Source organism: Merops nubicus, unplaced genomic scaffold (assembly GCF_000691845.1).
Source record: "Merops nubicus isolate BGI_N331 unplaced genomic scaffold, ASM69184v1 scaffold3490, whole genome shotgun sequence".
Classification (NCBI taxonomy): Eukaryota; Metazoa; Chordata; class Aves; order Coraciiformes; family Meropidae; genus Merops; species Merops nubicus.
In genome coordinates this window covers 1-57,420 of record NW_008584675.1, presented here as the reverse complement: position 1 = coordinate 57,420, position 57,420 = coordinate 1, and the positions used below count along the sequence as shown (strand labels likewise).

Genomic DNA, 57,420 nt, shown 5'->3' with positions numbered 1-57,420 from the left:
TCCCTATTGTATAGGTCCTCTCACAATCAACCTGCAGCAGAACAGTATTCATGAATATGGTAGGCTTCATTTCTGCCACCACTGAACAACATTCTCACCATCTGCCAAATGTTATGGTCTTACTTTGCATTGCAGTAGTTTTCAGACTATGGCCTATGTACCCTTGAGGTCTAGTTAGCAGATTGTAGCTGGCAGTACTAAACACTCACACTTACTCGTCAATCAGAAGCTGGATACTGTGGACACTTGGCAGCCCACCAAATGCTGCAAGGGTAGCAAATGGGTCATCTTCAGAGTGGTTTGGGATTGTCTGGGTCCTTATTACTGACAGAAAAAATATCTGCATCCTAGCTTATATTTCAAGTCCACATGGCATGTTTTATCAAAATATTAATAAAGTAGAAGAAAGATACTAGGCTACAAAGAGGAGCTGAATGCATTGCAAGGAATACCAAATTTAGAACAAGGGCAGAAAGCAGCCAGAATGATTGAAAATTATTAGACACTTGCAGGGTGCAACGTTGCCATCAGGTAAAACATTGATTAAATTCTATATTAGTGTTTATAGGAAGGAGGATAAACCTGGGTCTGGGTCTGTTCAGAAATATCCCTTGTTCTGGATGACCTCAGGAAGTCACTCTACTCTTCTGGTCTCCAGGGTGAGCTCCAGGGCTTTTCCTGGCCCTTTCCTTGCAGTGCCTTAGTGCTGGGGACAAACCATGCTTACAGCAGCTGTTGTGAGACCCAGCATGAGAGGGCTTTGCAATGAGAAACACCCTCTGATCACAACACCCTGGGACCAGTTAAAGCTTTTCCTGCTATATTCCAGTTTCCTATCTAGATTGAAGTGAGATGTGTTCAATGACACTGGTGCATTACGTGGGACTGGAGTTTTCTGGTGATGACTCTGTAGTCTTGCTGGCTCACAAATACAAGACCAATGAATAGCACTGAGATGATCTTTACCCTGCACACCTCTCCTTCATGCTGCACTGTCCCTTGTGTGGGATGCATCACTAAGACATGTCCAGAATGAGAATCAGCAGCATGCACAGTACTTTAGCTGTTTGTCTACCTGGAATGGGTTACAGAAAGATTTATTTCATCTTCTGCCACCTTCTAACTGACTGATGTATGAGGCTTCACAGGGGAAAAATGCATCTGATTTCATTAATTATGTGTTAACTTGGGCTTGTGAAGCAACTGAAGGAAAATTGAATTGTCCGGCCCTTAGTGTGTAAAATGATGGAAGAAGATAGATAGTATTTGTGCTACTTGGCCTTCTACCAAATAATACTGAAATCACTCCTGCACAGGAGCAACAGCAATGCATTTAGCTCTTGACTCCCTTATTCTGCCTAAGTGGAATTGCTCTGGCCCATCCTGGTACAAGCAATCGAATGCTGTGAGCAGAATTTCTCTTGCTGGCATCTTTCAGCAGCAACATTGCCCTAAGAAAGTGTAGTGCCAATTCTACAGAAAAGTTTTACCAGCATAATATGTAGATGGATCCCAAGAACAGATTCAGGGCTCTCACGTACCCACATCCAGGCCTATGTCACCTAAGACTATTACTTACAGAATCATAGGCCACCTCAGGTTGAGAGGAACCCCAAAAAGTCATCTGGTACAACCTCCTATGGAAAGGGGAAGCTAGATGAGATTGTCTAGCACGCTCTCAGATCACACCCTGACAATCTCCAGTAAAGGGGACTTTGCTGCATCTCTGAAGAAACTGTTCCAGTGATTGATGGATCTCTCTATAAAAAATTTCTTTCCCATATCAAGATGAAAGGTTGCCCCATCACACTTGTTGACTGTCTGTTGTGGTTTGAGACTTGGAATGGGGGCGTGACCTTCCCGCAACTGGGAGGACCCCGGGTGGGGGTGAAACCATTGTATTCCCTCCCCTGCCCACACACACTCTGATAAGAGGCAGGGAGTGGTTTCTTGTTTCACTCCTGCCTTGGAGCTCGGAGAGGAAAGTTCTCCTTTCACTCCGTGGGACCCTGGAACCATTTCTGAGGGTTTTGTATATTTTATCTTTTGTATTATTCCCCTATTCTTTATATATATTATTTTCCTTACCTCCCTTTTTCGTTTTCTGTTCCTTGTTGAACAATATACTTCATTTTTTTTTCAAAAGTCTCTCTCTCTCTCTCTCTCGAGGGGGTGGGGGAGAGGCGAGTACATAGTTCTGTTCCGTGTGGGTCCTGCCCTGAACCCCTTTTTACACGGAACCAGGACACTGTCCCATTGCTCTATTCATTTTTCCAGCGTGCTGCTCCTTCCAACTGACTTCCAGCCCAGCACATCAGAATACTCAGCCCCTGTACTGACACACACCTCACCCCCGCTGCGTCCTGACCCTCCTCCTGCTGTGATGTTTCACCACCTGCACTGCGGCGTTGATGCTCTGCCCAGGGAGAGAGGGGGAGAGCTCTTCTGGTAGGTACAGAAGCAGAGGCACCAGCTCCTTGTTCACATCTGTCTTGTGCCTTGGGTCACCTCACTGTGTCATGTCCCCTTGGTACAGATGACAGCTCCTACCTTCTGCTATCCCACGTCAAAACAGGGCTGCTGTGGGTCTCCAGACATCCATCCCTCGGCTGCCTCAGCACTGGCTGCAGGCTGACAAGGGCCACAGGCACCTCGAGGTTACAGGCCCAAGCACTGTAGCCATCAAGTTAATACGGTTAGATGATAATCTTCCATCAGGTGAGCAATGAGACATGCATGAATTACATTAATTAGTCTCCTCCACCTGTCCCAGTTGTGCTCATGATTGGTTCCTGATGCTGAACGAGCACACTGTGCTCTGGCAGCTCAGGTTCACTGAAAGGCAAAGGCTGTATCCTCCAGCCAGGGTGAGAGCTTCTGGCTTACACAGAAGGATACGAGTTTTACGTCCATGCCTAGTAAATGACAAGACACCAGATCCTAAAGCAGGTCATTAGAAAGTATTAGTTTTAATATTTTTAGAGATCACAGAAGGATTCACTTCTATATATTTCCTAATCTCAGCAGCTGGACTTAAATTACTAAGCAAACTAAATTCACAGCAAAATGACTCAAGAGAAAATACTGTTAAGGAGTTTCAAAGTCAAAACATTTTCCTATGAAAGTTTGACAGAAACAAAATAAAGACGTTCCTTTAGGGGGACACATATAATTCAAGTCAATAAAATATTTATACCAGCTACATATCTGAAAGACAGAAACTAAGTTTCTGCAGTTTTCTTAAATTGAATAGAATTCAAACAATAACTGAATTCATTTGAAGTGAGTATCAGTAAAATGTTTTTATATATGGTTCTAAATGAAATTTTATTTCTCTTTGATAGCTAGATTTGCCCACAGGCAGTATTTATCTCTCTTTATTGGCTGTTCCAAGAGGCAAGCACAAGTCTGGCAGTTGTCTGGGGTCCTCTCATCAGAGGAGGCAAACAGGCTCCTCCAAAAGCAGAGGCTACCCTCTGTAATGCAGGGACTCAGCCGGGTGCAGCACCTCACCACCAGCAAGGTCTGCTTTCCTCCACCAAGTCTGGGGGGACTGATGTGGCTAGACACCGTGAGTCTAAGTTTTTAAAGAAGTAACAACAGAAAACTAGGGGGGAAAGGGAAAAAAAAAGAAAAAGAGCTTAATAAATTTTAACAGAGCATCTTCCTTGAAAAAGCAGAAAACCATTGATAAAAAGTGTATTGGCTCATTTATTCTTTCGTCTGCTTCTGCCTGTCCTGCAGCTTTCTGTTTGACAAATTTAAAGTCAGTGTGGTTTCTAGTGTAAAACAGTGGAAACTGTAATTGAAGGGCATTCTCAGGTTTTCTATTATAGGGAGTATTACTTTGCTGTCGTTACTACTGATTTAATGATGATTCATACCCAAAAGAGATTCTGAGTCACTATAGTCAGCCTCAATCAACCAGATGACTTTTATTTAACAGTCTGCAGAACTAAAAAGAAATTTTTAAGGAAATAATTTATGACATGGAGATCAAGCAAAAACTCAGATGATCAGATCACCAAGAAGAAAGATGATTTCTGCTTACAGAAATTATGCAGACTGAAGTACTAATAGCACAAGGCTCAGCCAAACCAAACGTGGCCTTTCAGGATGACCCTTTCCACAAAACCACCTGTGCAGTTAATAAAAACTCTTTTGCAGTTAATAGGGAAGAAGACTCTTCATGACACTGTCACCGTGTCTGTGCAGAAGCTGTCAGCAGCAGCAGAAGCCATTTCAGATAGTAAAAGCCAATGCTATGGACTTCCATGCACATTATGTCAAGAGCTTCATTTCCATAAGAAGACACAGAGTCTACTGAGTTTCTACACAGCACATCCTGCTTCAAAACCCAGGTGCAAAAGGCCAGAACAGTCAATCTCTGAAAGTCAGCAGAAGAAGATAAAAAAGTCCTCAAAGGTTGTTAACCCATAACTGCCTTTAAATGGCAAGGAACACTCTCAGCATCACTTTATTTCACAGTCTCTGTCCCCTCAGCCCACTGCTGTTGGTAAGAACAGCCAGCGGGTCCTGCAGCCCTGGCAGCATTCATGGAGAAGAGCACTGCAGTGGGGCTGGGAGATGGGTTGCAATTAGCATGTGTGGATTGTCCCATGAAAAAAAGCCAAATTAAAAAGGGTGTGCACTGGGGAGATTCCAGCACATGAGAATGAACTGCATAAACAAACACCTCATGCTTAAACTGTTTATCCCGATGAAAAGAAGATAGACTTAATTTTGACAAGTTAAATGCTGGAGATCCAGACATACACATTCAAGCCGAAGCTCACATTCAAGAGTTGTTTTTTTTTTTTTAATTCAAATCAATGTTTCCTGCCTAATAAAATGTGTCATGACATTATGTTGTGTTAAGATAAATGAAGAACTTAGTGTTTTGAGAAGCTGTCCCAGGAATCCATCAATCAAACTCTGCCTTTCAAACACTGAAGTGACTAAATCTCGTGTTTGCTCATAATTCTTAATGGAATAATAATAAGCCATAATAGAAAAAAAAATATTCCTATTTAATCTAAAAGGGATTGGAAAGAGATAAATCAGGCTACTTAATAAGAATTCTTATCTGTATGGCCAACTACAGCAAAGCCAGATCAAAATGAATTAGTTTTATGCATATTTAACTTGAAAATGTAATTTGTGAGACGTGTTTAACCTACAGGCATAAAAACATTTTTTTTTTCTTTGTTATTTAACAACCAGTTTGGGGCCCAGGTGACAGAGCTAACCAGGGAAACTTAAAATGAAACACAGAAAAGGGTTTTGGCTATTTGGAATGGTTTTAGGGTGTAATACACTTACCTCAGCTCAGAGCAGACTTGAATCAATGCATGTAAGGGCATTTAGGGTCCACTTCACCAGGAAGAAAATAAATTAACTGGAGTTTTTGAAAACATCTTCCCAAAATGGCTGAGGTCCTGCTGGGCAAGAGGTTATTGAGAAGCTGAGCAACGAGATTTTTGCTTTAGGTGGATGTCTAAAAGCTGTCAAGTGCACCTGAGCAATATGCTGAGGAGTCTTGAATGATGGCTGTCAGCAGAGTCATTTAAAACTTGCCTTGAAAGAATAGATTCAGCAAAGTTTATTGAGACCATGCCAGAGAACTGCAGCACCTTGTCAATGTGAGAAAGGCCAATCACCAGTGCTGGCCTCCACCACACTGTACACCCTATAGAAATCTCCAGGGGCTGCTGCAAGCACCAGAGTTTTCCTGTGTGAAAACCCAGGTCTTTCATTCAAGATCTTTTCAGTGCAGGTCTGGAATGAAATCCCATATCAACTGAATTTAATCAGATTTGTGCTGTGGGTTTTGTCAGTGAGTGCCAGATGATAGCCAGTAACATCAGGGAGGGTTTCACCCTGGGAAACACAACTAGTAGATCTAGAGGGCTGTAGTGATATCGCTGTATCACAAGGCAAGGTAAACAGATAAGTAACAACAGGGCTTTTTTTTTTTTTTTCTGTTCAAAGGAATTATCAACATGCCATGTTTTGTCTTGTTCTACAAATTCTATGTTCTCACTCGACAGTGACTTTCCTAAATATGCCATTTCTACTCTGGCCACCACACCAGCACTCTTCCCACTAGTTCTGTTCCCAGGTTCCATGGCTTGCACAGTAATGGCACCAAATATTGGGGAAGGGTTTACCTTTTATATCAACCATCAGTTTAAGTAACCACAAGTCTGATCCAAAGTTGCATATTTATGCAGTTAGAGAAGATGCCGAGGCATCTGAGAAAGCAGATAGCATTTACCAAAAGACAACATAAATAATGGAAGTAATGTCTGTGTGCGCAATCGGCCAATTCTCCTCCCCCTTTACAAGAACATCCTTACAACTACATAGGGAGAAACAAGAAAACCCTTTCACAATGGATTTTAGGAAATTACGTATGAAATCAGGTGTTCACCTGGCAAAAAGCCAGTATATGTTTCGCATTAATTACACAATAGTTATGCCAAACAAAGATGTGGCCTACTTTCTAAGGAAAGCTTCAAAAATTCAGTAATTCTAAAAATAACAAGTAAAATCATTCTTTTTTTCTACAAGGTATGGGGCTTCTCTTTAAAATTACATACATCTCATTTGCAGGGTAAATAATTTTCGGTCTTTAATAAACACAAGCTATATCTTACAATCTCTGGAAACAAGAGGTCCTTACTGCTAGGTAAATTAAACCTCCATCACAACTTGTGCCAGGAATTCCCAGTCCCCTAAGGACGGCAAGCACGGATGCACAAATCACAGGCACAGTCCCCTACTCGTCACCTGTCTGCTCACGCAGCCCTGAACCACAGTCCCCACAAGCAGCCACTGCTCTTCAAGTCACTTTTTGCTGGGGATGCTCTGCAGCAACATCTGCATCTGCCTGCGGCACCCACCAGGCTCATTCTTTGCCCAAGATGCAAAGAATGAGTAGGGAGCACCAAGTGTGAGAGCACAGAGATGGTCTTGTTGTCCTAGTCATCTCAATCCTCTCCTCCTGAAACGTTCTCTCCTCCATAAACACATGGAACAGCAAGAGCAGGGTGGTTCTATTGTCATCTCAGCAGCCAGCACCTACCACACACCTTCCAGGCACCCTCCACCGAGCTTCTGGGAATGGGAGAAGAAGCCACAATACACTGTCATGCAATCATTTATGACAAAAAGTCATTGACATCCCATTATATACATATTTTAATGCATCAGATATTTGTTTTCCTCTACCAAGCCTGTAAAGAAAGAGCTGCAACAGCTAGAGGGTCCGGGCTTTGCAGGTTATGATATAACAAAAAAATAGAAAAGTAAGTTCCCATGGTGATTTGGTGGAGCTGAGGTTTCAACACCTGCTCAGCAAGCCCTGAATAATTCAGTGGTAGCTTCGCTTCCTGTGAATAATGTACTCGGCCTCAAACTCCAGTGAAAACTTATATTGCATCCCTGTGTATTTTCTGCTGTACACCATACTAGCCATGATGCCCACAGAGAAATGTCTGATGGGGCTTGGGTAGGAACTGCCTCCGCATGTGCTCCAATACAGACAGACCCTTATGAGTAACAACTGCTCACCGTTACTTGAATGCTCATGTGACACATCTGACTGTAGTTTTTCTTATTTTGAGTTGGTGTTCTGCCAATGACCAGGCTCAACAAAAATGATACCACCAGCAGAAAGAGAATCCAATACACAGACTGTATTGTATACAAAAAGGACATGAATGATCGCTGGGGGTACAAACAGATCAATCAGCTGGTGCATAATTGACGCCACCCCCAACGATCCCACAAAAGATGTGACTCGGCCCACAACAGGTGGTACAGAGGCCCGAGGTTGCCCATAGTTGGTATGGGAAACAGCCAAAACAGTAAGTTAAATACATAAAAAAAAGGTGCCCACATGGCGACTCTTACCCGATCGACCTGCATTCACAAAGGTCTAAACAGACTGGGGCCCAGCTCCAGGGAGAGTCAGGAGGTCTGACCTGAACCAGGATGCTCTGTGGAGTGCACTCCACAGACAGACACTCCTGACTCCCTGCCAGTGGTCCCAGCTTTTATCCCCAAGCAGACACCTGACCTTTGTCAACTCCATGCGGGACCCCTGGGGCTCATTTCCCTTCTGGCTCTCCCTGCAGGGCCGGCCGCACCCTGGGGGGAAGCTATAAGGCAAACTCACCCCCTCTTTATGAAGGGCTGTGGGGATCACCCATATGTCCACCTTAATTCGGGGGCTTGGGGTTCAGACCCCAGCATTTCAGTTGGCTCTTAGCTTGATTGCCTGAGATGGCTCAGGAGTCTCAGCATTTGCTGATCTATCAGCTTCTTACTGGGCACCCTCAATTTGGTTTTATGACCACTGTTGTGCAGCTGAATCAATGTCTTCATAACACAAGCTGTCATAGCCCAGACACATTATTCCTGCACAGCAATGGTCAGCTCAAAGCCAAACATTTTGTACACAAAATTAGGATTGGTTTTCACCACGTACATTTACTTGTACTGAATCTCATGTATTTCTTCCCAGTCACTATGCCTCTAAAGGTCCTTCTGGAATTCTTCACATCTGCTCTGATTTTTTTACTGTCCTCATAAGCTTAGTGCCATTATTATTCATTCCCATTTTCAGTCTGTTATGAATATACTGAACAAAGCATTCAGTTGCCTTGGCCATGAAATCATTCCCTCCTTCCAAAGGTTATTCCTTCCGCCCCCTCCATGCAAGTTGAAAGAACTGAGTTTTGGACAAGGATGAAAGACAGAAACTGCAAAGTCAAGGTGTAGAAAAAATTGGAGCAGAGCGATTACAGGAAAATACATACAGCTGGGAAAAGAGATAATTTCCCTCCCAGCCTTACACTGTCTACCTCGGGCACAAATGGACCTGGATCTGTCCCACAAGCACCCACTCCTGCACCGTGGTGGGACAGCACAAGGCCACATCTCCGTGACCCAGTGCTACGCACATGTTCACGTGTGCCTGCAAAGGGGACAGCAGCATTTTGGTGTCTCCCTGGGGCAGGTTTGCCTTGGCTGAGCAGTGGCACCACGGCAGTGCCTGCAGCAGCGCCTGGAAAGAGGATTATCTGCTGGCCAGCAAGTTAATTATTTTGAATAAATTAATCCACATCCTAAACCCATCCAGAGCCTGCCATCTTTACAAAATGATAGTATCTCTTAAAAACTAATTGCTCGAGGCTGCTTGCTGAACATGGCCCCTTTGGCACATCGGGTCCCAAGCAGCCGGGCTGTGGTTGCTCCCCAGCAGACCAGGGGAGCACCGCATGGCCTCCCAGAGCAGCTGCCCACAGGAGAGCGGCCATCAGCAACAGCACTTCTGCACCACAGCTCTGTGGCAGGGAGCCTGGTGCCCTCCAGGCCATGGAAAGGAAGGTGGAAACAGTGGGAGCTCTGTGTTATGCGCCAGATTCCTCTCCCATACCCTAGAAAGGCACCAGCCTCCAAACACATCACTTTCCCACCTCATGCAATCATTCACACATCTCCTCCTCTGCAGCCAGGGTTTATCTGCCATTATAGTCCACATCAGTCTATTCAAGCTCCAACACCCAAGCAATACATCAAGTGTCAGTTTAAGGTAATAAGATACAGGATTTAGAAAAGAAAAATAAAATTAAATTCCAGGGGTCCAAAAGATCAGCTTATGGAATCTCACAGCTGCTCCAAATCCTTAATAATAAAGCCCCTAAATACACCACATCTTAAGATCAAACATCATCACAGCCAAGGTACATTGTTTTTATCATAAATTATCCTAAAGACCCATATTATTAATCAGCACAAATATTGCTAGGAGAGAATCTGACAAGAAACTTCAGCATTTTACCTTTTCTTTTAAATGAGTATTACTTACAGAAAAAACTCTGTCTCTGCTCCTTCTGGCACTTTTCACTTGTATCTTTCCCACTCACTCATGTTAGAATATTGTGTTACACTGCAGGAGTTACAATAATCTCTTTGCAGACCTAACTCTAAATGAAATATTTAGGCACTTAAATGGAAGAAAAGAGATCCTCTAGTCAGAGACCCATAAAAATCAGCAGTTATCAGGTAAACATTTACATTTTGATGAAACTACACTCTTCAATGGGAAACTATTCCATCTGCAGGTTTGCTTTATTCTAGTTAATACTTTGACATCTGTGAATTGCTGCAAAATACAGAACAATTAAAAATGCCCACGTGCAAATGATGACTACCATTTGGCTCTGGTCATTCACCTGGGTAGGATGGCTGGTTTGCAGCACAAATGTGGGAAACACCTGGATCATAGCAGTGAAAACAGCCTGTTGTTCTCAAAAATGTGGGAAGGACTCTCCACATCTGATTTGCAGGAGTGCTGCAGTGTCTGTCGGGTCTGTCCTGAGGGCTCAGCTGCTAAGCAGCTCTGGAGCAAAGAGTATTGTATGCCAGGAGGACATGCCAGCGAGACCCAGGAGACTGTTCTCTTTTCCAAAGATATACTTAATGGTTCACATATTCTCATTTTGCCTTCCTGTTTACTATTCATTTATTCAGGTTTATATCAAAAACTCAGAAGTGATGCCCAAGATTTTACAGCAGCCCTTCCAGACGTTACAAAAAACACAAATAAAGTTTAATTGCTCACTAACCTGAAAATTCTTCATTCTGCCTCTAAATCATACTTGTTCTCAAATCCTCCTTGTCTAAAAGGCAACAAAACATCACAAGCATCTCTGCCAGGTTCAACTCAGAAACACATCTGTGTTTGATCTTACAGTGAACCAAAGACATTCTCTCTGCCAAAGACCTGGTGCTCTGAAATGATGTCTGAAAGTCTTCTTGCACCTGTCTCCTTCTCTTTCTTCCATCGTTCAAGCCCAGGCTGTAACCAAGCCATCAGCAGATAGGTGACAGCATGCTTCTCTGCCAAGGCTGTGTGACTCGCTGGAGGCCTGTCTTCTCTCTCAAATGGCAACTGAGTCTCACCATACTCTTTTCTAATTGTCACAGGCATCTAAATACTTTTTCTCTCTATCAGCATCCTCACTAGAATGAGAGGGTACAAATGGGTGTCTCCTGCTCATGGTTTCTCTGTACTTAATGCTGCTGGTCCCATGGGCTTTCACTTCTGGTGATAGGTATAAGCACCCTCATCCTCACCATGATTTCCTTCGATATTGGTCACAGACCTCTGCTCATAGAATCATTAATGCTGGAAAAAAACCTCAAAGATCATCAAGTCCAACCATCAGCCCAACAGTACCACAACCAGTAAACCATGTCCAAAAGTGCCAAGCCCACATGCTTTTTGAACACCTCCAGAGATGGTGACTCCACCACCTCCCTGTGCAGCCTGTTCCAATGCCTCACCATTCTTTCAGTAAAGAAATCCTTCCCAATATCCATTCTAACACCACCACCCAACCGCCCCCTGTGCAACTTAAGCCCATTTCCTCTCATCCTTTCATTACTTACTTGGGATAAGAGACCAACACCCACTTCATTTCAAGGAGTTGTACAGAGCAATGAGGTCTCCACTCAGCCTTCTCTTCTCCAGACTAAACAATCCCAGTTCCCTCAGCTGCACCTCATAAGACATGCTCCAGACCCTTCACCAGCTTTGATGCCCTTCTCTGGACCTGCTCCAGCACCTCAAAGTCTTTCTTATCCTGTGGTGCCCAAAACTGAACCCAGTACTCAAGCTGTTGCCTCACCAGTACCAAGTCCAGGGGCACGATCACCTCCTTACTCCCACTGGACACACTGTTTCTGATACAAGTCAGGATGCCACTGACCTTCTTGGCCACCTGGGCACACTGCTGGCTCATGTTCAGCCAGCTGTCCAGCAGCACCCCCAGGTCCTTTTGTGCCTGGCAGCTTTCCAGCCACTGCTCCCCAAGCCTGTAGCGTTGCCTGGGCTTGTTGTGATCAGTCTTGGCCAGCACTGGGGACAGGTTCAATGACAACCTGCAAAAGCTCTGTACATAGATCCAGCAGATGATTATTGCAAATGGGAAAGCCTTCATGAAATGGTAGGCACTAAGAGCCTGAAGAACATGTTGCAATATGATTTTGATTCACTCTAAGCCTAATATTTACATTTACTTAGAAAAACACAGACATGTGCCTTACTCCCTATGATCTTGTTTGTTTACAGATTGTCACAAACCCTTGTCAGCAACAGTTTTCCAGCTCTTAACAAGACCAGCCTCATTTCATGCTGGCTTTCTGAGAGTTCAGAGGCCAAGGCATCCTCACATACTGATGGTAAGGAGCCCTCTCCAGCAGTTCACCTCCCGTAAGACAGGAGTCACCTTGCAAAGAGCAAATCTCAGCTCTTGCCATGGCTGTTTAAGGAGTCTCACCAGCTTTGCACCAGCCTGAATGTTATCTGGGAACTGAGATGGTGCCAAAGGGCATCAGTGCAGTATGAGGAAACAACTGAAACGAGCCCATCCTGAACCATTTTCTGCTCCATTGGAAATGACTCTTCATCACCCATCGCTGGAGCTGCTGGGCAGGGAAATGCCAAGGCCTTTGCCATGAGTGCTCTGAAAGTCAGGGAGGAAAGGCTGAAGAAAAAAGGGTCTACCTCTTCCTTGTCTACACATGAGGCTGCAGGATTTCTTCCTTGATGGAGTGATCCAGCCCTGCATCTCTGTGGGCAGGGATTAGCATAAAGTCTCTGCTGCTCACCTGTAAGACCCTGCAGAACAAGCACCATTTTAAATCCCCCCAGGGTACAGCTTTGCTGCAGGTTCCCTGCTCAGACTCAAGCTCTAGTATAGAGAATTCACATTACTTCCAGAGCGGCCCAAAAGTCTTGGCTGTAAAAGAAACATGAGATCCATGAGCCTAATGCAGACAGATGAAAAAAAGGGCAGTGTTTTCATAGTGTCAGGCTCGTGTGGTTCCCAAGGGCACCCTGTGGCTCTGGGGACAACTGTTTAACCAGAGCTTGTTGGCACAGCTGTCCAATGGCCTCTCCCCCACTGCACAGACTTTGTAAGGCAGCAAAGGAATGAAAAGCAGAATTATTCAGGAAAATCAGGCATGATTTGCTATTAAATAACAGCCTTTATGTTTTCCAGCAGTTTTATTCTAGCAGCTTTAAAATCTCATCATGCACAAGACATGTCTCATCTCATATTTGCATAAAGCTGCTGATGTGCAACAGTTTCCATTAAAAGAATCATCTCCCTTGCTTTTTTTTTTTTATATTTACAATGATAAATATATTTAGATGAAAATTCTCTTTTTCAGCTGCAGTTCCACAGCCCACTCACAGAGTAATCACACTGGGAGTGCCTGGAACGCAGTACTACTATTCAGCAGATGGTATTTCAGAAACTTCTGTTGCTAACATCTTTTTCACCTACATTACAACCAGTCTTTTCCTTATGCCCACCACCAGTCAATTGCAGATTATATGCTCAGCCACTCTTTAAACTATAAATTAATACTGAAGGTGGTTTAGAATAAAATTCTTCAGTTTTCTTCTCTCCCTTCCAGACAAAAAGAAAAGTCCACTGCCACTGCACTTCCAGCTCAAAGCCCTCCAAAACTGCCAATTTATTCTCTTCCAGTGATCCATATTCTCCAGCATTGATTAGAAAATAACAGCTTTCAGAAGGAGGACAGCCCAGAGTGTAGGGATAACACTAAGTGGTTGCAGTGAGATAAACCTGCCTGTAGAACAGCTGTTTTGTGCCAAGCCCTGCAAGCTACAGAAGGATCAGGCCGCACTTCTCACGTGACTCCTTGCAGGGAGATCAGCCCCGGCAGCTGTTGCACCCCCAGCTGCTCAGAGCCAACCGACCTACAAACCTTTGGGGGCACACACACAAACAGGGAAGGCAGACAGAAATAACCAACAAATCAGAGATGCATTTAAAAAGCAGTAGAGATCCTGGTCCTGCTTACTGCTGGCAGGGAGGCACAGAAGCGGTCAGGCTCTTCTAGGAACCACCCTCAGCTGTGGTACGTCACACACATAGGTAACACCATGCAGGTGTTACGCTATTTTCAGGAGCTTTTTCCTGCTGGGAAAGTCAAAGGCACTTTTTCTGAAGCAGGCTTCAACCACCAAAACCTTCCCAGTGTAATTCAAAGCACACATCCTTTCTTAGCTGACAAGAACTCAAAATCCTCTAAGAAGTAAAACCCGGACTTGACCATAGCAGTGTTTCCAAGTCCTAACGACATTTTTAAGTACATAATGCTTGTTTCCTCTTATTTTTCACTGAAACCCTCTGACCAACTGCAGTTTCTTTCCAGTGAAGAATTTTTCTTCACAGGATAACAGAAAAATGCTCAAATTCACAGAACTGCATCATGGCCAAGGTGGGAAGGACCCTCTAGTTGGCCTAGTCCAAGCCCTTGCTCAAAGCACGTTGCTCAGTGCTGCATCCAGTCAGGTTTTCAATATCTTCAAGAATGGAGGTTCCATATCCTCTCTGGGCAACCTGCTCCAGTGTTTGAGCACCCTCACAACAAAATGTTGGGGTTTTTTATGTTTATATGAAACTTCCTGTCACAACACTGAGAATCATCTGTCTCTGTCTCCTTTAATCCCGCCCAGTCAAGTATTCACAGGTCGGTAAAGTCCCTCTGAGCCTTCCTTTTGCCCATACTAAATAATCCCAGCTCTCTCAAGCCTTTTGTTGTGTGACAGATGCTCCAGTTCCTTACCTATCTTTGTTAAGATGGATTGGCTCCAGTATGTCCATGTCTCTCCTGTATTGAGGAGCCCAGCTCCAGACATAGCACCCAGACATGTCTCACCAGGGAACAGCAAAGGGGAAGGTCACCTCCCTTGACCTGCTGTCAGTGCCCTGCTGCAAGGGCACATGGTCATCTTGGTGTCCACCAGGATCCCAAGGGCATTTTCTGGGGTCGGCTCCAGCCTGTAGTAGCCCATGGCACTACTCCTGCCCAGGGGCAACACATGGCATATTGCTTTGTTGGACTCCATGAGGCTGCTGTCAGCACACTTCTCCAGCCTGCCCAGGTCCCTCTGGATGGCAGCACAACCCTCTGGTCTATCAGCCACTCCTCCCATTTTGCACCATTTGCAAACATGCTGACAAAGCACTCTGCCCAATCATGCAGGTTCATTAATGATGAGGTTCAACAGTACTGATGCCAGTATTGACCCCTGGGTCACCACTAGTGGCTGGCTTCTGTTTGGACATGGCTCTGGGTCCAGCCATTCAGGCAGTTTTCAGTCCACATCACCATCCATTTACTAAAGGCAGGATAAACAACAATCATCGCCCTCCACTTGTCCCCTGAGCCCATCTTCTCTGTAGAAGGCTATTCAAATTCAGTTAGAACTATTGGGAAAAGACACACATGAACCACAGGATAAATTATGTTATTTTAAAGTTCAAATAAAGACAAACCTTGAATTGTGATTTGGTTTATATGCTCATTTAAAACAACACACATTCGTGCTTTGCTTAAGAAGAACTAATACAACATCAGAGTGAGGTTTGTATTATGGACAGTCAGGTGAGTAAATGTTCCTCCCTATACCTCCCCTGGAAAGTGCACTTGCTGGAGCTCCAACAGAGATGTCATCAAGACAGATGTGTTCTTTGGTGAAAGGAATATACCACAGTCATTCATATGCTGACTTAACCTTGTTGCCTCTTGACTTAAATCCATCATCTATATTAACAATGAAGATTTAGTGTGTGTTCTGAAATACGCATGTTTATGAAGATGGCTTTGTTTGAAGTCAGTTGAAAGGGAAATTTCTTGACTTTTTTTCTGCTATTGAGCTATATTTTTTCCCCAGCTTATACAATTTCCATTTTGAAATGCAAAACCTGCACCTCTCTGCCAAATAAGCCATACAACATTTGCAAAAAAATCCCTGAGATCATACGGAAAACCACACAGAATACAAACCTTTCAAGTAGTTTAGTCAAAACAACAAAATAGTCTCTCAAGCTCATCAGTCAAAGCATCTCTGATTTTCACAGCAACACCTACCTTCAGGCTCAAAGAGTACCTGCAAGGCACATTTCTGCATTCCTGCTTCCTGCCTCAATATCCATGAAGGACCACACGCCCCCACAAGATTTTCATATAATTGGTTCATTTCGTAAGATTTTTAAGCATGTTTTATTCTTTCTTTCAACTTCCAAGAAGTTAAATCTTAGTCCTGCATCATTTCCCTACCCTCTATCTTGCTGACTCATGACTGCCTCCCCAACCCAAATACTGCTTTCCCTCCCATTTCCCTGTTTGATCACCCATCCATCCTTTGCACTCCAAGTAAAGCTCCAGAACAGCAGGCGGCTCTCACATACACAAAACCTCTTGTTCAAAAAAGCTTACATCCCATTTCAACCACCATGACTCTCAGTGCTACTTTTCACTGTGCTTCCTCTTCTTCTTTTGCTAGATGTGGGCTTCTGACAATTTTTAGCCCTCCCTCCTTCCCTCCCATGGAGTGTTCTGTATAAGTAGCTGGACTTAGCACTGTGCTGCTATGACTGTTATTTCTGTGTCCAGTGCCAAATTGATTTTTAAAAGCATCACAGCTCCCTGTTCTAGTGTGAACCCAAATCCCTCCTGTTGCCAGACTTGGCTGGTATCAACCCTTTGCTGTTTTCCAGCAGTTCCCTCAGTGAATGAGGCTCTCCAGCAGACTTCCTCACTCACATGACTAGAGTCTAAACACCGGGTCACCAAGGGGGTCTGCAGCTCAGAGAGGACAAGTGAGTAGATCAGACAGGCAGAGAGCACACTGAGACATGAGGAGTGGAAACTTGCCATGGTTTCAATGTCACACCAGAATATGTCATATTTGGGACAGAAAAGCTGGCTTCTCCATGCCATGAGGAGAAACCTTTGTTATCATTTAGTCAAAACGATTCTGTGCCCACAAAAAGCCTTCATCTCCTAGGTTAAAGGAACATTCACACCTTACTCCATGTTGGTGCCGCACCTCACACACCATGAACCTCCTATCCAGAACGTTTCCATAAGGAGACATTGAATAGTATTGTCCCATCCCCAAGTGACTGCAGCTTCAAAGGGCTTGACCAGTAGTACTTATGTATGTACTTTGATGTTAAAAGCCCAGGTGAACTGACAAATGACAAGCCTACAGCACCACAGAGGGCACGATGCTCTTTATCTGTGTACAGATGTTCCAGGCCCTATAAACTCAGCTAAAGGGCTACTCTCCAGAAATAAATGGGTCTGGCCTCAGCACAGGTCTTGGCACAGCACAAGTTTGCCACAGTTCAAAGCATCTTTTGCAGATAATGGGTGTTCATCCTGTGGCAGCTGTATCTCAGTCTCAAGTTTAACCTGGGAAAAGGGGACTGCCCACTTCCCCAGACACCCATCACACCCCCTGTATGAATACTGCCCACTGCTAATAAAACCCATGCATGTGCATGTCTCACATGGTGCAGAACCAGACCAGCAGCTACTAGACCGAGGCCCCGTCATCTCTTCAATGGATTTCACAGAAGTGTTAGCACAATTTCCATTTACTAGTGTGCTCTGGATGCAGCCCTGACAAATCTGCCTGAAACTGCCTAAAAGACCTGATACACCATTATCAGTGTCTGTTCTGGCCCAGTTTACCAAGATCAACAAAGATCTTGGGACTGTAAAAGCCACTTAGCCAAGAATCTGAGCTCCTTTTCCAAAAGTCACTTGATTTAAGACATTGAGGCAAGTCTCTAACAGGGAGGAGGCACTATATTTCTTCCAGGACAAGAAAATAACAGCCTCCTCCTTTTTCCAGTGAAGGACAAGCAGCTTTTTGTTGCTTGCCAACAGAAATGTCAGTCTGCCATTCCTGCGCCACAACCAGAAATAATGGCTTTATTTTCAATTTAGTAGTGTCTAGTCCTGAAGGTGAAAGACTTTATTACAACTTTGTGTTTGCCCCAAATTTGGAGCACAGTCATGCTGAAATAAATTGTCTCATCCATCACGATTATTTTTCTCTTCACTTATACCAATTGCAAAAGTCACTCATCTTTCAGACCCTACAAGACACATGTCAAAATCATCCAGAGTCACAAGAGTCAAATTAACATGGAACAGGAGTCCCCAGGAGTTATTCAGATCTGCCAATGCCCACTTCACTGGGCTGGGGCACCACAGTGACTCAGATGTACAATGGACTTTGCTGGCTCATCTTCTCCCAGGATTCAGATGACTGGGCAGCAAACCTTCCAACCCAACCCCACAGCCCACCACATGTGCCATGAGCACAGGATCCAGACCCGAGGGGCCAGAAAGCTGTGTGCAGTTCAAAAGCCATATGGTGTGACCATTGGATTTACCTCACCTCCAGCCATAAGTCTGAAGTTTGGGGGGTGATTTACAGTTAGTCAGCTACGGTTCCTCTTTGAAGGCAGAGAGACACAAGCATCCTCTGGATGTGTCTGACTGAACGGTTCAGAGGACGTCTAAAACTTCCAGACAGCCGCAGCTAAGTGAGACAAATCCTACTCTGCAAATGGAATGATGAACTGATGTGATATGGGTTCCTCCAGCAACATTATTAAGTGACAAAACTGCCAGTTTCTATAAACTCACTCACTGTTTTTAAGATCAGTAAAACCAGAGTTCCTCTGGTGGGTTGGACATTTAATAGGTCCTGAATACGTTACAAAAGAGAGAGACACACAAAGATTGTGGAGAAAACCAGCAAAAAATATTGACAGTGTTGCATGAGTGGTTGACAATGCCACGAATAAGGACAGGATGACATAATTGGCATTTAGAAGACAAAGCAAAATATTAATGCTAATAAATATACTTTTCTCTCAACTTCTGCTACTGACAGGATACTATAAGAAGAGTTCAAAGAGGTTAGGAGGAAATTCAAACACTTAATACAAAATAAACCCCAACTGCACATGTAGAAAAAAAAATGGGAACTATTTAGTGTTCAGAGTCAATAAGGTTGGGAATTTGGAGAAGAGACAATGAAAAACATTTGCTCTGTGCAGCAATGGAGGCTGAGACAGTTCTAACTGCACAGACAATAGTATCAGGAGGAAGGAAAAAGCTTTCCTATTTGTTATAGGTATCTTACATTCAATCCCTGAAATACTTCATACTGTGTTAATAAGCACAGGAAAATATAATTTATTTACTTGCAAGGAGGATAGAGCTACATGGGATTAATGAAATAACCAGAAAAGAGCAGCATATTCCAACAGTGACCAAGAGCAGTTAAAAGAAGGGATATCTTCTCAATATATGAGTATTTTTCAATATGCATATAGAACAAACATAGGGAGGCATTACTTTGTATGACACACTGTGGAGTAATCATTCAGAGCAGCAAGTTGGAGAACAGTTAAAAACAAAGGATTGGGGGGAAAAAAAACTCTATTGAATGCATAATATATCAAAGCTGTAGACCACAGTTTGCAACAGAACTTTGGCATCACCAAGCCTGCAACATCCCAGACACAGTACTGCCAAGTGTAGCCAGAACAGTCAGTCATGGACAGCAGCTAAGGCTGTTTTTTTTTTTTCCCCCCCTGACATTTACACAGGTCCTCACCATCTGTGCAAAGAAAAAAGCATACAGAGAACAGAAACTCTCCCACCTTTTGTTTTATGTGCCACCACCATGCTCTCTGGATTTTCTTACAGTCTGGAGGAAATAAGAACTACCACCAACACATCAAAAGGAAGTCACCAGCAAAATTTACCCAGAATAAGTCTAGATGAGGATGTGAGATAAAATACGCAAAAAACCACAGTGCCTACCAAGTCAAAGACAGTTCCAGATGTAAGGCAAAATTAGATGAGACAAAGCTCCATATGTCAAAAGACACCAACCTGTCACCTGTCCTGTTGCAGACTTTCTTTCTCAAGCAGGTGCTTCTTGGCAGCAGGAGCCTTCCAGGCTCCAAGTCTCTGCACTTGCCCTCTGGTCTCTGCTTTCACAGGCACAAAGCATGAGCACTGCCCCAGGAGGGACTCTGCCCACTGTGGGAACTGCTGTTGACTTCACCTGAGCTCATCAGAGCTGTCCACCTGGCAAAACAGAGGGCAGGTTGTGAGGGCATTGATGTAACACACACCATATCAACTGCACTGCCACAACCAAACTTACGGACCACATATGGGTGTTAGAGTTCCCATCCATCCACTCCTGATTTCTTAAGTCCTTCCTAAAAAAACTACAGGAACTGAGATTCATGACTTGACTAAACCAGATTACAAGTGTCGGTGAGTCATGGTGTATCTTGGAGATGTATTTATGATGTTCTTATGAAAGGGCTTTCATATGAACATTTTAAACATGGTTTGCATAAATTGACAATGCAATACAGATTATTATAGTGGTGGATTATATGAAAAAGTCTCTTCCAGAACATTCAGGGCCACCTCACCAGGACGCAAAAACAATATTAGTCCCATAACAGAGAGCAACAGTAGGTTGCGTGTCTTGTTCAGAGAGCAAGAAGCAAACAAACCATATGAAACCAGTATGGTAACCACATGGCAGAAGTAGTTTATAGAATCATTAAGGTTGGAAAAGATCTCCAAGATCATGAAGCCCAACCGTCAACCCAACACTACTACGACCACTAAGTCATGTCCCAAAGTGCCATGTCTTCATGTTTTTTGAACACCTCTAGGGATGGTGACTCCACCACCTCCCTGGGGAGCCCGTTCCAGTGCCTCACCACTCTTTCAGTACAGAAACTTTCCTAATATGCAAGCTAAACCTCCCCTAGCAGAACTTAAGCCCATTTCCTCTCATCCTATCATTAGTTACCTGGGAGAAGAAACCAAACCCCACCTCAATCCAACCTCCTTTCAGGGAGCTGTAGAGAGTAATGAGGTCTCCACTCAGCCTCCTCTGCTCCAGACTAAACAACCCCAGGTCCTTCAGCCACTCCTCATAAGACATGTTCCCTAGACCCTTCCACAGCTGTTGCCCTTCTCTGGACCTGCTCCAGCACCTCAATGTCTTTCTTATACTGTGGTAGTTACAATTGTACCTTCCAAAGTGCCTGGAAAGGACTCTTAAGGGAAATAGTCAAATCATAAATAAAGTGCACTAATAATTGCCACCACACCTAATTGAACTGAAACATAGCCTACCATTAAGGGGGAAAAGAAAGTGCATCCTTGCAACTTCTCCCATTTTAGATTCAGTGAGAAAAGAGACCATTTGTTTAAATGTGAGACCAACTTAACAGCATTTATCCAGCCTAGGAACTGCATGATAATAGTTTTAGTATCTTGAGTGTTAGATTATTATATAGGAAAAAAGCCACACCCTCTATTGTTCTCAGCAATCACCTAGAGTAACAACGCAAAGACCAGAAACAGCAGCTCTTGCTCCTTCAAAGGCTGATTGCACATACGGGGAGCATTTTACTTTACTAAACTGGAAAATAAAAGGATTATAAAATAATACACAAATTCCATAATTTCTGTTTAGTACAGCTCAATCACAACCAGAGTCAAGTCAAGACAGGACCTGTTGCAAAGTGGAACTCAGAAACCTTCTACCTTTGTAACCATCGGGGAGACTGTCAGAGTGAAAGATACTATTTATATAGAAACAAGTTATTAATTTCGTTGAAATATCTGACAACAGCAGCAGTATTTCAATTTTTTGGAAGGGAAGATTTATTTCCTTTCTGTGCTCTCTTCTTTTGCACTTATATTCTTCAGTGCTTCACTACGTGCCCCCCACGCTAGCATCAAAACCACAAGTGACTCAAGGATACACAAGCACACCCAGCATTGACAGTGAGCAGATGCAGAATATTTACAAACCTGATTTTTTTTGGTAGGTGACAATTCTCTTACTGATTGATCAGTAATGCCGCTTGCTATATTACACCTCTGGCCTAGTTTGTGTTACACCAGCTTTCGGCAACATCAACCTGACAGCACTTAGCAATACATTATTTAGAAGTATGCCATTAAATTCCTTTTTGCTGGCTAATCTGTTTCTTTTAACAGACTGCATTTTTCAAGAGAAGTCATTTACAACAGGGAGCCCTGCTGCTGGGTGACACACACATTTGCATTGTTTGTCATAGCAGCTGAAATGAAAACAAAAAAAGTCCTAATTTGCTGCCCACATGGAGTGTCACAGAAAAGCCATCCAGAAAGGAGGAGCTCTGCCCTGCTGGAAAGTTTCTAAAGAAGTCATTTGTTTCCCTGTCATCCCTCTTCACTAACAAGCTGCTCTACCTGCAATTAAAGCAGCCTTGCTTTATAATAGTAAACAGTTTCCATCCAATGAACTAGTTATTTCACATCAAAATAAACTCTTTGATATCATATACAAGTTAATTTTGCACAATTAATAGTTTCACTGATCAAAAGCAACACGGCACAGGCCAGGCCAATTGAAACGTGCAAACTGAGCAAAGGCTAGGACTGAAACTCCAGTACACTCCAAAAACATGGCTTGGAGAATAAAAGACAGTAAGAATTAACATTGACATTGTATTTTTGGTGCAGAGGCTGTAGGGCAGTAACCTCCTGCCTGCAAAGCACAACCAATCTCATCCTGAACTGGTCACCTAACAAAAATACATTCTCAAGTGCTCGTAGCTACCATCTACAAAGAGGGCGCAGGGTATGTAGAAACCAAGATAAAATTGCCAAGCTGCAGGAGGGGGCAAGTTACATTAATCCAGAGAAATTCCATTTTGGCAGTCCCCTAAACACAGATGAAAACAGCCTCGAGGCCTGCAGGTTATCTGCAAGTCATTGAGTTCATAAGGACCCAAACCATTCATGTCACCTGGGTGACCCGTGGAAACACCACATGCAATTGTGTTTTGGCTTTCCTAGGACTTTGTGATCTGCTAAAACATACAGTCAGGACATTAATCTACTGCAGAGATATGGAGATGACTATCCTAAGAGATGTTAAGTTTTCCAGTGCAGGTCAAGAGGAGCCTCTTCCTCCAGAGAGGAAAGTGGGTAGAAAGGAAACAACATAAATGGGGGCAAGTAACTAATTGGGGGAAGCCATGCAGAGGAAAAGTCACTTGCAGATCTGCACCAAAGCCTACCTGAAACTGCACCAAAAGGGGCAGTTTTCCTTTTTATACCTAACTAGGTTTTGATGCAGTCTTTGGTAATTATGCAGTTGTATTGCAAAGGTCAATGACCTGTCATCATTCTCCTCTTTCTGTTCAATTACTCGTGTTCAAAAGGGTGTATTCTACTACCATCTCTCCTTTGATGGTTACTTGTATGCAACAATTATTGGTGGCTGAACAGCCAAGATGTGCAGAAAAGCCCCTCTGAGAGAGGGAAGCCTCACCAGCTCTTTATTCCAATCTCTCAGCATGTTAAAAGCACTCTGAAGCACAAAGAGCAGCAGGGAAGTAGCACAAAGGCAAATCATAGGGCTTTCTCTCTTTTAATAGATCCTCTGTGCATCCCCATGTATGGAAAAAACACCTGGCAGACCCCCATTCTCCTCCCTTTTCTCCTTGTTCCTACCTGAAATAACAGATATGCCAATTACATTTCACCACCCCAGTGCAAACAGATGACCCTGCAAACCCCACCAGGAGTGCTGTGCAAAGACAAGGCCACACTCCGTGTTACTGCGCTGCCAGCCTGGCCGGGGCAGCCTCTTCCCAACACCTGTAGGTCCAATGGGGAAAATCTCACTCTTTGGATACCTTTTTCTAACAAGTGAATGGTCATTCACTTCATAATCCACTCCAAAATGATTCATTTACTGGTAGATAACATTAATATTTACAGGTTTGTAAGGGCTTAAAACCTTTATGCAAAAGTATAAAGCCCTTTTTCAGTGATATATAAATAACATTCTGATAAGCACAGTATTGAGAACAGAACACAAAATGGACAGAAAATGCATCAGGTTGAAAGTTTCAAGGAGCAAGTGAGTGCAGAGCAGCATTCATAACTGCAGCATCAGTTAAGCCAGTTGCTTAGATACCTGTGGACTAGTAAAGTGAAGACAAACTGAAAAAAAAAACATTTCCTGCCAGTGAGTGTACAGGAAGCTCACAGGGCTCTCTAGAAGGTGGGCTTTGTTTTGGCTGTGGGAGGTGGTCTTCAAAAACAAACCAACCCCAACCAAACAAAAAAGCCAACCTAACAAAACAACCCCACACCTCACCCACCCAAAAAAAAAAAAACACCCGCACCCACACAAACAAAACACACCAACCAAAACAAGCCAAAAAAAAAAGCCTTCTGGGTTTTTTTGTTGGCTTCCAAATTCCAAGTTTGCCCAAAATTCACCATCCCCTCCACCCCAATACTATTTTGAAGCAATACTCTGGATGCCAAGAGTTGTGAACACCGAGACAAGGGTAGAAGCCTTAACAAATGTTAAACTTCAAAGCAGGAGCTTGCATTTGTGTTATGAGCTCATTAACTGCAACCTGGAGTAGCTTTAGCTATTTTTCTTAATATTTTAGGTTAAATAAATTCCAGAGGCATAAGACTCTCAGACCAGTATGATAATTCCTCAAATACTTTATTAAGGTCTTTATTTTATATACCACTGCTCTGTCAGCTTGTCACTAGACCAGGCAAAACATCAGACAGAGAAATGGGAAATGTTGGCTAGAAGTGCGATAGACTCTCTGAATAAGATCAGTGAAGAGTTCCACTACACACTGCAAGCAGAACAGAGTAAAACAACAGCCAACTGATAGAGGTTGTCAGAATGAGAGGAGACCATCCTTCCAGTACAGATGTTTTCCTCACAGCATTTCTTTACGCACAGACATCCACAAAAGGGACTGACCAAGGAGTGAAAAAAAGTGAAGATCTCCAAAGATGAGGAAAGTTCAGAAAGACTCAGTTCACATACAAAATTTCAGTTAATTCCAGAAGCTCAAGTCCAAGGGAACTTAGAAATAATATTAATTATGAATGCCAACAATTTAGCATGCAAACATTTTAATTGTTCAAATCACTCTTCCAAGCATGAAGAGAGAAGTACCACTCCACAGTGGTACCTTCTATGACAGTGACAAAGGACCACCTGCTTAGAATGTAAATAATAAATTCCTGTTTTGTATAACTGAGGCTGAATACCCACAGGATATTATTAACATTTCCCCTCCAGCATCTGGTCTAATAAAGAAACACAGAACAGCTTTGCTGTAGTATAAAAGTTTAGACAAAGTTCGACAATTTAATTAAAGACAATACAAAATATGTTGTCTGGATTAAAATAATTTATGTAGAAGTACATGGATGAGAGAATATTGGCGAGAAGATTTGGGTAACCGTATTATCAGATGCATGTTCATTGTTATCTAGGGATAACATACAATCAAAAATACATTTATATTTTAAGTTACAATAAAAGACAGCATTTTAAAATAAACAATTCCATATTTATCAGCCCTTTAATGTGCTAAAATCCTGTCAATACAGGGCAAACTGATGGGATAAAAAAAAGCAATATTGGAGTCTATAAGTAAGCCTGCAGTGTTTTTCCTTTTATCCAGGGAGAAGACAACAGAAAACAAAGAGGAGTCTTCTGTTAGTGCTCTGTCTTCTCAGTTAAGTGTTTTAAAAGTGGGATCAGAGCATGAGGGATTACTTTCATCCATATACCCCAAAAAAAACACCCTTCTAGGAGATCAGGTGGAGATCAGGCACAGATCCTCCCTTCCACACAAAGCAGTACCACATCCACACGAGTGGGCCCTGCGGGCAACGCAGGCTACCCCCACTGTACTCAGGGTGGCAGCTTGGCCCCAACAAGTACCTTCTCTTTGCCACCAGCAGAGCCACTACTCCTCTCAAATCACAAGTTATTTCTTCATGTTTATCAAATATGGAAACCCTAGAAGTCACCTTTCTTGATGCCAGTATCAGACAACAGTCAAACACACAAGATTCCTGACCATGTGTCCCTTGCCCTCCAAGCGGGTCAAGTGGTCAGCTAAACAGTTTTTAACAAGACAACACATGACTAATTTCTTTTAAGATATTTTAGTTCATAATTCTCATTAAAAGCATTGCTTGCAGTACAATAGTTGGACATACAGCAACAAAACGTATTCCATTTACATGCACAAGCTGTTTAACAATAGTACAGTCTTTCCTATTGCCATTGTGAAATGAACACTGCCAGCTGACACAGCCTCGTCAGACTGGTCTCACGAGCTCTAAAAAAGTGATGAAAACACTTCCAGTTGGTACGATGGCAAAGAACAGAGGTTTGGCCACTGCTGGAAGATTCCAATGAAGATGCTGGTATGGGCTAAGAAGGAACAGCATTGGAATTACTGTAAAAATAGCTACAGATAAAAGCTATGCAAAATTATTTCAATGTGAACTTCAGTTTTTTAAAAGAAAAGAACATGTAGGAAATACAGCTTTATAGAGAAATGTACCAGAAACAAAAGTACATGCAGAGGAAGAAAAGAGTTTAAGGCAAGACAAATGTGTAGATGACTAAGAAATCCTTATCACTGAAGTACTGTAAAACCAGCAGCAATCTATTGGGGAAAGGACTGGTTTTCCTGGATTTTTTTTTTTTTATTTGGAGGAGTTTTTGTTGTTTGTTTCTTTCTTTAATAGAGTTTACAATTTTGAAAATCCAGGCCAAGACTCCTCTGCACTTGGGTTCTAGGCTGGGCTTTCCTTCAGTTTTACAGTCCAGTCCAGATTCTCATGGTTTAATGTACAAAGTACAGTACATGCTACTAGGACTACTCACTGCAAATTTTCAAAGTCTGCTTTTCAAAAAACAGACAACACTGTCACCTTCATTAAAGGCTGAGTGTCAGTATTGCTGTAAAAGAGCTTCTAGAGATGACAACAGAGAAGTCAGATTTATCAAGAGATAAGCAATGAGTTCTGTAAAACATATGTTATAATAAGACTTTTTCTACAGCAAAAGTAATCAAGGTATATAATTTGTTTTTTAAAAACATTTCTTTTTAGGTTTCAGAAGTAGTAACAATTCCAGCAATAAAACTTTCAAAGTGCCCTGTCTGTACCTTTTTAATGTCTTTTCCAAATGTTCTTTGAACATCTCTCCCCTAATCAACACTTACCAGTTTAGCATTATGCTATTAGCAAGTCAGATCCTGAAATATTATTAATATCTGATAGCTGAAATCAATTTATTCATGACTATATAAAAAAAGTAGTTACATTGACTGCATTGTCAGATCTATAATACACCAAGTAAGATTGCAAAAATAAAAGGCAAAAAAGGAAAAAGGCCTCAAGTCTCTTTTTTTGTTGTTTGGGTTTTTTTTTTTTTCACTAATTGTCTCACAGAAAAAAAAAGTAGCAAAGGCTTATTCTTAAATACAAAGTTATAATCTGCAAATCAGGTCCTCTAATCCAGACTGATGGTACATTTGGTTCAACTGAACCACCCATTACAAACTTGAATGCCAGCACACCTTCATACCTTGAAGTGCTCCCCATTCCCCATCAACTACTCACACCTTATTTTAAGCAGAACAATAAAAAAAAGTTGTTTGTGGTTTTGAAATAGTTGGTCTAAATTCTTTAATACTACACTCAAAACCCACAAGGACAAGTTAAAGGATATCTGAACTTAATCCTCAAAATACTGTTTACAAAGGAAAAAAAGGCACAAATATGGAAGGACAGGTGTTAAAACACCACTGAAAAATGGGCTTGGTAAAGAACCTGCACCAGAAACACTTACCTTGCCAAAGCATTAAAATTATCTCGGCAGATAATTCAGAGACACTGAGTCAGAATTGTGAAAAGAATGCAAACTAGACTCGTGTAGATGACTGAAATACCTCATCTAAAGGCAGTGCAAAACGATGGCTGGTGAGGGGCAACCAGTCACCCTGCAAAGTGAGGGACTTCAAATTTGTCACCACTGATCTTCTTAGTAATCTGCATTGAAGGACCTGATGGACAGCAGTGAGATTTTTGTCATGCAATTACAACTGTTAAGCAACCAATACACAACTCGTGAGTGATACTGTCATTTGTGGTGGATCATTAAAGTAATAAACCATTAAAGAAGAAGGTAAAAGGGAAGAGTGGTAAACATCAGTTGCCATAAGTGAAAACACTTCAAAAATTTACAATTAAATAAAAAGTTAGATGATACCTTATAAAAAGAAGTACCAAACACAACAAAGCCACAATAAATTAGTGTTTCCATAAAACAACATGCTGAAGGTTTTGTTCCCAAGTCTATACATTTTTTACTGTCTGTTAATTCCTAAATATTGACAGCATAATTGAATAATTGAGGTACAGTAGTTTACATTTGTATACATCTTGTAAAAAGTTTAATTTTTTTCTTCCAGTTTTTCATCCTCATCGCCAAAGAACAACAAAGGAAACATTCCTAAAATGCAGCCAATGGTCACTCCAATAGCTTTACCCTAGAGAAAGAGGGGAAAAAAAAAAATTAAGTTTCTCATTGCTCAGTAGTTACTCATTTGCTGTGTAGTACCAACACAACCAGGAAAACAGACCCTTTGTTCTAGTTTTCAGTTGAAGTCACATTGTTTTTAGCATGCAGACTAGAAACACTATCTATGAAAGAGACAGATATGACAAGGTTAGAAACAGTGTGTGCTGTGATAAAACAGTTCTGAATAAAGAAGTGAATGCCCCAGGAAGAGCTGCACAGGTGGTGAGGGAAGAGACAGCAAGAGAGGATTAATAGGATGGCCAGGAAGACAGGGAAGGAAAAAAACCCAACTCACAGACATTTTAGGTGCAATTGTAGATGTATGTGCTTGTATCTGGCAATGCAAATTATCAAAGTCAGGAACAAGGAATTCCTTACAAACACGATGGCTTGCAAAGGCAAAAATTGAAGGAAAAGAGAAAAGATTGGAAAACATTTCACATGTAAAAGTCAAGAAGAGAGGAAAGAAGACAGGCAACATCCACACCACATCACCAGCAGCAGGTGGACAGTGTTGAGAAACTAGAGACAGTGTGTTAAAAAACCCAAAGCACCAGCACATGAGTGAAGATCCTCAGAAGTCTTTTCCCAGGGAGGTGCTGTGAATGAACTGCAGTGCAGTGACAGGCTTTTGCCACACACTCAGCTGCACTGAGAAGACTTTTATGTCAGATAGACTAGAGGGCAGCCCACAAAAACCATGCCAAATCTTCCCTGCTTTGATCTATCACTGCCGACAGAAAACCTTCTTCCTCTGACTTTTCCTCAGCAAGTGTTATTTCTCTTCCCTTAAATCTGCAAAGATTTTTCTCCATGAAGGTCCCTTCTGGCAAAGTGAAGGAAATGTCTGTTTCTTTACTCAGTTTCTTATAATCTGTTTCTTTAATCAAAATAAACTAACACACTCATTGTTGAAGTGAGACTGCTTCCAATGTTTAAATCTTAATTAAGTAATCATCCTCAAAATGAATCTGCAAGATGTGTCTCATAACTGTAAACCCAGGCAGAGAACTATTACTCAAATGCTAGAAGTTTACCCAGGTGAAAGCTAATTTCATATCCAAGCTAATTATATACTATTAGAGATAAATTCATACTAACACTGGTATATGAATAGCAAGAACTTAACAAATACAGGAGTAAACTACTAAGAGGTCATTGTTTTCAAATAAATGATGTAATCACAATAGCCAGAGCTCAGAGCAGGTATCTGCATAACACACATGAAGCCACTGCAGAGACTGTTCACACCACTAGTCACTCATGGCTTGTTGCATACACAAAAAACACCCAAGCTCAAATCAATTCAGTCTCATTATGCTCCCTGGCATAGGCCCACAGCTAAACCTTCCAGGAGAAACACAAAATGTTGGTGGTCATTAAGTATTTCATGGCAAAGATGACAAAAAGGATTTGTCACATATTAGTTTAAGCAAAGCCCCCCACAAACAGTGTCCACATGCAGGATACTCACCAAGTGTGCACTGAGACGGGTCTGCCACATATCGGCTTGTTTGGGTGTCAGGTCAGGGATTGAGAGACCCAGTCGTGAAGCTAAAGCTTCTACATAACCTGCAAGACTGGAAGAAGAAGAAAATGACAACAAAGGATTTTGGATCTGATGGTGTCTTCTACTACAGATTTTGAAATATTTGAAGCAGTAAAAATTAATAGCTTCTCCTTCAGCATACTGATAAAGGCAAATACGAGAGAAGAAACATCATGAGGTAAATATGACAGTGTTCAGACTTCTGACAGTCACATTTTACAATATAAGTTAACTTACTGTCTCACTGATTTAATATGCAATATTTCCAGACAAACTGGAACTTTTTTCCAGTTAAAAAGTTAAGAGAAACTTGGAAAGTTAAGAGATAACTATGTGAACATAACTATGTTTTTGCAGAGCTTATAAGTAGCCTATACTGAAGGAAAGGTTACAGACACACACACACTAGTTAGTAATAAGCCTTGTTATTTGCAGGAAAAAAGAATGGGGGAAGTGGGTAAAAGAGGCATGCATAACAGACAGCTTTGCTTCCAGCCATTACTCAAAAATTTCTTTTTAAAAAAATAAGCCAGTTGCATCTGTTCATATCAGGACTCTCTATGCCTAGAGCTGAAGACAGTTCAGATATATAATTGTTTTATCTGAGGAGAAGGAAATGTCTTCAGCTCTAGGCATAACAGTCTGAGGAGGTATATTAGGTATTTGCTATCACAGCAATACATTCTATCATAAAATTGTATTTTACTGTTTTATATTTTTATGAATTCACTTTATATAGAAAAAAATCCAGTATTTCCTTAAAGCAAGCATTGCATACAGAATACACTGAATCAGATTAAACACTAATTCCAATTTCATCATTTTAACTCTCTTGCTATTACAGTATTAAATATTCTTGTTTCAGAACTATGACAACGGAGGCTTAACCTTGACCAGAAACACTTAATATTCCAATTTTTCATAGCAAACACAGAACACATTTCCACAGTCATGTACTTTACTGAAGCAACGTTCAAGAGCTAGGTAAAAAAAAAAAAAAATACAGCAATTTCAGCAGTTAGCATGTTGTAGTTCATTAGCACCAACAGGGTTTTCAAGAGTAGACAAAAAATTCTTCATACAAGTTCAGACATACCCCAGTCCAGCTAAATCTGAAACAAGGTTTCCCAAAGCTGCAGCTGGAGGGAGGAAAAGGGGAGAAGGCAAAGTATTACTTGCATTACAAAGAAAACCAACCAGCTTCCCTCCTTTCCCCCCTACTCCAGTGACCCACACTCTTGTCAGTATATCTAGCATAAAAGACTAGAAGTTTAGAGAAACACTCTATAATAAAAGAAAAAAACTGTGGCAGTTCAGGAATAAATACACATGATTGAATAAAGTTACACACAAAATACATTATTTCTCAGCAGATGTTACTGAGATAAGCTTGCTTGTGACTCTCTTCTGTTGCAAAGGACTGCAAAATTTCCAAATTATTAATTTGTTCTGCTATACATACTTTCATGGAAGCTATCTGTGTGCTTTTGAGCAACGTTGCACCTGCAGCCGAGGGATCCAGGAGCAGGTTTTTCCCCCCTCTGGCACTGCAGAAGCACCAAAGCTGTTGAGCAGAGCTTATCAGTTTTGAGCCAGTGCAAGAGCAGGGTGGCTGTTTGGCCTTCCCGTGGTATCGCACGGAGGCAGAGAAGCCACCAAGAACACCGTCCACCACAGTAAAAGGACACCACTGCTGATGTTCACTTAGCACTGCAAGCAAACAGCAACTTACAACCACATATACACACAAACATAAATATCAGACCCTAGGGAATTTAGAGCAGTTTCACTGCAGAAATGCCAACACACTTTCCTAAGCGACCCAGGATTTGAACTCCTAGATGAAAACCCACAACGAGCACTTTGAAAGCTATTCCAACTGATACTCTGTTTCTGCAAATGGAATATGTCCTTGCTTCAACCATGGGTTGCTCCTTTAGTCGGAAAGGCAGCTGCAACACCAAGGAAGAGGCATTTCCAGCCCTGTGGCCCATTTTCAGTCTGAAATATAGGAACGTGCCATATTAGTCTACACATATTGCATTACTTGCCTGCCATAGTTGAAATTCCTAAGACAACTCCAATTGACAACTCTATTTGGGTTCCCTGAAAAATAAGAGTTCTCATTATTTCAGTGACTTCAATTAGACTATATTGATTCAACTGGCAAAAACTGTTGCTTACTGCTTATGTTAAGATTGAAATGATAAAAAGACATTGCTCGTACTAGATCTGCACAGCTCCTACCCCCACAGCATACATATTGCCCCCTAGGACAAGAGCCTAGTTCTGATATTCTTAACACTTTACATTGTTTCATAACGGCCACCTGATGGACAAAACTGGAACTCTTATCTCTGCACACATTTCCTCCACTGTAATTCTTAGCTGAATGCAAACTGATAAAATACTGAACAAACAAATAAAACAAGGTATTGTAGCTCCTTACTTCTTCAGCTGAACAAACAGATCACAGTGAACTGCACGATGAAACTGCAGTACATGACTCAAAGATGAGAGACAACATGCAAGAGTTAAACACGTTCCAGTTGGGTACAGGAAAATGTTCTCCACCATGAATACAGATGACTACCACACCAGGTTGCCCCAACAGGTTGTGCAGTCCCTGCTCCTGGATCTTCTCAAGACCCACAGGATAAAACCATGAGTAACTTCATCTGACCTCAGAGCTGACTGCACTGAGCAGGAGGTTAGACTAGAAACCATGATAAGGTGGCAAGCAGGAGGAAGACTAGAGACCTAGTGGGTCCTGCAGTCCCTTCCCACCTGAATTATCCCATGACTGACATCACGCTGTCAATGATAATTCTACACAAGGAACAGTATATTTGGCTTTTATCCATCTTCCTGTTCCACTAGCCCATTTCATCTTCCAAATGAACATGAAAATACCTCAGTGTTACTGAGAAATGCCAGGCTACATCAGTACAAATCAGCATCAGCACTAACATGGCCTGCATTGCTCAGAACAAAGGAACACTGCAGTAAAAACCCCAAATGCCTATTCATCAATGCATAATAGCATTATTATCAGCTGATACAAAAAAATGTGTACTGATTACATATAAACATGCCTTGAAGCACAAATTATGAAAGAAAAAAAAATCAAGCCTCTTCTCAATTCAGTGAGTTACATACTGCCCTTCAGAAGGAACAGCACTCCTCTGCATTCTGCAAAAGCTGAAGAAAGCATGGACATTTGCTTTAAAAAAGGAAAATTAAAATAGACATTAGTGAGCTGATACAGTGGGGACAGTCTTCCTGAAGCTCTCATTTACTCACTTAGTACTTGAACAATAAGAATCTTATTGACTCAATCAAGGAATTAAATAATAAACTTACCGCAGCAATCATAATTGCATTATCCAAAAATCCAAACCCTACAAAAGGTAATGCATTGTGGAAGAACACTAAAAGAAATAAGTGACAAAGAGAAAATAAATATTTATAAGAGTTCACTAGTTCACACAAACTACTGAAGTGTCAGTCTAATAATGCCTTTACAAGGTCAAAGACAACATCCACAAAATTCCTTTCTACTACAGTTAGTGAGTTTTTATGTCTGGCAGGTCTGGTAAAACTTTGCCACACACAAGTGTTACTAATGGCTTGCAACAAACCAGTTAAAACTTACTCTGCAAATACTTGCACAATTTTGGATGGAAGCCACTTCTGCCTACTAGCATGTAAGAGAAATACTTTAAAATATACAATCTTTGGTACTATTTACAGTCCTTCCAGTCAACTCTGCAGTACCATCAAAGGTTGCGAAACTGTCTCACTACTCTCTGCATTCTTTCCTTGCTTGAACTAAAGCCCCTTCCTTGGCAAGTCCCCCTCTATTCTTATGCAACAGTTCCATCTCTTCACACATTCCCAAAAATTCATATTTATTAAATTCACCCAGTATTGCCTGGAGCACTGCAATTCTTACCAAAATTCCTTCGGATAAATCTGCAAATGCTGAGTTGGTTTTCACTGGTGTCATTCAGCATTATATGTCTCACTGTTCCAACCCAACCTCCTGCATCTTGATTTTGTTTGAGCACTATGCTGAAAGCAAGTTAGACTTGAAGCTGCTCCTTTAAGGAATCAAGTTGCACTTTGTTTCATGCATTTCTTTTCACTCCTGAAACTAAGTAAACTTTGAAAATATTTTCTATTGCAGGAACTTGGAACATGATTGTCTGAATAATTTCTAACAAGCACAGTGCTTGTTCTGTTCCATTTTGTCTCTCAAGTTTTAGTGTGTAAGCTACTGAGGAGATAGGACTGAATTTGCACAGCATTGCCCCCAGCTGAGATTCAAGGTGCCGGCATCATAAGACTAAATACAGCACCAAGGAGAGACTACAGGACTAAAAATACACCTTTTAAAATCAGAACTTCATATTTTTTTAACATTTAAAATGCACCAGCTACTTAGGGTTTTTTTCCCCCCACTTCAGACGTGACCAATAATTCCTATATTTTATAAGCTTAGTGTTGCAAACATATGAAGAGGGAAGAAGGAAGAGTCATGAACTCCACAATCATGTGAAAAGAAACTGGTATGAGCTCCTTTTGGGTTTTCCTCTCACAGCATGGATCCATGATCACATAAAGTCACACAAGATCTTTCATGCTTGGGGACCAGAACATGTTTGGACTTCTGCAACTACTTTGTAAGAGCATACACATCTTCTTAAATGCACAGGTAAAAGACTAAAGCACAGAATGTATGACTTTTTTTTTTTATGTAAGCCATCACAGGAGAAAAGCCTCAAAAACAAATGAAAAACCACAGGGAGATGCCTAGTATTTTTAAACATGTGCACCAAACTCTGGAACTACAAAGAGAGTTCAGATTCTTACCAAGGTTGGCAGAATTTTGGTATCCATGGAGTAAACAGAACCCCAGGGACCAAGCAAAAAAAAAAAAAAGAAAAAATAAGCGCAGATGCCTAAAACAGGAAAAATGCTCAACTAAATATGTTTGTTCACTGACAGTTTAAAAACACACAAAAAAAAAAAAACACTGATCTGGAAACTAAATCAAGATCTGAGTGACCATAGGATTATAAGGAATACCAAATTGATTTCCAATTTCTCTGCAATTTTATCCCATATCTCAGTCCATTTAAAACACACGACAACAAGCAAGTCAATAGTATTAAGACTGCAGACAAAAACCCCACAAGGTACTGCAGCATCAACACTGCTCGCCTCACAAAACCAAGGTTTGCTGCTGGCTTTGAGCAGCACTCATCTGGGCTTGCTGCCCTGCTTTCACCGAACGGTGCACGTTCTCCAGCTGAGGTGTGATGAAACATAGAAAGCAGCATGACTGTTGGGGCTTGCTTTGGTTTTCTGTTGCTCCATGCGACAGGGATGAGGACAGACCAGCACTTGTAGGATAAAGATGAAGCTGTTAAAAGACAGACTGCACAAGTACTGAACTACATTGAACATTCTTCTTTTACCATGTCTCAGTTGTCCTGGAGATGGTGGTGCAACCTCCAACTTTTCTAGACAAGTCAAAAAGAAAGAGAAAGTCAGCTAGTTTATCACAAATTCCATGTATTACAAAGCTATTATCAAATCATTAGCAGGCAAAAAAAGTTATTTAACAGCTTTAAAATTTGAAGAAAAATGCTTCATATTAATATTTTTATTCTTTTTAGGAAAGGTAATGTGATATTAGAAGCCACAGTCTTAAAATTATACTAGTTTAGTCTTGTAATATAACAATTATGCAAAGTAATAGCACACAGCAGCAGTCCAATAGCCATGTTTACTACTGAAAATTAGAAAAAACACACTAAAATTAGACAAAGCAGAACATTTAAAGATAACTGTATTTTATTACTTGTTAAAATGTATATTTATTATTTATTTTTAGAAATCCCTGAAGCATGCATCAGACAACATTCTTTCTCTAGAGAGGGCTACAAAAAACCCTATCATTTCTATTCTGACAGAAAGCACCTTTTAATAACTAGTGTGAGAATAGAAGAAAAATACTACAACGACATTAGAGGCCACTGATTTCAGTAACAGCAAGTCAAGTTGGGTCATTTGGTGCAGGTATCCTGGCCTCAAACCGTTTAGAGCTGGGAAGGACCAGGACACCACTCCTGAACCTGACAGAGGACTCTGTAGGAAGCCAAGGGAGTTTACTGAAGGTGATGTACAGAACGCAGCAACAACCGCTCCCCATTTCATGGGGGCAAAGGAAAAAAGCTTTTTTAGGCTTCTGTTCTTTGGGTTTGGGGTGGTTTTTTTTAATGCAGATATTGAGCATAAGACCTTTTTTAAGGTGGAAAAAAAAAAAAAGGTTGCCCCATTATCTTACAGTATTATGAACCCTGAGCTTGTGACAAGTTGCTTCTATACCTCCACTTAGGTAACATCTATAGGCAAAGGTAAAAAAAAAGAAAAAAAGGCAAAACATGAAAGGAGCCTACAACACTACCTCAAGTATTCAAAGTTCACTCAGAGCAGCCAGGTCCATGAAAAGACAAAGCTGCAAGCACAAGCTGTGAATCATTTCAGCAGATGTCTGAACAGTGCAGACTAGAGCGAGCATCCTTGCATCAAAGCCCCTCCTACAGTCAACGCTACTATAAAGAAAAACTAAAAAACTCATTTAAATTAACTCTGAGGGAAAAAATATGGCTAGGCCATACGACCAGAATTCAACCAGCCAGGACACTGATTTCCAAAATAATTTCATTAATTTAAGGTCTTAAACTGTAACAACATTCAAGCTTTAGCAGTTATGAAGAGCTGCTTCTTTCCTCTGCCCAACAGATAAACAACCTAAACTAATCTAAGCTCTACAAACACCAGTTGCACTCTTCAGGCAAATGAAGAAGTATGGCCCAAACTCTACAGAATTTTTTTTTTTTTTCCTCCCCTAGAAAATGACAAGAAATTCACCGATTCAAACCTCAGGCTGGAGGAAGAACAAAAGAACATCCCATGGCAAGCAGAGGGGAGCCCTGCAAGATGAAATCTTCCAAAGCCACAGGCATCACTGGTACCTGGCAGCCAGAAAGCATCAGACCACAACTTTCAGCCTGTATTCAGGAAGGAAGTGACCAGGAATGGGACCTAGTTCCCCACACAAAAACTATTTCTGCACTTGTCTGATGATGATATTAAACCGAGTGGAGAAGTGGACACCTTGGAAGGAAGAGTCACCTCGCAAGAAGACCTGGATGCACTGGAAGAACGGGCTGGCAAGGACCTGACCAAGTTCAGCAAGCACAAGTGTAAGATCTTGCACCTGGCAAAACATAACCCAGGAGCGCAGCACAGGCTGGGAACTACTTGGCCTGGCTGGAGAGCAGCTTCGTGGAAAGGGACCTGGGGGTCCTGGTGGACAACAAGCTCAGTATGAGTGAACAGTGTGCTGCAGTGACAAACCAAGCCAACCTGATGCTGGGTTGCATCAACAAGGGCATCAGCAAAGACAAAGAGTCATTAGCCCACTCTACTCAGCACTTGTCAGGCCACACCTGGAATACTGTGTTCAGTTTTGGTCCCTGACATAAAAAAAGATGTGGACACGCTGGACCGGGTCCAGAGAAGGGCCACAAAGATGATTAGTGGGCTGGGAAGCTGCCATACGAGGAAAGGCTGAGACGACTGGGTTTGTTCAGCCTTGAGAAAAAAAAAGGCTCAGGAGAGACCTTGTCACCATGTTCCCATACTTAAAGGGTGGCTGAAAAGAAGATGGAGACTCCCTTTTTACAAGGAATCACATGGAAAAGATAAAGGGTAACAGGTAAATGTTAATCCTGGGGAGATTCCAACTGGACACAGGAGGAACACTTTTCCCAATAAGATAAGCCATTGGAATAATCTCCCCAGGAACGATGGATCCTCCAGCATTGGACACTTTGAGATTCAGCTGGACAGGGTGCTGGGCCATCTTTTCCAGACCATGCTTTTGACAAGAAAGGTCGGACCTGGCAATCCTTGAGGTCCCTTTCAATGACATTCTGGGAGTCTCATAGTCTGCATGTGGTCTCCCTCCATCCTTGCAGGTTAAGCAAAGCTTTTAGAGAAGCACAGAAAAAGAGTGAGCTGCCTGTATGCCCCAGTACTGCCCTTCCAGCAGCTTTTCTCATAGACAGCAAATTCATACAACACTGGGAAAATCAGAGCCACTTTGAACCGAAGAGATAAACTGAGGCCACTGTTTCTGAAAGCTCTAGATATCCTGGGGTGGCCAGGCAACTTAAGCCACCACCATACTCCTGATGAAGCTTTCCTAGCCTCCTCTTGCTCCATCATCACATTGCTAGAACACTGATTTTTTGAGTCTGATATCACAAGTCACTCTACATAATTACACTCTATTCAGTGTAGCAAGAAAGCTATTTTTAAAAAAAAGGCTAAAGACTAGTAAATAACTGATTTTAGAAACTTATTACCAAAATGTAACAGCATCTCCCTGACACATCTGTAAGAACTTCCTTTTATTAAAGAGTCTTGCAGGGACAGGAGAGCTCTGAGAGAAGCAGCTCAGAGAGCTGCAGGTCAGCCCTGCTCACACGCTGGAGAGAGAAGCTCCAGCCCTGATGCTCGCTCTGCCCCAGCCAAGACACACAGTTAGCCTGGAGAGGACATCTAGTCCCACCCCCACACACAGCAGGGCCAAACCAGAGCAGGTTGCTCAGGATCCTGTCACACGGTAGGTGCAGGACATGGCTCAAGGGAACAGATGTCCCCCACGGAGGGGCAAGCCGAGCCCTTCAGCACAGAGGGGCACTCCCCGAGGGCCTGGAGCAGCTCCACCGCTGTGAGGTATAGGGCACCGCCCACCTCGGGGCGCGGGGCTGGACCAGCTCGGCTCTGCTTGCCATGGCCAAGGTTAACGTTTAGTTTAAAGCTGGGACATCGGGAATCAAAAAAACTGAAGCAGAAAGAATTAGATAAGCACTATGGCACGAAAGCCAATAACCTTTTCACAGAATCACTTCCAATACCACTTCTTTAAAGCACAGCATACTTTAAAACTCTGCAAGATATGAAGGCACTCGGGGAATTCACCTCACAGAGAGCCAAAAAAATCCCAACTTTAGAGCAATTTTTTTGAAACTCTACAGATAGCAAAATGTATTTCAGAATAGGGGATTTATTCACAGGAAGCTGTTATGACTATTTGAATTTCCAAGGCTCAGAAAAAAAAAAACCTGTTCAGAGTGCAGCAAAGGAAACACACCTAGCACTTATTGTACTGGAGGGAAATCAAAAATCCAAACAGCAAAACCCCCTTTTCAAGAACTGAACCCAGTCAAAATCCAACAGCTCAGAGTTTAAATGTCTCAGGGAAAAAAAAAAAAAACAAAGCATCACAATTCAGAACAGCCATTCACCAGCTTGGCCTGTGCCACGGTGCTGAATAAGGCACCAGAATTCCTCTTATCACAGAAGGAATAAAATGAAATGGCAGGAACACTGCTACTTTCTAACAACATTCATTACCATAAGTGAAGTTATAAACCAAGGTTCGAGTGCAACACAGGTCACAAGCCCTGAATTAGTCTGTGGAACACAATCTATTTAACTGCCTCTTAAATCCATTTTTCACCTCTTTTGAATTTACAGTATCACTTTTTGGCATTTACTTTTTTTCCTTAAACAAATAGAACTCAAGGGGCAATATAAAACTGTCAAAATAAATAACATTAACCACAGCCTGGCCAAAATCCAGCAAGTTAAGTAACTATCAATAGTGGCCAATTTAAACCAAGACAGTACTGCAATTTAGTTTTAAGATTATTATTCTTAGCAGACAAAATCCCCTAACTAACTAATGGCAATGGAATTGCATTTATTCAGTTGGGGGGGGAGAAGCACATACCACAACACCACACAACCAAATAATCAAAACCCAGAAAGTTGTCATCACCAGTTTGAGTTATCAATTTTTCAAGAACTGGCACAGCAAGAGAGCTTGCAAATCTAAAGGCTTGTATTATGTTTTATTCAAACTGCAGCTAACATTGTTATGAATTTTTATAGCTAAATCTGTTACTGTCACCGAGGGGCAGGAAACACGTAACAGGTACTATGACCAGGGCTACCCTAGGAAGATACCAGTACAGCCAAGTACTGGTACACCCAAGAGAAAAATGTCATTTAACAACGGATATCAAGGAGGTAAGAAAGAGGAATATGAAAAAACATTAATAATCTAGATCCATTATAAACTCACTGTAGGCTCTGAAGGTTAGTGTCTCATCTGGAACTTACAGAGGGTTTTGTCTCAAATTCATCGGTTTCCTCCAAAAAAGCCTGCCCAGGTCATCTCAGCAAAGCATTCAGATACAAATCACAGAGACAGCAAGGGCTTCACTTGCACAGAAGAAGAAATCAAAGCAACCTTTATAGCTATTAAAAAGGGGTACTCTTTTACACGTTGAGTTCACAAAATGATCTTTATCCCCAAAATTCTGGATCAGAGCCTAGAAATGAGTTGTGTGTTACTGCTTTGTTCAGTATCTAAAAGTAGATTCTTAAAAGTGGATTCTGACTACGATGTACACATTCATTCATGGAATAAGCTCCAAGACATCCACATTGCCCTTTCTTCCTGTTTCTCTTCATCTTTTAACAAAAACTGCAAAAATCTCAGTACAAACAGCAAAAGACAAAGATGAAAAACCATGTCCATTGATCTTCAGTTGGATTCCCTTCATGTTCCACGTGGGAAAAAGCAAAGAAAAAAAAAAAAAATCTGCTTCACTTCTAACACAAATGGTTTGCTGTTACTACAGCAATTAAGGCACGAAAGGATGCTGACTCGGGCAGTGCTATATATAAACTTGGCTGTTAGCCCATTCAGTCACATGCACACAAGAAGAGAAAGCTGAGCAAAGCACAAATAAGAGATGAAGACAGAACAAGAACAGCTTAATTTCTCAGCTACCCCTGAAGAAGTTGACTATGTCCAAACAAATATTCTGCATAAACACAATTAGGACATTAAAGATTTTTTTTTAATAGTCTCTGTAACACTGCAGAAATTGCACAACAATCATGTTCCATCTCCCTCCCTAAAAAGAAACCTGAAATAGCAGAAGATATTATCAACTTCTCTTGAAATTACTGTAATATCCACTGGTCCAAGTGTTGAACAAACTTTGCAGGAGTACTGTTTGCTCCCCAGCATCAGCCAAGCAACTCCCTTCAGAACAAAGCCCAGGAGTGATTGCAGGCACAGTTCATTTCTAGGATCCTGTCCTAGCAGGTGGGCAGTGCTGACACATGGGCCCCCGGGAAAATCCAGGGCTAAACGCCCATACAATGGATGCAGCAAGCCTGCTCCAAAGGAAAAAATACAAACCTGTGATTGGGAATACAACTACTCTGCACCACCTAACCTAGTGGTCAGTGGTTACCCCAGAACATTAGCAACAGGAATGTACATGGTATCTCACCAGATGCAGGTTAGTCTAGGTTTAAATATGCTAGAAATTAACTTCAGCTTTATCTGCAGTGCTTGCTGGATATTCACCACCAAATATTATGATTATACAATACACTTACCCTATTATCCCTTCTGAAAATGTGATACATCTTTCATATCCTTTTAAAGATGTTTAACAAAAGAGACCAAAACTGGAAAACCTGACCAGAAATCTAGGAGAAAGCATAAAATGCAAACACGTATCCAGACACTCAAATCACTGTCTTCATCATTAAGAGGGATTATTTCTGATCTAATCCAGTCTCTATCAGTGCCTTATGAACTTAAAGGCCAGCCTTTCATTTCCACTCAAGCAGGTTCGCACCAAAACAGGATTTTCAGTGGTTTGCTTAACAAGGCCTCAGACCACAAGAAAAAAAAAAACTGTATACAAGATGCTTGCCTCAAGATTCAGTGGGGTTAATCAGCTAAAATGATGACAATGTGGAAAGGACTTGCAGTTGTAACAGAGATGCAGGATGCAGGCAAGGATTGAGATACAGAATTTGAGCTGTCTCCTTCAGAGAGAAATTGAAAATGTCAGAAAACCAGCTGAAGTGTTTGCACAGGAGTGCCAGAAATCAGGTAACATTGACAGGAGAGTGAACGGGAACAGTAACGTGGTATTCCGATCTATGCATTCCAGAAGTGAATGGTTCTATGTTATGTGACAAAAAACACATGGTACTTGAGTGCTGCCAAGAAATAAACTGGTTGTAGCTGTTACCTGACTGGAGTGAGCCATCTACAGAGTCCAAAATCTCTGCCTCAAAAACACAAAGTCACACCTATCATCCCAAATGGATGTTGGCTCTTCTTTGCCCCCTCACCGTCTCCAGTTCAATGCTCAGGGACTGCAGCAGGTTCCCAGGAGCTAGAGCAGGGACACCTCCCAAAGGCAGAGCAAATTCTTCTATCTTCAGATTAACAAATCTTGCCCTAGGATTATCAACACTAGCTATGGAGAACAACAGGTAAATACTTCTGACTAACATTACAGTGGAATTAATCTCATCCAAATATACTTGTCTAACTGCATTTCAGTAAAATAAAGTGTTGGCACTTCTGTCAACACTGATTTTTCTAGGGCCTCTCTGGTCTGATGCAAGTATCTCTCAATCATTTCATCAGTCTGCAGTGGAGCAGAGCAGTAGCTCAGTAATAGTGTTGAACTGGAAGTAAGACCAACCACAAGATCTGTGTGTTATCAGAGTATGAGATTAGTTTCTCAGCCAACCTCTGTAGCAGGTTCATGTAAGAGGATAAGCAAAGCAATTTTGTGGGGTACCACAAAAGACCTGTTAACAAGAATTATCAGAGCTATGTGCACAACAAAAAAAAAATAATCTGATTTAGTTGAGGGATTTCATCACCTTTAAACAGAGCAGTATTAGGCTTCACTGATGTCAACGTGAGTGCTCATGAAATATAACTGTATATATAGCTCCCTAGATAATATCCTTTATTTAATGAAGTTCCCTCCCCAGGGCCCTGTTCTTAAAAAGAAATCTGTGATCAGTGATGAGCTTATTCCCACCCCTCCTCTTCCTTATGCCCTTCTCCCACCTGTCCAAAAGCATACTCATTTCCCCAGGAAAGACTAAGGGAGGGAAAAGGTAATTAATGGAGAACAATGAGCAGAGCTGACTTCCAAGTCCAGTCACATGATCCTGTGCTTGCAGAGAGCAGCACATCCCCTTGGAGGACAAAGCTGAGCAATGACAGCCTGTGCAGCACCTGGGGAACCAGGACACTCCCTCCTCCACTGCCCTAGCACCAAACGGAGCATATTGACATGGGGGGGTTACACCTCGTAGCAAATGTAGTGCACCAGCTCCATGCTGCACTCCCTGGCTTTCTCCAACATGCTTGCTGCTTATACTGTCATTCCCAGGTACAGAACATGAGATTTTGCCTTTTGCAGCATGCAAGGGTCTTGAAATGAGATAAAATTACTTGCTTAGTATCAAGAGAGATGCTTATTGTAAGAGCAAATACAAGGCTGGCAACAGCAGTGCTTCCCGCAGCCCCTGGTACCAGCAGCACCAGCACCCGTACTGGTCAGACACCACCCCAGGCAGGCAGCTGCAGTAGTGCAGAAACCCCAGGAAGTTTCTACTATATTTGATGATTTGGTTTTGTTTTGGTTTGTTTTTTTTTTTGATTTAAAAGAACTCTACTATGATCTTCACAGAAAGCTGAAAACAAACTGCTATTAAATCATGTACCGCTAAGTATCAGCTTCTTCTTAAGCAGAAAGTTTCATACCCTGCCTGAAGACAACCTTGGAAGCAAGTAAGACTGCAGAAATAAGCTGCTCTCTGAAGCAATTTTAAATGCAGGCAGAGTTCACTGCTTTCCATCTGTCTCAGAATTAAGACAGCTATCCAGAATGAGGAGACAGGACAGATAAACTGAATGATGGCCAAACATTTTGTTACCAACTCACATTAAGTGCTATCACACTAATTTTTCACCGCACTGGGGCAATAAAGACAAAAGCATGAGCTCCCCTGAAGTCCTTAATAATATTAATACTTGTTATCAAAAGGAACACCATAGGAAACCACTGATAATTTCAGTTCCAGCCATAAATTACACTCAGATAATTTGTACCGGTCTATATAAATGCCTAACGAATACAGAACACAGGAGCAATGAAGCTTAAGTTTCAATCTGCTGCTAGAGGTAGCACAGTAGACTGGTACCTTCCTTCCTCCATCTTCTTGCGCACCTTCCCCATGTAACTTGGCAAAGCCTCTGTCTGTATTTGTGAAACTAATCAAACTTCCAACATCTGACTCCCTGCACAGGCAAAGCCAAGCTGCAATGCCAGGCAGCCTGGGCAAAGGCCTGAAGGAATGGATGGTACGTGATAGAACGTAAAAACAAACAAAACACTTAGCATGGGACGATATCTCCGAACGTTTTCTTTTGGCTCTTCTGAACACAGTATCTGCTGGGTTGCTACACAGCAGGGTTATTTATTTACTCTGCACATTAATTCTAAATTCTACTAAAAAAATTCACTCTGTTCATGAAGATCATCTCAACTAAGATTGTTGATTTTGTAAATGAAGTCATATGAATAGAAGACAGACTACTGTGCTGCACTCCTAGAAGCAAACAACTCTAAGTTCACTTTCAACTCTTTCAACCAATTACCTTTATTCTGCAAAATACAAAGAAAAAAAAAACCCACAACTTTTCCTGGTCAGTGTTTCTGCAGCCTCTGGGGAGCACAAGCCCTCTTTTGGGAAGATTAACCAGCTCAGATGCAAGCACATGTCTGCAGATTCCAGCTGCAGAGCTAACACAAACTTCAGCCCACACCCCACCACCCCAAGTCTCAGCCATGCACACACGGCACGTTCCTTCTCAAGCCACCTCAGGACCTCTGCTCCATGCAGTACTACACATCCAGTCCGTTTATTTAATCTCAGTGTTATTTAACCTTCCTGGGAAGCTACTCAATGCCAGCTCATGAAAGATGGAGTTGCACAGTCAAGTGTTTTTCAACTTCACACATTTCCCCTTTTCCACTTCTAGGGTTTTTTTACCTGTTCTTCTGTCACAATGTCACCATAAGCACACAGCAGACTCCTGTGAACACTGAAATGACACCCTCCTCCTCCAACAGTTCTGCTAATCCACTTGAGAATTGGTAAATTACAAACAACCCCACAGCTGAATCCATGGCCTTCTGCACATATAAGCCTGTTTGGGTTTCTACACAGGAGGAAATACAGAATCTCATCTATTTAAAACTTATACCCCTAGCAGTAGCAAGTGTGCTGTGGCACTCGTGTACTGCCTGCATCAGTGACATCCCTGTAATTCCACCATTTAGTGCAGATTTTAATGTAATCTGTGCTCCTACAATTTTTGTCTTGCTGTGCCATGGGAGCTGATCTCAGTGTGCCTCCAGCAATTTTCTCTCCCTCATTCTCACCTGCTTCTCCAAAATCTGGGCAATGTTTACACAGGCTCTTCTCCAGCAGCAAGGAAGGGGAAGGGCTGAGAATGCTGTTTGCAGTGCTGAAGCAGAGTGATGTGTAAATACAGGGGGCCAGCCATTGATCCCAGAAGGAATAATCCTGGGTAGAGAGCCAGAGGAACGGAGAAGAGAAATAGTGCCCTACCTAAGTCACAAGACAAATTGAGGTCCAAAATGCTCCCGAATAACTGCAAGTATTTGGCAAAGCTAAAAAAGCAGCCTGAGAGATGGCAACAGCATTGCTCACTGGTGCAAGTCCCCAGAAGTGCTGTTAGTGACACAAAGGGAACCCAGAACTAATTCCTACCCAAGGCACAAAACCCCTCATAGCACGTCCCAGGAAAGACAGAATCTCAGGTCAAGCACAAAACTGCACCTTGAAGTGATCGACAAGTTGCTGCTTGCTGCAAGGGGTGACTTGACACGTTTCCTCCAGTTCCTGAATTTTCTCCTACTTGCATATTTGGGACTCTTCCATTGCTCTGGCACTTGTGCTCAGCCAGGTGTACAGCCAAGCCCAGAGGAGAATGGCAGTGCTGCCATGGAAAACAGAAACAGGACTTTCACACCTGGAGGTTTTTGGAGCAGAGGGGAAAAACAGGACATTCCCTTTGCAATAACAGGGGTGAAACCAACAGTAAATCCACACCGATACAGACAAATCACATCTACACACCAGCTTGTCCACAGCTCTTTTGTGCTGGCTCTTATCCCACAGTGGGGAAGTCATCTGAATGCTCTTCCTCCATGGCTGGGAAAAAATAAAGTGAGTCTTTTGGTGGGGATTTTTTTTAACCAAGGTTTTAATACAAGCTCAGCCATAAATCACAGTAAAACTAAGCCACACTAGTGTCCAGCTGCAAAATCTGAAACAAGGCTGGTACAAACAGTTCCTAGCATTCAATCCAGAGAAGTAAATCAATAGTGAAAACATGATCAGAAAAAAAAAAAAAATCTCTGGATTTGTAAAATAGATCGAATAAACGAGTAAACAACAACTCACAAATATTTTCCCCCTGGAACCAGTCATCTTTGACACTGGTCATGTGTGCTGTATCAGAAGTACAGACTCACCTTTGTTACCTTCCTTCCCTTCAGGGAGAGGGACACAGAATCACAACAAGTCTGTCCACTTCTTCAAGAGGAAAAGGTCACCAGGCTGATTATTTATAACTGCACTGCCACTTCTGCAGCAACCTATTTACTTCACTTTATTTAGTTTACTCCATAGAATAATATAAATAGATAACAGGAAAACTGCAGATGGCAGGGGGAATTTCAAGATGCTCTCCCATCCCTTCTCTCTGGCAAAAATGTTTATTGGGCAAGATAGCTGTGGATCCAACTGGCAATTCCTACATCTCTTCATCTTGAACAAAACAGTTAATTTTGCATTTAGAATATCACATCTCTATTTGTGCTTTGTAAATAGCAGCCTGTTGCCAGGACTTAATGAAACAAAGAAACAGCTGGATTGAAAGGCTAATTGCAATGTCAAACTATAAACTGATGGTATTTAAAAGGGCAGCTAGCTAAAGAAATCTGTTTCTCTCTGGTCTTCCATGAAACTCTATAAAGCAAAGAAATCACAATTTCTACCCATTCAGATTGCTTTGAAAGATGGGATAACATCCTAAGGGAGACTGATGATTCACACTCTTAGAGTAAGACAAATTATAGTGAACTGGCCAGCAGTAAGGGATGGATCACTGCATAGAGTCAAAAGCTATCCAGAGTAAATAACTGAAAGTCATAAAAAAAGTAATTTTAACAGTACAGTAACCAGAAACTGATGATGTCTAAAAGAAAAATGCAGCAGGTCAAAAAGGTAAGTTATCTGCTGGTTCAGAGTAAGCATGTGGACCTGGAGAAAGTGAGGGCTTTGTGGCACTACAACTCTGCATGCACTGCCACACCCCAAAGCAGACAGACCTCTGTCCATGGCACAGCCCAGAATCACATACCATGTCCTGTCTTCTCCTAACCCTGCCCAAAACCTTCCCCAAGAGTTCTGACAGAACTGCTGGTGTCCAGCCGACAGTCTCTCAGAAGTGAGCTTTAGGAAGCAACACCTGGGCCACTCCTGAGACCCATGTCCCTGGCTCCTCTCAGTTCAAGTTGGCCTTGCCCTAGAAGACTTTTTCTCTCAAAGATTTTTTCAAGGCTTCATCCTTCCCCCAAGTGATACAGGAGCCTTTCCCCAGATCACTGCCAGAGTAAGGAAAGTTTTAGTTCTGGAAATGCCTAAGCTCCCCACATCCTAAAAGCTGCAAAGTATCTAATATGCATGTTGAGGAAAGGTTTCATCCCCAAGTACAAGCAGCAGTAGAGAATAAAACAAGCCACCTGCTCCTTACGACTGCTTTGAGGTGATAGGAGAGTTGATACAGAATATGCCCCATCTCCAAACACATAATATTGCAGTTTTAAATATATTCCTATTTGCTCGTTATTATCTAGACAGAAACATGTAAGTTAAAAAACGACCTGTCAGAATCTGCCAAAAGCTGAAGCATCTCAGTTTGCCAAAATTAAATCTAAAAAGCCTCAAAGAATACCCAAAAAGCAATGAATACGATAGTCCCATCACATACAAATAGCAACTGGCAAATGATGCAGCAAAAAAAAAGATAGCAAATATCAGTATGTATGATAGCTGCTAGGGTGAGTATTTTATAATGTACATACATGTATCTAAGAATCCAAAGTAAACAAACACCAAAAAAAGAGCTAGAATTTTATATCCTGTAGTTTTGAATTAAATATGCATTCTGCTGGGTTAAAAACAGTATTTTGTGGGCTTTGCCTTAAAATACTCCCCATGTTTCAGAGGAAGCAAGGGCTTTGTTTCAGCCATCGGGTTAGTCACAGCCCAAAAATTCCAAGGGTTTGTTCAATGTTAAAGCAAATTCTCACACAGCAACACAACAGTAAGAAGAATGTGTGCCTTCAAGTTTCTGAAATAATACTGTGCTAATTTAAGAAGAAAGGAGGAGGGGCCACAAGACAGCTCACACACACAAGTCTAGCTTTCCCTAACACAAGGCACCACTTGGTAAAAAGAAAAATACCAGAGAGATCTGAGACAGCTTTGTTAAGTACTCTGTTTGCATTACATATTTACCTCATTTTTCCATTTACTTTTTCTTTTTAGAAAAAGATTTTCTCCTGGAGTCAGCAGCTGCCTCTGTAGCTCCTTATTTGGATTGATTAAATAATAAATAAGGCTGACTAAAGTTAAGACTTTTCAGTTGAATGAGTAAGAGTTAAATAATTTCTTAGAGAAACTGGTAGACTTCATTTTCTTTTCATTTTGATTACATACTGAAACAGCACCTCCCTCTTCACAGAATAAACACCATCCACTTCATTCATGCCTGTTACAAAGAGACCCAAGCATTTCTAAACTCTGAAAGGTTTAAGTTGCACTGAAAGTAGAAGCTGCATTTCAAGTGATCTTTCCTAAAAAGGCCCAAATCAAAAGCACCCCTTTTAACACACAAGATAGCTAAAAAGAAAATTTGTCTCCTGATAAACATAAAATGTTTTATTTTACAAGAGATGCAAAGTTGAAGAACAATGGCTCAGGGTTTAATTTTGCTTTAAATTCATGATTTAAGAGTTTTTCATGCATGACAAATATTTTGTGCACACCACATGCTTAAACACATGCAAAAGATGGAAAACAAGTTTCAGTCAGAGCAATCTTCTATTTTACCTTTTCTAAAACATTAATTCTAGAGAAAGGCAAATGCAGACAGCTAAATGATGATACTTTTAAATGGTAATATTATTTCTGCATATGTTTGGATCATGTAGTTTAATGCACAGCACCTTCCCGGGAAAAGGCACAAGGTAGGTGACACTGAGATTCTTCAACTAAACGATGCTGTTTCAGAGTCTGAAGTCTCTGGACAAGTATTATCTAAAAACTATGGTATAGGTCAGGAGCTCCCACAAGACCCAGACCTGAAACACTTCAGTCACATTAAAAGTTAAGTCCCTATCAGGATCACTGAAATTCTTGAGACCAAAGGCTTTATATTAAGATAAACAAACAAAAAATGGTGTACTTCTGTTTCTTGCAGCAACGCATGCCAACTGCATCAAACCAAGCAAGCAGAGTCTGTCAAACCAGCAGCCTGCTCGCCTTGTGCCACGTAACATCTTAGCAAACACAGTTTTGTTTGAGGGTTTTTTTACTGTACCAGAAGTACTGGTTGTCTCTGGCGATATTACTTCCTTCGCTGGCTTCTCAAGTGGTACCAGTGGCTTAGGATATTTGGATGCTACATTGAGTTTTCAAAAGCAAGACAGCAACAAGTTATTATTTTAAATCTTCTAATCAATACTGGAGTATTTGCCAGCAAGGAATGAGCTTTAACAAACAATAAGATGAAAGGATTTCTCTAGGTCATACACCGATTACACTTGAATGTTTTCAGGCTCTCCTCTTCAAAAACATACAGCAGTTTCTATGTTTAAGCAGAGAACTCAGATTAGAAAATGCTTTAAGCTACATAAGCAAGTGAAATTTCAGAATATGGAAGAAAATCAAACCACAATAGCAAAACCAAAATGAATTTCAAGAAAACAGTACCTTGGTGAATGTGCTTCCAAGGTAAAACAGTTAGTGACATTTGACACTTTCATAGAACTGTTTCAGGACAGTTTTACTATGAGTGACCAAGCACCAATTTTATGTTTATGACATTAAACCTCACACCCTTCTAATTATTAATATACGTATGGCCCTGCCTCAAAGTACTATCTATATTAACATGAACAGAATAAGCCTCACAAATAGAGTTTAAAGCAGAAAAACAGAATTAAAATTTTAACCTTGAGTAGAACTGTTATGAAAATTTTTCAATGTAAGTAACATTTCCACAAGATACATGTGTATTTAGATGACAATATCATGAAAAACTAAACTTCCACAAGTTAACTAAATTCACTGGTTTATTGTTACTTAAAAAAGGAAGTTCAAATAAATCATACACATCCAGAAGAAATAAAGCTTAAACATGAAGGTGCATTGCAATAAAGACAAGCAATGTCTGACTGACTGATGCAACACAGTAACTGCTGGAACCAACAGTGGAAACAGAGTTCCTCCTGCCCAAGAGTACATTTTGGAGGTGAGGTTTTGTTCACACATTTTTTTGCTTTGGAGTTTTGGGATCTGATTGGTTTCTTTTCTTGGGTTTTTGTTTGCTTGTTTGTTTTCAACTACACTTCTGGTTTTGAAAGTTTTCTTGAGGAATGGGATATACCTCTTAACAGGACTTCAGAAGCATTAAATCTTTTAACTAAGGCAGCCCCATGCAGTGTCCAGACCTTCCCAGGTACTTCATCTTTTCTGATAATGAGCATCCATATTCCTGAGAAAGGATGTAAGAAAAGAGAATCTAAAAAAAATTAACTATATTTCTTAATAGGTGAGAATCCAATCTAGGCATATAAAGGAGGTGGATTTCCCATCTCTTATCTGTTACTCACGGAGTAGCTACAGGGTTTGTTTGTAGCATCTACATAACCACTGTGAGCTGTCAGCTTCTCCTGGCTGGCCTCCATCCCAGCTCCCTGAAAAGGGCAGAAGGCAGAGCCCCACTCTCCAGCATTGAGGCCTGGGAAAGCCATAGTGCATTTATGCATTGAGTATTCCAAACACAGAAGCACACAACAGCTACAGGGCTGAATACAGCTTATAAATTTCTCCCCCTCTTCACTAAGGCTTAAGAAAAATATTGTCAGAGCAATTAGAAAAAGATATAACTCATACTCCTGGTTTGTTTTTTTCCCCTGGCAAAATGGTATCAGTCTCAAGTAAATAGCTAGGATTTAATATTAGCATTAACTGACATGTAGGGTGAGAAGTCTTCTGTAACAGTTTATCTCATTTTATAAAATACTTTGCATTACACAGATGACCACCATCTGAAAATAGAACAGCTCTAATAGATGTTAAAGAAAACAATCAATAGTGTCTGTGTAGCATTCTTCCTTCTGTACTCTGCCTTCATAAGAGGGCTCCATGACAGAAGGAAAAAAAAATTAGTGTTATAGAAGCAAAAAGTAGTAGCACGTTTCCATCTCCAACACAGTATTCCTCTCACCATGAGTATTTCTGACTCAGCAGTGAGATCAGCAATGGTCCTGGTGCATGCTGTGGTGGTCTAAGCACACAAAGGGACAGCACACAGGCTGGCTGGCAAGAGTTTGTCATTTCACCAGCTTCAGAGGGCACCTCAAACTTGCACACTAGGCACTTGCCAGCAGTCTGCCAGAAGACCTCTTCCTAGAACAGCAATCAAACACTACAGTTAAAAACCAATTTCTTGACCTAGGTCACAGCAAGGGAGAGGTAGAAGAGCTTTCTCCACACACAGCTTGGAGCTCACCTGCGTACATTGGGCCTGAAGAGGAAAGAGGGAGAGAGAACTGTCCCTGTCAGGTGCTCTGGTACCTGCTAAGGCATGCCAGGCCTTCCCTTCTCCCAGCTCAGTGGGCCAGGCAGTCCTCCCAGGAAACCTCACACCAGCACTGTGAAATCACTCTTCCAATAAGATGAGTACTTCCAGAAGGATCGCACTGTGCTTTGCTGTGTTAACACAGATTAAGTTCTAATAAAAAGAGGTACTAAAATTTGGGTGGTTCTAAACCACCATGGCAGATGATCTGGTTTGTTTGTATTAGCAGGAAGCATCTGACTCATGCATCAAAGGAAATCTTTTTTGTAAGAGAACACCTCAGTGAAATCTGTCTTTGATGACATTTGCAGTCTTCTGAAATTATTCTTCCTTTTGAAGTTGTGGAAGTAGAGGTACCTAGGCTCAAACACTCACAAAGTTATTCCAGTAAACTGAAGAGTTCATAAATTTAACATCAGATAATAAAGCAGATGTTTCTTCTGACACCAAAGTAAGATTTCAACCAGTAACAACTAAAAGCGTCCAGACTCCTGCAAAGGGATCTTGCCCCAGCTGTCGGCCCCACTGAAGGCAGGGAGGAGTGCTCTCCACCCACACACTAACTTACTGGGTTTTTTTGGGTTTTTTTTTCCAAACAAAGGCAACATGCAGTAACTTGAAATTACAATTTTGGTTTTTATCAGAATGCACCAGTTTGGTCAGGTTACTAATTAAACCATGTATATTATGGCATACTAGTGCCTTCAAAGAGATTCTGGCTAGAGACTGCTTTCTCCAAGCCCTGCAAACTACAGCAACAAAGCTAGCTGTCAAGACTGCTCTGCTACTAGGTTTTTGCATGTTAATACACAACCACAAAAGGCAGAGAAACAAGCAATTACACTTCAGAAGGCTTTTTATTTAGTGATCACATCACAAAAGCCTTCTATTTAAAATATAAAATGCATCTTGGTGCTTTCAAGGAATTGTGTTCAATGCACATACATTCTATATGAAAATAAGTGTATGTACACAAAGATGGGAAAAGAGGAATTGTTTTGCCACCTTTGTAGCAAAAGATGGGAAAATAATCTATTCCTCTATAGAGACCCAAGATTTCTTAGATAGCCACAGTGTTAGTATTATTAATGGAAAATGGTTACATCTGGGCTCAAGAATATTTTCACCCAGCACAGATAAGAACAACAGTACCCCTGGAAAAAATAAAGCCACAGCAGGCATGTCACGTTTAGTACTTCTTTCCTAAGTCAAACCCTTCAGTATTCTTCCTCCTTGTTACCAGACTTTCTGCACTGCTCAGAAGTGCCTTCATGAATTATTTTGTATCATACACTGTAAACTAAAGGTAGAAAAGCTTAATAGAAGCCCTATAAGAAAGCAGGGACATCATCTTTCTAATTCCACCCTTTTACAAAGGAAAATTGCTACACAATTCAGAGATATGAAATCATTCTCCACCTTGTCAGTAACATTTTTTACACTTTCTCCTCCATGCAAGAAAGGAGCAACAGGAAAGAGGATTTGAGTGACTGTTGCCAACAAAACTAAGCCTTGATTATGGGGCACCACTTCCACAAACACGAAAGCAGAACTACTGCATCTAAAATGAACTGGCCTACTTGCTACTTCAGTGTGCCTCTAACTATGAGAAAAAAAATACTAATTATTTGTATTCAAGTCCATGGGCACCATCTCCAACTGGTGTGGCTGACGTGCTCACAAGAAACACAAGCTGAAATTTAAAAACTTTTTTTCAAACCTCTTACCTTTCCAAGACTTGAGGGGGTAGAGGGGACATGACACAAAACCCAAAACTTTAATGAAGGAGAAAAATTAAATCCAGGTGAGAAGGTCTTGCAGTTGTCTTCAAAAAGAGCAACTTTCTGATGTTTTGACTAAACTTTAAGATAGTAAGATACAGATCATAGTCTAAACCAAGACAGTTCTCAAAATGTCTTCTGAGAACAATTCCATCAAGACTTAGTTTCATAGCCCTCCCCTAGCTTCTCCTAGGCAAACCCCATCTATTAATTTCAGCTCGTGCTCCTGGCTTCACAGCCACCCTTTATCACAAGCTTACAGACAGAGCTCTGTCTTCTGATGGATGCACTAAGACAGAAGAATCTCAGTGTTTATTAATAAGCTAAACTATTTAAATCCAGTGTGAGTGCTCAGCGTCTGGAAGCTCCAAGTCCAGACACAAAACCTCAGGTAAGCCAGGTGACGAGTCCCACCTGACTCGTCAGTGTTCCTGTGTTGGCAGGAACACATTCACAAACCTCTCCCCACCTGCAGGTTTTTTTTTTGCCTACAGTGCAAGCAGACGCGTTAAGTTTCAAACACTTCAGAGACTCACCTAACTCAGAGGCCAGCAGCTAGGACTCACCTACCTGAGGACCGTCCCTCGGCGTGGCCGCAGCAAGGGGCGGATCTCCCTGCAGCCTCTGCCCCAAGCGGAGGCCACAGGTAGGGTGTCCTGTCATATTTCGCGCTAGGGAGATTAGCTGATGGAACTGCATCCTTCTGGTGGTGGGCCTGGGAATGGGCTGAGGAAAAGGCCCCATTTGGTTCTTGATGTGCCCAGGTCTCCCCATATTGCTGACAGCTTCCCCTAGCTGATATGGGGTCTGTTAGGGCACAGAAGAGGTAGTGAAGGAACAAGGTCAAAACTTAACCCAATAAGGACCGCGTTAAGAAGGGTATGGGCTAAGACCTCCCTTTCCATATAAAAGTATGGAAAGATCACAGGCACAAAAGAAGCTCAAGCACAGTGGCAAAACTGCATAAGCATTTTGTGATTGAGGAGAGGCTGATTTTTTTGACTCAAACAGCAAACAGGAATTTACTCAGCAGGTAGACAAGTGAATTTGAAGGCTGCATTTGGATCATTTTCATTGGAAATTAACACTAGTGTAAAATTAGTGACCTCATCTGAAGAATAACCAGATACTGGGAGGTACAACACACTGCCACTGAATGACAAGGCTGAGAAGAAATCCAGCATCTTCAAAACCACTTTATCTCAATTTAAATTGTCAGCTGTAAAAATCAAATTACACTACTAGCTTGGAGAAAGTGCTTGGAAAGCAGGATAAAAACACCTCTCTAGTCCAGTCAGCTACTCATGATCACAACTGGAAAACCCAGTTAGATCATTCCTACACAGTCACCACTTCAACAGCACAAAAGAGCAAACACAAAATATTATCCAACCATAAAAAGCACGGGAAGTACAGACTACCAACATCCTCAGAATCATATAGTTTTTTTTTTTCCCAGTACAGCCCTTCTATCCACTATGTCGTCTTCTGTCACTCCTTGATGTTCAGAGTGATGATATACATCTGACACTCCCCAAGAACCTGGTTCTATGTTCACGTCACATAAAATCTGGAATTTGCCAATATCAACCTTCTACAGAAAACAATGATGGGCAACCCATCCCACCCAGGGACTCCCAGCATTACTCACTCCCTACCTCAGTCCAGAGCTGCTCACACACACCCCCCCCAAAGAGGATCCAGTGATATGGTGTGCATCTAAAGAAAGCAGAGCCTCTACTTTACCAGCGTTCAATTATTTCTGTGCCACATTTCCCCTCTTAAGAACTTTACTATCCCTAAAGCATCAGGGAACCTACATGAGGCAGATATACACTATAGGTTTTAGGGGTTGGGTTGTTTTTTTTCCTTCCTCACGTTTATTACTAGAAGCCCTTCTTGGTTATGATTTTTCTTTTTCCACAACACATGAAGAAATATAATTTCTTAAGAGTTAAAAGCTGACACCTGCTATCATGCCACAGTCTGGTGGAAAAAAAGACAAAACACATGAATGGAGCCGACTGAAGGAAAAAGCTATTTTTGGAGCACTCATTTTTTAAAAAGTCTTATCAAACTACTGGGTGGGCAGACGAAGAATCTGACTCCAAGGACCAAGGTCTGACAGCACAAAGTGTAGTCCCTTTGTGCAGCCCTTATCTATGAGACTACGAAGCCCACAGCTGAGGCTTTGTTCTAACCGTGCCTCTGGTGAGACCAATGATCACAGTTCTAGGCACAAGTGAACAGCAATTTCCACTAGTGGAATAAAATTAAAATTTACTAGTGAGGTCCCATGCAGTAAAGTCTTAAACTAATGTTCTCACTACTCTGTCTTCTAAATCCTGAATCATCAGAAAGCCATGGTATTTCACAGAAACAGACTTTCATATTTTAGCTAACAGCAACTGAGCAACAAGATATTAAACAGGACCATCTGTTAATTTATCTCTGTATAAACCTCAAGACATTATAATGAAATGGATTTTAAAGTCTCATTTTGACATCCACCACATGATCCTCCAGGTACACAGAAGGACTGTGAGCAACCCAGCTTCACCTGAGCAGTGACTGCTGAGACAGAAACTCACACAAAAACCTCATGGCAAGAAGCCTTCGAAAGCTCAGAATGATTTATTTGGGAACAGTAGTAGCTGTTAGTATTCAAAAGTTAGTGTCAACTCACAGTTCAAAGCATACTTCTTACTATGCTGGAAAACAAAGATAACCGATTGGTGCTTTACAGAACAGCAGTGCTGCTTCTGAAACAAACCGTAAACTACTCTCGGGGTGACTAGAAACACGAGTGTTTATATGCAGGTGTTCTATAAAAATCAAACTGCAAAGGTTCTCTGTCTTCACAAAAGCAGCATTCCTGTGGCTGAGCCCTAGACCTGTCCTCTGCCCACAAGATCTCTTCCAGACATTTACAGAAGAGCCATAAGGCACAGAAATGCCCTTTCCAAGGGCACGCTACTATCAAAGTCACAAAGAGGCCTAGATCAAATGCACACTGATCTCTTCAGCCCATGCTATCACCCCAGTGGCAATACAGACTGTAAATTACAGCTAAGCAGCAGAACCAGAAGTACTGAGGTTGCAAAGAGGATTTGTTTTTATTAGGTTTTGACTTCAGGAAAAGCATCAAGTTGGCAAGAACAGTTGGACCAGACCAAAAAAAAAAAAAAAAATCACGGTGAATTATTTTACTTAGCATTGCATAGCACTATATTCAGAGGTCTATGCCTCTCTACTCCTCCCCAGCACATACACACCACCCCAGGAAGAACGAACACTTCCAAGAACCAATGCCAGCAAGCAGGAAAGTGTAATTCATGAATGATCACCCAGAGTAGCAGCAGCAGCCCAGCGTCCCTGAAGGGTGTGAAATCAATCTGCTGCTGCACTTGTGTCAAGAGAATTTTAAGGAGAAACACACTTTTGGTACTTCCACCAAACCCCCACCCGCACCTCCCCAAAACTCCGGTGAGATTACAAACACATCGAGGAGTCGGCACGGTGGGTCGCTTAGAGTTCTGAAGGTGCTGCAGATGCTTCTGGAAACTCAATTTCAGGTCGTGTGCCTTATTATACCCGACCACACTAAGTGCCACGGCCGCACACTCCCGACGCCCCGTCTTGCTGGAGCTCCCCACTCGCCCGAACGAGTCCGCGGGCGCAGGCGGGAGCACCACACAACGCCGAACTCCGGGGCTCTGTGCCCGCACCGGCCCGGGCC

General features: G+C 41.8%; 1 protein-coding gene across 1 annotated transcript; it reads right to left on the bottom strand.

Annotated features, from left to right (window-relative positions):
* Positions 1 to 27,855: 27,855 nt before the first annotated feature.
* On the bottom strand, positions 27,856 to 54,344 carry TMEM65 (transmembrane protein 65). The gene is made up of 9 exons (XM_008944836.1): positions 54,252 to 54,344; positions 51,662 to 51,728; positions 49,636 to 49,716; positions 35,429 to 35,473; positions 33,309 to 33,376; positions 31,997 to 32,051; positions 31,042 to 31,084; positions 29,871 to 29,976; positions 27,856 to 28,364 (listed from the first exon to the last, which is right to left on the bottom strand). The coding sequence occupies exons 1-9, from the start codon at positions 54,342 to 54,344 to the stop codon at positions 28,269 to 28,271; spliced, it is 654 nt and encodes a 217-aa protein (XP_008943084.1). The 3' UTR covers positions 27,856 to 28,268.
* Positions 54,345 to 57,420: the final 3,076 nt, after the last annotated feature.

Coding starts and splice junctions, on each gene's coding strand:
- TMEM65 (XM_008944836.1), bottom strand. CDS start 54,344: ATGACAGGACACCCTACCTGTGGCCTCCGCTTGGGGCAGAGGCTGCAG. Junction 49,717..51,661: donor TGAGGTGCCCTCTGAAGCTG/GTGAAATGACAA, acceptor AACTCAATGTAG/CATCCAAATATCCTAAGCCA. Junction 29,977..31,041: donor TCAGATTTAGCTGGACTGGG/GTATGTCTGAAC, acceptor TTCTTCTTCCAG/TCTTGCAGGTTATGTAGAAG.